Source organism: Ornithodoros turicata, chromosome 2 (genome assembly GCF_037126465.1).
Source record: "Ornithodoros turicata isolate Travis chromosome 2, ASM3712646v1, whole genome shotgun sequence".
Lineage (NCBI taxonomy): Eukaryota > Metazoa > Arthropoda > Arachnida > Ixodida > Argasidae > Ornithodoros > Ornithodoros turicata.
In genome coordinates, this window is record NC_088202.1 from 58,784,097 (window position 1) to 58,856,185 (window position 72,089).

Genomic DNA, 72,089 nt, shown 5'->3' on the forward strand with positions numbered 1-72,089 from the left:
AGTAATGCTGCAGTCATTTGAAACTGCGCTAACTGTTGTTACAGATGATAGCAAGACGCATATATAGCCTTAAGCCGGACCTTCACGGAGCGATTTTGCTCGCGACTCACGCGCGTCGCCGACGGCGCGACAAAGTTTGAGGCCCGCGCGCAGATTTCCGCTGTGAAATGAAAGAAGCGCTGAACACGAACGTCGCGGAAACAATCACGTGTGATAGAGCCATACAACATCGTCGAGGATCGCAGTTTTCCCACGCTATAATGCATGAGGCCGTTCGAAACTATGCATTGCAGTCAGTAACGATGGTCTCAAGCGTGACGTCACGCGTGAGAGCAGTGAAACCGTGCAGTTTCTCGCCTTCACGACAAATGCGGAAGGCATTGTCAATGCAAGAAGAGACCACTTGCCACATCATTTTCCTTCTGATGTGCTCATCACTAAATCATCCCACACTCTGTACATGTCATTGCTCTTTACTTCCATTCTGTCTGTTTCACCAGCACTTTACAATGCCAACAATATTCGCACACCTCTAATTAAAAGTGAAGATTTAGTACACATGCACCACACAATTGCACCACACATGCACCTTATGCATAATAAACACGTGCTGTATAACCTAGCCTAGAGTATTGCAAAATACTTGCTATTCTAGTTGAATAAAAAAAACACGCCCTATTTAATGCAGACGTCGGTACGCTGTGCACGCGTTGAGAGCGCTCTACATTTCTGATTCAATCCTCTATGTTGGCAGTTATATTCCAGTAAGTCCTGCCAGCGATAACACTGAAAATATTCCTAAACTAACTCTAGACGAAAAGCTTTCAAAACTCGATATGACCAAGCAAAAGAGGGCCAACTGTCGTGTGTAGCAGACCACTAGGCCACACGCGCATTTGTGTGACGTCATGACCCTAGCTTACCCTGATTTGGAGCAGAGTTGAGAATAGTTGTTACCAGGGTTAACTCTGGCTATTTCTCGCCGCAGAGGTATGACCTCATTTCCGCTACCCTGGCCTGCTCTAGGTATTTTTCGCCGGCTTAGTGTAACTCGGACTTGCCAGAGTTGAATAGGAAAACGCGCCCCAATTGTTTCTTCTAACAGATGCTTCCCCCGATAAGATCACATGGAGACTGCATGTTATCTTATCGGGGGAAGGACTTTTCGGACTCCATGATGGAGTCCGAAACGGTCGATCTGTCTTGTGCAGCAGCTCGGGTTGTAGTGCAGGTGCTCATTCTTTGCCGTTTGCGTTGCTCGCTCGCGTCAGGTAAATTTAGCGACGGAGCAACATATCGCTTCAGATAGATTCGGAAATCGGCGCTGACGGATTTCACGACGTTGGGTGGTGACTCATAATCCGTCTCATTCAAATGTAGACTGCATATTGGGAGTTCAATGCCTGCCGTGCCTACTTCGTGCTGGCTCATTTGCCGGAACCTGATGTACGCCAAAGCCGCGTGTCTTTTTTTTTTTTTTTTTTCATTTGAGCAGCCTCGAGCTCCACACGGCATTACTGTAGGCCTCCTCAATGAAGCACACACTTGTGCAACACACGTGTACGGGAAGTTATACAGGCTCTACCTCGATTAAATGGAACGGAAACGACAGACGCATCAAACCGCATTGAACACAGCCACATGTGAGACGCAGATGGCGACGTAAGTACGGTACGTACGCCCTACTGGTAGATGCACGCAATGATGATAAAAGAGCAATAAAAGAACCACCGTAACGTGCCATCGGTAAACAGATACAGTTTTCAAAACGTTTTCCTTGATTGATATCCTAGAATGAATAGCAGTGTACGAGTATAGCACGTCGCTCTGTCGAGACCAGATGAATGTTTCGCAGCGAATGATGCGCATTGGCGGTGCGATGTCACAGCCCTATTGAAAAAAAAGAAAAACACCCAAGAATTATTCTTGTGCTTTCTGGTGTTCCTTGTGTTAACACTAGACTATTGTGGTGTTTGTGCTGTGCACATCAAACTTGTCTGGTGCGACACCAGGGTGGTTCTGGTGTTGTCGGGTTCTCTTGATGTACACACTAGATTGGCATGCTGTTTTCGATGTGCACATCAAAGTGGCTTACTGTGACACCAGAATGGTTCTAGTGCCTTCAAGTATGCCTAATGTGCGCACCAGACTGACGTAGTGTTTTAATGTGACCGTAGGGCGGTCAGGTGTGGTTCACAGACACCAGACATATACAGGCGCTGGAGTACGTGCACTGTGCGTTGTTACCATGAAAACCACAATTTACAATTATCACAAATAATCATTAGGTCGTTAGCGCGACTTCTTTTTCCAAATGAATAAACAGTCGCTTCGCAGATGTTTCTTTCGAGTATCGACACTGAGACGTTTTCGTGGCTTTCACTCGCGTTTGAAAACGAAACTTTGCGCTCTCATTGTCACATAAGACCTTGCGCCATCGACATTAGCAGCTGGTTTGAAGTCGTCGAGCTTGGCTGAGGGAGCGTTCCGTCCTGCTTGTCAACATTAAAACTGCGCACAAACGTGAGCATCTTTGAATCGTGCTGAATTCCAATGGCAGATTCGGAGCGCTTCCCGAGCAAGTTTTGCTGCTCCGCCGGGATCAATCTGTTCTACTGGCAGATTGGGAACAGTGCCGGAGGCTTCCAGTGGAAGCTTTGGAATGGCTTCAAGCCAAGGTCGCTCCAAGGAGCAACCCAGACTGGTCCGGCAGATTCAACCGGAACTCTCCGTGACATATCACTTGTCGCTAGCGCTTCCTAGTTCCTGTCTCTTCCTCGCTAACATGGCCACTTCGCAATTCGTCTCCGCCTAACTGGCATTTCGCCTCATACGTTGACGATTTTGCTTCTTGAAGACAGCGACGAGTCAGACATTACCAGGGCAACGTTGGGAGATTAGGAGGACCTTCATGTTGCAAAACATGGGATTGTAGTGGAACATCAGTACCTCCTTCTTCCTCCGTCTCTGGCTGTCATCCACTAAGGGAGTGTAGGTAACGTGTTCCAGGAAAGAGACTGGGTTCAGACTAATCCACGGGAACAACTGGCCGAGCGGCCCATGCGCCGTGCGTTTATTAGTGCGACCAAGCGAACGAGCGCTGATGGCGTTGCAGATGGTGCGGCTCGCCACAAGGCTCCCCCTCCCCTTCGACTGCCTGAGGCGGGAGTTGAAGACAGGCTGAGGGGGCTGGCCCAAGAGACAGTACGACGGAGCTTGGGCTCCGGGGGCAGAGGTCGTACAGTGGAGCAAGTAAATGGTGCAGGAGGGTCGGACTCCATGTAAGCGGGCTTCACACGGTCTAACGACACCACCTGTTTGTGTCCCGCAATGTCGATATGCAAAAATAGTGAACCAAACCAATATCCACTTCTAATATGCATATGTGTAGTACCTCACTGTACATTCAATTATGTTACAACTTGTTCTCATTACACCAGCTCAGGTGCATGCTAAGCAGAGTTGTACGTAACGCGTTACTGGTAATCAAGTACTTTTTTCAGTAATTTTCTAACGTAATCAATTAATTTTGTCAGCAAGTAATTTTCCAAGTAATCTGATTACAATTTTCGGTAATCAATTGCTGAGTAATCGATTACTTTTTTAACCTTCTGTCAACAACGGCAACCCTTTTCAGCAAACAAAATCTGTTCTTCTGTTCCACAACGAGTTCGACTGAAGCAATGACGCAGAGGTCACGGTGACGGCCGCCTCTAGTCCACACGTGTTCCATGCACACCACAGTAATATGATAATCCCTTACAACCCCCCTCTCCTCTCACATTTTCTATTGCACCCTTAGGGGTGCATAAAGTTCAGTAAAGTGGAACGGAATAATTACATGCTCTTCTTGTGTGCCAACGTAATGCCTTTGCCCGGAACCTGTGAAACTGTTGCTTTGGGTGCTGGCATATCTTGCAAACTATCTCCCCATACATCATGTATTAATTTCCTGAAGTTGCCTGAAGACACTGCATGTTCATCACTCGCTACTGAAGTTTGGTGGTTAGTCATGCAGAGGCATCTATATTATTTTACTACATATTCAGTGTTATGTCCCATACATCTGCTCACAGACTTTGTCCTTCATGATGCAGTACACCATGCTCACTACATGTCGTGTACTCGTGTCGCACTCACGTACTCGTACTCGTGCACTGTCGTACACGTTGTACTCACGTGTCGTGTCGTCCCTCCTCTGTCCCTCTCACGGGTTACAATTTTTCACCATGTACCAGCTGGTCTGCACCCTTGCCCTTGTGCCATCACTACATTAAACTGTCCAGTTGCATAGATTTGTGCTGACACAACTGGATGAATATGCCGGCCGCTACAAAGTGACAACTACCAAAGTGGCTCAAAAAATAACTGAAATTGTGGAAGAAAGATATACAATCATGTAAATTTTAATAAAAGTAATACAGCACATTGTAGCTAAGATGCACCTGATTTCAAGTTGTATTCCTTTCTTTGTATGAGCTTATACATTGCGTACATATGTCCATTGCGAACTTCATCTTACTGTCTGCTATAGATCAATACAGAAAGCAAGCAGACAATGATCAGTGCTACTACAGAGATTTCATGCTAGAATGAGCACCTCTAGAGGTGCTTTGCTTTGATATTCCACTCTGTTGTTTCTCAAGAAGTAGCACAATCTCTCAATACAAAGCTGTACAGTCAAACTGCATAACCACAGAGTGCAGAAATGCGGCCTGCGCAATAATTTTTTAGAGCTTTATCATCTGTGTAAAGAACGAGAATTAGTCGAGGCAGGTCACGAATATGGGCGATACAAACATGTAATCATGGAATGCCCAGTTTCTTGAATTACCGTGTGTATTTCAGGAGGTCTGCAATCCAATAAAGCATGGAAAACTGGGAAAATAGTCCGAGAACTATTCCATGACTGGAAAACTAAAACAATGCCAAGAAAGCAGTGAAGAGCTGCTGAAATAAAAATTCACAAAATAAGTTTACACAACTCTTGTGTAACACACTTGCACATACGTTGTGAACATGACACCAGGCTCGAAAGCGTATAAAGGACGCTGCTGGAATGCCCCAGCAATCGAGAGGCAATCTTGATCGTTGCAGTTCACCACACAGGCTGCGTTCCAGAACTCACCCGGGTCGACCCGAGTGTAGGGAGTAGCTACTCTCCGCGTTCCAAAGCCTACTCGATGACGTCGCAACCCCCGTTCCAAAAGCGGGTTGCCTACTCGAGAGTAGCTACCCGAGGTCGACTCGCTCTACCCCCTATCAGACGGGAGCAGGTAAGGGTAGTGACGTCAGAGCTGTCGTCTGCATTGAAATCTACGGTCGTCTGCTTTTGCTGCTGCTTGTCTCGGCAGCATCATAAAGGATGCAGGAAAGTTCCAGTGCCGATTTTGCGACCTGATGTTTTCTTCAGTGCAACATGCGCGGCACCATGCATACAACACACATCAGATCGTTGCATGTGAGGGTCGAAACCTGTTTCTATGCGTTTTAGAGCTAGCTGCGGACGAGAACAACGCTACCCTTTCTCGGAACGTGCGGTAAATACCCCTAATTCGTGGCGTGAATGCTTTACTAACCCACGCAGGTGTCCCCATACCAAAGTCAACAGCGTCACACTAAAGCCAAGCAGCCGACAGCGGTTCTTATGTCGCGGGGCCCAAATGCCAATGTCGTCTGCTGTCGCCATGTTGAGAATCGTACTCGCGCCCGTTCCACAACCTACCCGAGGGTTACCCTACCCCCATGGCCACGTGGTACAACTCTGTCACGTGACCAACTCCTACTCGAGGGTTGGTTGTGGAACGCACCCACAGATAGCACAACAGATGATAAATAAGCGATGGTCGATGCGAATGAAATTATTACACGCAACCACAATCGACGACCAAACACCGACCATAGCCCAACGATCACCTCCGTGAGGATACCTACTGCTGCCTATCAAATAACATGGCAAACGCTCTCTACATACACTTTTTTAGCGACCATAACAACCATATCTCGCGGAGATTGTCATTAACAGATACAGATGTAGGTCTAACCACCCATTACCGACACCCTGATCTGCAACCACCTGCGGCAGCGCCAGCGCCATCTCAGCTTTTCTTCCATAACAACCTCATAATCAAAAAAACAAACAGGAGCCTTCCTCCTTCGCAGTCCTGTCGTCTGCTACTTTCTCCCTCCCCTGAACCGTCACGTGACAATGTAAGCAATGCGCATGCGTTGTGGTCAACCCTTTGGACGGTGCGTCATAACCGGAGAGATCACGTGATCGATTTAAACCCGACGTCACTAAACCAATGGTTAAAGTCGGCTGGTGAATACGTGTAAGAGAGTACAGTATGCTACCGTAACGTTGCACCTGAAACGTGAGCTGTAACACGCAGTGTTGCCGTGAACCAGCGCTGTGTCGGCAACAACAGCAACAAAAGTACACTTGTGTTGTTTGAGAATCGTAAGGATGTGCTTGCTTTCAACCCATGGCAATCGCTTAAAATGCACTTTCCTGAACCAGTTCGGACCTGTTTGAACTGGCTGAAACCGATATTTTGCGCTGCTGCGGAGCCCTCCCGAACCGAACCAATATGCCTGTAATAGAGTAGCAAGCCAGCCCTAGCTTGGCTAACATCTCTACAAACCCATAATGAACAAGAACAAGAACCAGAACAGAACCGAAAAAATAACGGTCCCGATCCCTGATCTGATGTCGAACATTTTAGATTCGAAATGGCCGGAACATATTCTGCTCTGTGTCAAATCATTCCACTCACTCCAGACTTTCGGAGCGCTGCCTCCCACTCACGGCGATGCGCTTTTCATCTCTCAGGAGCGAAAACAAGCAACACCGGACGCAGAAATCGACTTGTTGCCGCACGTTTTGATGGAACACCTCGCACCACCTCTCGTATCACTCATTGTTGCACAACAAAACGAGAAAACTACAAGGCGTTGAATGCACAAAAGCACAAATCAAGCGGACGCATACCCAGTGATGCAGGACGGCCGCCCAGTGTTGCTTGCAAGACGTTCTTCCAGCGGAAGGCTCAGGTCGCCGCTCCTCACATTTCAAAAATCATTTTTGTGACGTCTGCGCCGTTTTCAGCCGAGATATTCCGTAACTTCATTTAAAACATGTCAAAATTCGTAAAAGTAACAGATGCTTGCAACCGATTTTCTTCCGAATTCTCCCTTTAAGGGGGCCGAGTAAGCAAATGTGTCGAAGCCTGGGGTGTCTCGAAGTTAAGTGCCCGCTTTTGGAGGGCTTCAATGCGATTACTTTTACATGGAGCATGCAGCGCACGCGTAGTCAAGTTGAGGTAGAACGTATGATTTGTAAAGTTTAATAAAAGCAGCAGGGAGTATCGGAAACCTTACAGGTGTAAGTTAAGTAATCCAATGCCCGAAGAGTGGAAGAACGAATTGCAGCGACATGTTCGCGAAACTTTAGTTTGCATCAAAAATAACCCCAAGTGCACGGATAGTGTTTACGTGACAATTTCAGTGCTCGACAAGTACCGAAAGAGCGTAATCTTCGCTTTACGGGTATACGAAATAATTTTAGTTTCCGCAGCGTGATCTTGAGACGGTTGTTGGGGCACCAATCAATTATACTAGTTATATCTTCTTGTAAGAGGATGCAATCTGAAGGGGAGTATACATATTACTCGCATTATTTTGATGTCGTATGCGTACTGTAAGAGACTAGAATGTTTGACAGAGGACGCGAGGTGGTTTACGAAAATATGAAACAGTAACGGGCCAAGATTGGATTCTTGCGAAATACCTAAAGAAGGGACGAAAACATTTGAGTGAGCGCCGGAGACGTAGACAGAACAAGAGCGCTCGCGTATAAGTTGGATTCGAAAAGAAAGAAAAAAGGGAACAAGACATTCAGAAACGCCATGCGACAGCAGTTCGCATAATATCATGACCCTTTAAGACGAACGCTTTCGAAACATAAAAATAAATTACATCAATCTGACCACGAGCATTTACAATTGGACACACTATTGACAAAAACGATACAAGGTTGGAAAGGGTAGATGTAGATCTACGGGAGAGAAAACCATGCTTGTTTTTAACAAATTTTGTTTTGAAAAATGAGGCAAGGTGTGTACAAACAATACGTTCCAGTACTTATAGTATGCTGATGGGTCTGTAATTTTGTATACTGTCGCTTCCTACTGGACTTCCGCGACACTACGCATCCCTTCTTCACCGCATGCGGCAGAATGTTGCTTTCACCTCAGTTAAGAGGCAGCGCCTCGGCCGCGCGCCGTCAGGTCGTTGTACCACATGCACTATGCGCGCTGACCTACACCATCTACTTATGGACTGCCCCGTCTACCAGCGGGAACGCGAGGTCTTCCAGCACAGGATGCATGCAATCGACCACAGCCCTTTTACCCTCGGCAAGGTGCTGGGCCCCTCGTCCAGTCCCGCTCATACGTATCAAGGTCTCCATCACTTTTGGGAGTTTCTGTCATCAGCCGGCCTCTCCACCATGCTTTGACCACCTGAACTGACATCTCCACCATCATCTTTCATTATCTACAATTGACACTGGCGCAGCGCCCAGCCTGCTTGCCGGGATCAGCCCTATCTCATCATCATTTCTTTATGCACGAGCGTATGTATGTATGTATGTGCGTGTGCGTACAAGTAGTTTGATGGCTGACTTGTGAACAGGAATAATTCAGGATGTCTTCCATTGGCTAGGGTAAATTTGAAGCTTTAATGATAAGTTAAATATTGCGAGACCGAGAAGACGAGACGTTTACTAGGCTCGAAGGCTGAACAGAAACAGAAGGCGCAGGAGATTGATTACAAAAGTTGAAGGGCACGAGCCAACGACTATAGCGATTGCTCTGTTTCTGTCTCACAACTTCCCCCTCGCTTTCGCTATCGCTAGGCTGGCGTAGGTGTCGATAAAGGGTTTGAGACGTGTTACGTGAACGGTTTCGGTGCTGCGACGTCTGCGATCTGTGAGCGGGGTAACAGATTCAACGACGTAGTTGACCTCAGATGTCTGACGAAGAACACGGTATGTTTCATCGTGACTAAGCAGCACAAGGACGCGGACAAAGAACGAGGACAGGACGACTGCTATCTCTCACGCACGACTGCTAGCAGTCGTCCTGTCTTCGTTCTTTGTCCGCGTCCTTGTGCTGCTTAGTCACAATGAATGTACACCAACTACCCCACCTCCACACACTCCTTTGAACACGGTATGGCCCGATATAGCGACAGATCAGTGTGTCGGAGAGGTCGGAGGTGCGTAGTGGGAGCCACAGTCACACTTTGCCGCTCTCCTGGAATTCAACGTGGCGGTGTCGGTCGTCGAAGCGCTGCTTCGAGGGGGCTTGGTAGTGAAAGGTGCGGAAGCGGGCTAGCTGCCGACACTCCTCGTCCTCGGTACGCGATGTAGCGTCTCCCAATGTCGGATTTATGATCGGTGTCGTGTGTGTAAGGAAAGGGGGTATCAATGGTACACAAGGATTCTAGATCGTGCACGAGTCGAAAAGGACTGAATTTGGTCGTGGATTGCACTGCCGAGTTGTAGGCGAATGTTATGTAAGGGAGTACGGTGTCCCAGTCGTAATTTGAGGACACGTAACATACAAGCATGTCCGCAAGGGTATCATTGAAGGGCTCTGTAAGTCCGTTGGTTTGAGGATGGTAGGCAAAAGTGGGCGTATGAATGAGGGAACAGGCCCTGAAGACGTCTTGGAGGAGTGTTGCCAAGACGGTACAGCCCTGGTCGCTAATAATCCACGCAGTGCGCCGCGTCGAAGCAGTATGTCGTCGCCGGCGATTTCTTCCGGTGAACCAGAGGGTAGGACTGCTGTCCCGACGTACGGGTGGCGTGATAAATGACAACAACGACACAGCGTTACCGGATCGAGTTAAGGAAAGAGGGTCAAAAAGGTCAGTGTCAATTCCTTCAAATGGGTGCTGGAGGGGAGGAAGAGGTTGGAGAAGTCCTCAAGCCGGGAGGGGACGGGGGAGGAAGGCTTGCGGCGCTAACAAACAAGGCAGGCGTTCACGTATATAAGGGTAGTAGTGTAAAGTCGCGGCTAGAAGTATCGTTTACGAATTCGGTCATAGTTCTTGCAAATGTCAAGGTGGCCAGCCGTCCCATCATCCTGAAGCGAGGGCAGCACTTGCTGCCGTATGCTGACCGGGGAAGCTAAGAGCAAGCGTGCGCCATCAGGAGTGTCATTGTGCCGGTATAAGATGCCGTCTGAAAAAGTAAAGTGTTTACTCTGACGGAGGAGCTCTCGGTCTGGAGAAGGGTGATGGCGAATGAGTCGGAGAATTTGTGGTCCTCCAGTTACTCATCACGGAGAAAGGTTGTGTCGAAGGTGGTGACGGAACAGCAGAAAATCTGGGTCTGTGGGGTTCGGTGGCGAATGGCAGGCGATGTTTGAGCGTACGGCTGTTTCACATCGGGAAAGGGAGGACAACGCGAAAGGGCGTCGGCGTCAGAGTGCAGCCGGCCCAATTTATATTTGACAGACAGGTCGAACTCTTGCATTATAAGTATCCAACTTCCTAACGGTCCTTCAGTGTGGTGAACCAACACAGCGCATGGTGGTCCGTAAGGGACGGTCGTAAAAATACAGTCGGAAGTTCTGTAGCGCCTAGACGCCACTATTCCACGAGAGAGAAGGAACGCCTAGACTAAGGCGAGGCGTTCCTTCTCTCTCGTGGAATAGTGGCGTTCGGGCTTGAAAGGTGTGCGGCTGCCAAAAGCGACTGGGAGCCTTGGGGAAGCGCTGGCCAAAACAGCCCCAGTGCCGGTCCCACTGTCATCGGTATGGACTTCCGTTAGCGCAGAAAGATCGAAATGCTGGAGGACTAGCACAGATGTTTGAAGATACTTGAGACCAGGGATCGGAAACGGTTCAGGCATATTGGTTCGGTTCGGGTTTAGCTCCGATGAACCGAAATTATCAGTTTGAACCGGTTCAGGTATATCGGTTCGGTTCGGGTTCGGCTCAGGAAGAACCCCCCCCCCAGCCCCGCACACGCACAGACAAAAAATCGGTCAGCGGTCGGGACATTTACAGGGATTGGAACCGTTACTTTTTTCGGTCCCGGTTTAACCGGTTTATGGGCAGTAATCTTGCTACAGTGAAAGCGAGCTTGCGCAAACCGTACATGGTTCTAAGAGAAAGGTGTGAGATAACCGTTTCAGATGAGTCAAAAAAAGGTGGGTCAGTAGTGCAATTATTTCACCTCTGAACCGATTCCCGAACCAGTAACCGTATGCATTTTTTTCGGTTCAGTTCCGGTTCGGTTAAAGACAAGCAAAAAAATTGTTCGGGTTCGGTTCGGGTTCGTCAGAAAATAACGGTTTTTCCGGTTTTCGGTTCGGGTTCAGTTCCGATCCCTGCTTGAGACCATGGAAAACGCCGTCGTGCGTGGGTGTCCAAGTGAACTTTGTGTCTTTTCCAAGAGGCGAAGTCAAGGGGCGGCAATGCCCGCGAAGCCTCGTATGAACCAGCGAAAGTACCCAGTAAACCATCTACATCCCAGCGACGTCCATGTAACATCCTGAACGTGATATTCGGATATCCCAGGGAGGTTTGCACAGAGCCTATAGACGTCTTTTGTACGTCCAGTGGATAGCCATTTGTCCCGCTTTTTCCACATCCACGGGACGTCCCACTAACTCAACTAATGGACATTCGGACATTCAGAGGGTATTGGCGCCTCCTTGCGATCCGTGCGCACGGACACATATTTTGAAACATTTTGCGAGAGTTGGGGGGGGGGGGGAGGCTGGTGTCGGCACCATTAACGGACCCGTAACTATAGAGAGTGGCCACCACATAACTATTTCGTTCCCTGATTCTCCTCTGTGCCCGTTTCTGGCATTTCCCATAACGGACACAGAGCGCGGCGATTTAAATAAAGCAAACAGAGAAATGGAAAAGCTGACAGTCCAAAAACCTTCGAAAAGTACTAGCATTCCCTTTCCAAGAGAAAACAAATACTATATATTGCTTGTCGCGCGAACTTCCGCGAATTCGAGGGTACCGCTCGCCTCCGAAACAAAATGGAGGGTGAGCTGTCTAAGTATAATTCGATTATGCACAAAAACAACAGTCATGTGAGGAGTTGCGTGGTATATTAACTCTGCAACAAGGTGACGCCTGTGTTTCTTACTGCTCTTGGTCTGAGACACTCAGAAATTTCATCGAAAGTCAAATTTGAGAGTGCCACAGAATTCCGCATCTCTGCCTCTTTCGCAATAAGTGCTCAATGTAACATAGACAGTCAGTTTTGGAAGGAGCAAAATCTTGCAATCTTGCACAGGACCGCCCTTTGTTTCTGAGAAACGACATTTAGCCCCTGTTTGCATGTACTTTTCGGTTCGTGATGCGATCACCTCAGAATATCCAAATCTCGATGTACCCAAGATATTCGCTTTGTGACGTACAGGGAATGTACAGAATTGGATATCCCCAACATCTAAAATACTTTGAGAAGACAGACTGGACGTCCATGTGACGTCCATAGAACGTAGCTACAGTTGTGACATCTGCGACATATAGCTTGGATCCAATCACGAATATCCATGGGACGTACACAGGATGTCTCGACGTCTTGGACGTCTGCGGCACATTTCGGTCGTCTCCAGGATATTCGTGGTTTACTGGGTAAGTACAGAGGCCGAAGAAGCTGCGCAAATCGCGGGTAGTTTTGGGGGTCGAAAAGTCCTCCACAGCACGTATCATGTCTGGGTGGAGGGATATGCCTTCCGCGGATACTATGTGGCGCAGAGCTTTAATCTACGGATAGCCGAAGTAGTGCTTCTTGTGAATGACTTCAGTCCAAAAGCAACAAGGTCGAAGAGAGTCCTGGAATAGACGACAACGTCTTCTAAGTAGCATAAGCAAATGGGCCATCGCAGGCAGTGGATGACAATTTCCATGAGACGCTCAAAAGTGGCAGGCGCGTTCGCGAGCCTGAATGGCGTCACTTTCAACTCGTATAGACCGTCTGGAGTAGTGAATGCCGTCTTTTTTCTTTCGATATCATTATCGGTCACATGTATCTGCTAATAACCGGACCGTGGAGCATATCCACCAAGTGTGAGACTGAAAAGAGGAGTCGTTTACTTGGCTGAAAGTCTGAACAGAAAACAGAAGGCACGCGAGAGTTCGAAAGATGAAGGGCACGATGCGACGACTCGATTGATCTGTTTCGGTCTCACAATATACAGGGTGTGTGCTCCAAAAGGTCACTCACATTTTCGAGCGTGACGCGATACCTACTTGACGGACGGACTTCCGCTGTCACACAGTGAAGAATATGCCAGAGAAACCCACGAAAAAGAATCGTGGTTACCAGGCACTGCGTAATAAAATAAATACGACCACGGAAACTTTCGTCTCAATACATTTCCAATGGGCAATACCGATGTACAAATGGCGGTCTGTCGATGGCCACCGATGGCTGTGTGTAGCTACTGCCTAGGAGCGCTGGCGATGTGCTAGGGATTTCGATTTCCGCATCGCTATCGCCGACTAGGCGGCAGCTACAGACAGCCATCGGGAGACCGCCATGTTTACTTCGGTACGTGCCATAGTAAATGCATGGAGACGAAAGTTTGGGCGGTCGTATTTATTTTGTTCCGCAGTGCCTGGTAACCACGATTTTTTTTTTCGTTTTTCGTAGGCTTCTCTGGCATATATTCTCATTTAGGTATCAAAATGCAATGACCAAAGCAAAACAAAGCTGTTACGTGTAGGCTGTTGTTTTACTGTTTTCTAATTTCTGTCTGCTGGTGTGGAACTCGATCAACAGGGAAATAATGACAACGAAGTGTAGATTTTTACAGCTGTAGTGCGGTAAATGGCGTGCAACCAAGCGTCATGAATGCTCCGCGACTATAACGTTTCCCTACTACTGCTACTATTTGTTTCCCTACTAAGGTTCATCTCAGTGCCGTACGTTTTCACATAGGCCCCGTTTCACTAACGACAGTTTAGCAACATTCAAACCTAGATTAGGTTCCTTACACTCAGAATTAGTCCTTCTGTTATTCACACTAATGTCAGCTGATGGATGTGTGACGCTGTGAATAGGAATGTGAACAGTATGATGACTCTTGGGGAATGATACTCTGCTAGTAAACACTAGTCAGCCATGGAAGTACAGGTAAGCAGCGGCGGGGCTTTTGTTTAAGTGTCTTGCTTTTCTGGTCGCCTTGACCAAATCGATTCACGGTGTGCTTTACGTTGTGTTTGTGCTTTACATGTTCTTTCTTGACTCTCTAATTCAACGTCCCCTCCGAAGGTATCACTGGTTTCGCAGTTTATGGTGTCAGTGTGGAATTATTTACAGTGGCATGCGTTATATAGGCATGAAAACAACAGGTGGGTGACTTAAAAAAAACTCAACTCAAAGTTTGATACTTATGTGCTATTTCTTTTTCGATTGCTTTTTACTAGCGTCTGCTGGCGGGGAACTTCAACTTGATGGACAAATACACCATATGCCCTGAGGGCATGTTTTGCTACGGGCATATGTACGTGGCAACATATAGGGCCCTGAGAGTTATGTATAAATAAGTGAAAGGAAAATAAATAAGTATGAAGGGGCTATTGGTTGTCCTTTCACAGGGCATAGCGGGATGGGTAATATCGCAGCTGCAGCTCCATCGATTCAATTCCGGACATGAGCTGATATAACAGGTGAGCAACACCGTTATGTTGTATAATCTGCAATAACATGTAAACAAGCGAATTCGTGAGCATGGGGAGTGCGCTGGAAAACTAACAGGTATACCGCCTTCAAGCCCTCTCTGGAAATGACGTCAGAGGCTTGGTATATCTTGGTGTCAGCGTTAATTATTGACAGTGTAGTGCTCGTTATGCTGATTACAGTGTATTTGCTGGTTTGAGCTGTTCCGTGTCTGTCTTCTGTGTGTCCACGCTAAGGTTTCCTCTATCATGGATAACTATAAAATGTCGTTTTGTTGACTCGTTATCTTTGATCTTTAATGCATTCTGGTGTTACATACTATGAATTTCACGTCAAAGGTTAGGCGTCTTTGGCTAACTATGTACAATGACGGCGAGACGTAAACTCATATGCTATGTGTAAATGTTATCATATTGTTCACAAGCTTGTAACGCGGAACCGCAGCCTGCTCACCTTTGTGACAATGTTCTGCGATATTTTGTCCTTCGTTTCTGGAATATGTATTGTGGCAATTGGAAGCTAAACATTTATTCTCATACTGCAGAGTATTATTCATGATGAGTTTTCCCAAAAATAATAATGAAATTAATACGTGCAAATGCCCATGGAAATGCCCAAACTGAAGTATGTTTTCATGGATGTTTATGGAAAATAAAACACGTTGTGATGTGCAGTGTGGCGTCCGTGTATTATCATCACACTATACGGAAATATAGAAATGCCGTAATACCAAGAAATAATTTGCATAGTCTCGAGCAGCATCATAATCTCTGATCTAGAATGATCTCGCGACAGTGACGCTGCTCGAGACGAAGACCAGTGGCCAGATCTTGAACTAGGCCCCGATCTTCAACTTCCACGTAGCGGTCGTCATCGTTATATTTAAAGTTCGCGCGCTCCAAAGCTGCTGCGGTAGGCTCGCGCAAGAGCTCGTGGCCAATCACGAGCAGAAGTGATGCATTTAACGCGCGTTATGGGATAACGACAAGTCGAACAAACATAACGACACAAACGATGCAAACGAACAAATACAACTATACCAGCGGTGGAGTGGGTTTAGGCGTCATCCTCATTGGTAGTAGCCAAGGTCGTGCTGAAGACTAGGAGGTGGTTTTTTCGAATCCTATCACCGGCTGTGCTGTCTGAGGTTATCCCTGGGTTTTCCAGACTTTCCAGACGAATGTCGGCACAGTTACCCCTGAAGTCGGCCCAGGACGCATACTAATCCCCTTTCCCCCACTCCTTCCTGCTGTCCTCTGTCCACATCCGTCCGCCACTCATAGCACCGTTGCTTCGCGGCGCTGACACGAAATAACAAAGATATATAACCATAACGATCGTTATGTGAAAGTTGAAGATCGGGGCCCTGGCTGTTATCCTGAAAGCTCCACCCACGTTTATAACGCGCTATGCACTGCCATAACGCACGTTACCGCTAGCGCATCGAGCTAAAACTAACGGCGCCGTGATGTTACACGTAAGGTTTGTCTGTCTATAGTATGACGACATCTTGCACGTGCCGCAGGGTAGGACTGTGGATAATTTCAACCAGCTGGGGTTCTTTTGACGTGCGCCGGAAATCTCTGACACAGGTGCTGGAAGCAATGTTTACTTTCAGTACATTGTGCTGCTTGGGTAGTGGCATTTCGCATGAAGAACATGACTACAACATACAGCATTATGATCGGTGCTCGGGTCGCTTATCACCTCACAGTGAACAACGCGGTGCTACAAATCGAAACGTGGTCAATCAGTGACCTAGACTGTGGTGTAACCCTGGGGGCAGTGCCTACTGCATTGCGCAGTCCGTAAGATTCAAGAAGCATAGAATAATCATTAGATGAAGCACTTGACATATCTGTATTGAAATGGCCCGCAATAAAGGCACATTTAGTGGTACGTAGTTTTACTAATAAATTCTGAACTTGCTCAAGAACTCCCCATGCAACAGCTAATGCAGCCAATTAATCAGACAAACCGCGACATCAACGAATGTAGCCTCACCGTAAAAAGGAACACCACAATCCATACCAGTTCTCAGCTTGAAACGACTATGATCAGATATAAAAAGGGCCACTCCTCCGCTACAAGGTGTTCTTGATGCGTACTTTCTTGGAGATGACAAGAAGGCGTAGTAGGGGAAGTGATACTGCTCACTCGTGTATAACCAAGTCTCAGATAGACATATTACATCGAAACGCACAGGGGACGTGAGCCAGAAAGTTAACAAGGAGGTCAAAATTCTTTCAGATACTGCGAATATTCACATGTAAAACCGTGAACGTTGAAGTTGGTCGACCTTTCAAACTTTTTCTGACAGACATGGCTCTCACCGAAACAAACAAAGAAATGAAAAAGTTATTAAAAGTAATCCTGTTTTTATGTATTCATTAGCAAGCACTGAAATGTTGCAGGCTAGGGATTGATTAATGTAGTTCGTACATGAACTACGTCAACTACCCAGCAGTAGGGTGTTCTCAGCGTACGGTGATGTTGTAGAAGTACTGCAGGGAGATAAGACTTCAGAAGATTGTTATAATATTCACGTGCTTTAATATTATAAAGATCCCTGAAGATGTCTGCAGTTTGACATTTAAAATACACACTTGCTATCAATCTGATGGTGCACTTTTGATGAGGAAATAGACTTTTATATAATTTTGAGATGTCACTCAAACATGAAACAGTCAAAATGAGCAGTCAATAGCACCAATACACCCTGGGAGCCATAATATCGAAGTAGGCCTCTTCTTAAGTGGGCATCTGCTTCAGTGGACTGTGGAAAGCTGCAGTAAAAGGACAGGATCAGCATACGTATGGCCCTGATACTCCTTGTACAGTCATTAAAAGGGCCGTGAACAGGACGCCACACTTTTCATAAATAATGGTGCCCCATGAAAAAACCCAGGCCATAATACCCAAATATACATTTCGTTCGGCTCGTGCCAGCTCAGTGACCCATATAAATGCTTTCAAAGATGAGTAACCAGCGCGCCTCTCTCCACCACGCATACGTCACATGGCTACGTAGCCTTTCGCCGTCCAACCGGGGGGCCGAGCTCCAAACATGATGTTTCAAATTACACCCAATAAGCCCGCTTTATTATCAGCTGTGATGTGGAGTGCTCCATTTATTTGCGTGGAACTATATGTTGCGTTCCGTGGTTCATAAATTCAGCGTCATGACACCTCCAACATTTTCGGCCGACGCAAACGTCAACAATTGGGCTGCTATCATGTGACGCGATTCGAATCCGGGTACCTCCAGTCATGACGTGACATGGCCAGCACGCTAACCACCGTGCTACGCGAGCAGGTGACGCGATGCCGCGTGGCTCAAACCAAAATAGGGCAGCCCAGTCGTCGGAACCATTCGAAGGTGACGAAGATGACCCATCGCGCACTTACTGTAGCGCCGGATATTCATTCGCGCTCGCGGTGTGCTGCGTGCTACTGCGCGGAAAACGTAGTGCGCGTGTGATATCTAAATTGAACTCATTTCTTTTCCAGTTTGAGGTTGTAACTATTTAGATTTTGAATAGAATAATACTCACATTCATCTAGTCCACTTCCACAAGTGAAATAAAATCATACGTGGAACCCTTGATCGTAATTGGTGAGGAAAGCGCCACGTCAAAATGACGTAAAGTTAGAGCACAGGGCGGAGCTGAAAAGCGAAAGAGTGCAATGAATATTTCATCCGTATGCAAGCGCCTTGTGATTTTGAGCGCTAGTAATTGCAAGGAGCTTTCACTGCCTAAGTTGCAATAATATAACGCAGACAAATGCGCACCTTGTATACCTGTTTACGGCCCCTTTAACATAAGACTGCGCAACGGCTATAGTGGGCTCTTGTCCAAGCAGCTTCTTGTCTTGAGCAGCTTCTTCGGTAGCTACAGTTGCATAGCTTCTAAGCACCACGAGCACCTGCAAAGCCATGAAACGCATCCTTTGAGGAAGCAACAGGATGGGATCTAAAATGATTTATTTATTTATTTCATAATATCCCATAGGTCCTTGTGGGCATTGCTATTGTTCCAGTGTTCTTGTTTTCAACTAAGCTCGATGTAGATGACTCATATGAATCTGAGTTCGAGTTTGATATGAATGTGCTTGTATGTGTGTCTAAGTCTATTTCATGTATTCTGAGCAGGATGATATATGCTGCAGCAAAAGTTCGATCAATGTACCTTTGTTTCACGGACACTGCTGTTCGCCCCGCAGATCTCTGGCTTAGAGTGCCTCTACATTCGTCACACACTGCAAATACGTCGCCCTTAGGAAGTCGGCATAAGTCGGAAAATTCTGCTCCCACACACAAAGGCATGCTCGGGTGAGCGGAATACCTGCTGGCGCCTCAGATTTAGAACAGCTACAGCAGCTCCAAGTAAACTAGCAAAGTCAACGATTTGCGTTACCCCATAACGAGAGCCTGCGGCTGGCGTTAAAATTTAACGATCGCTATGCGCTTAACGAGTGCTATCGTCGGTAAAATATCGTGCGTTATGAGAGGGACGAGCTTAGTTACGTTTCAGTGACGTTCCGTGGCGTGGCGGCAATTTGAAGTAATAGCTATAACGGTAGCTAAGCTAAGCTATAATAACTAAGCTTCATCAGGTACCATGGTACGTGATGAAGTGTGGTCCTCCTCGCGAAAGCTTGTACTTGTTAAACTTCGAAAGCTTCAGTGTTGCTTTTGAGTGCTCTGCATTTGTACGAGTATGATAGAATGACCAGTGCACAGATTTATACTGCGATGACCATGAAACTTCACAGGTATGAAATTTAAAAAGTGCTTTTGCTGTTTTTTTTTGTGTGTGTGTGTGTGTGTCTACACATTCATCTTTGATTCTTCTGTTAAAATAAATGTGTTGTGACTTGTTTTATCTGTGCTGTGACAGCTGTGACACTTTCTTACCTCCCGAAGATATGTTATTTCTGCCACAAACCACTTCTGCATATCTAGAATGCGGTTTGCTATTGGTGCTCGGGCACCCGCCTTCTCCTTCTTCGCCATGGGCCTCGTCCACCACGTCGTGTGCTTGGTATGTCCCGCACCTCTTCCACGGTAGCCTGTGTTTCTGGCTGGGGTGGAGCTGCAGATGTGCTAGGTGTTGCATGCTTCAGTGTAGTGCAGCCCCTGTGGCATTTTACTCATCAACAGGGGCGGGTTTAGGGAGGGGGGCTCCGCATGACCTGACACCCTCCCCTCAATCCGAGACATGAACATAGGGTTCAATGGACCAATCCCAGCATGCACCTTGCACTTGTCAATAGCGGACCCCCCCCCCACCCCCACCCCTTGGAAAAATCCTAGATCCACCCCTGCTCATCAAGTTATATGAATAGGCAAGTTACCTAATTCCTCACCGTAGGATTGATTGTCACTGGGACACTGGCCATTTTCTGTCTGTTGTATCTCGGGTTGGTCAGCTTGTTCGTACACTGGCTGTTGAGGGGAACGCATCGAATAAGTTAAAAGGCGCGAGTTTTAGCTAGGGATTAATTTTTCTTACCAGTGGTGGCACTTGCACGTTGCTTCTCGCCACACTTAGTCGTGCAGCCCCTGCGGCACCTGTTACGTTACCCCAGCCTACAAGGGCCACGATGTCAACGATGCGTGTCAACGACTCGTGTTCTCTCCTCGCCGAGCCCTGTACCGGGGTTCACAACATCACCGCCACCGCCACCCGTGCCACAAATACCAAATACGTATATTGGTGTGCACCGTTTTCCGCACACGGTATCTCCATGGTTTCCACAGTCCTTGCCACCCAACTGCGTCTTTCACCAATTCTCCTAGTCAGTTTAGGGATGCAGCACTGTCTTTCTACTTTTTCTTTCTGTCGTTCTTAGTTCCACCGGGCATGAAACTTCTGTTGTTGCATACTTCCGGATGTTGCTCCATCATAAGTGTATTTGTTGTTGTTGTTGTTCCATAGTTATCCGATATGTGCAATGCTGATGCTGTGTTTGGTACTGAGATGTGGCTGAGTGATAAAATTAGCGATTCTCAACGATCTTTGAGCCGTAAATATGTGATTTACAGAAAGGATCGACTAGTGAAACGTGGTGTCCTCCTTGCAGTACATAAGAACATTTAGTCTAATCTTACTCATGTAACAACTGACCTAGAAATTCTATTTGTCAGTTCAGGCCTTTCTTCTTCCTGTAAGACCATAATGAGTGTTTGCTATCGTCCACCAAGTGATAACCCAGGGTTTTGTGAAATGATGCATTTATGTCTAGAGAAGGTTACACAGAGATTTCCTAATGCTAAAATTTGCTGGCATGAATTGCACCCTGCCTTCGCTCCATCCTACATGCCAAAACAAATCGGAGTGTCTGGATTTTTTTAGTGTATGCAGTGAATTTAATTTGGTGCAAAAAATATTATCCCCAACTCGTGGAAATACCATTTTTGATTTGTTTTTTACAAGAAGGCCTGATGACGTACTGAATGTCATCTACCTGGAGGAGATTAGTGACCATAGTCAGCCATACATGTCGTGACGTCATTGACTTTCGAAACTCAACGTGTGGTCACGAAGTACATACTTGATTATAAAAGAGCTGATGTTGAAAATGTTAACTCATCTATGAAGGTGTATTTTAGTACGTTTCTAACGTGTTGGCGCGAGCATTCAGTAAACGAAGATCCCACAGATCATCCTCAACAACGGCAGAACTAGTCGCCATACTAATCGTTCTTCAATGTGTGGTTACATACCCGTCTGCAGAGCAATGGATCATACATAGCCATTCAAAGACTGGACTACTAGCAATAATATCATTCCTGCGTAATGGGTGTATGGTACCCGTAGTCCACGACATTCTGACAGTGTACATGCAATCCATGGATGCTAGCCATGACATCATACTTCAATGGATTCCTGGACACGCACGCATACGGGCGAATGAAGCGGCTGATGAAGTAGCGGATCTAGCAAATCTGTCCTCATCAAACATCTAGCGCCGTATGCCAAAGCCGATGTGCAAGACATATTGAGGTCTCTTACACGGACTATGGCTGGACAGCAATGGCTACAAGGCGACGGGGACTCCTGGTTGCTCCATCTAGTTGACCCGGGTCTGAAATTTAGAGTTCCGCCCACGTTACCTCGGTCCATCCAGACGCTCTTGCACAGATTCCGTCTGAACGTGCCATACGGGCGCCAATTCCTCCATAAAATTAGGGAGGCTGATTCAGCGAACTGTACACTTTGTGCAACCGTGGAGGACACTGAGCAAGTTTTCGTGCACTATTCGAGATACGCACCTCAAAGGGCTACCATGAAATCTGCTGTCGACCGACTGGACAATCGCAACTTTGACCCCGTAAAAGTGCTGGGTCCTTGGCCACCTGACAAGAGGGACGCTGCCTTGTCAGCGCTTGTGACATTTGTTCAGAGGTGTGCCTTGGAGTCAGTCTCTTAGGACCGTGTGATTCATTGTGCTCTACGTTAACCGGTGACTTGGCCTTTGGCCGATAGTTATCGCGAAAGTCGGGGGTTTCTCTTTTCTATTTTTCCCCTTTGGGGGGGGGGGGTCTGTTTATGGGAGTAGACGAATTTGTCTGTGACAAATTTAATCTCTCCCTGTAATTTTCTCATCAACATCAACATCAGTAAACGAAAATTGGCAATCATTTAAGAATGCTCTACCTGAGAGAGAGCGTGCGCACATCCCTAGGATACGGATACGTTCGAATTCTAAAAGCCCTTGGGTCTCTGCGCAGCTTAGACGATTAGCTATTAAAAAGAAAAGACTATCGTCGAACCAGGGGGTCAATGCACCCTGACAGTTGGAACAGGTATTATGGTGCCGCTAGAGAATATAAAATTGCCATTAGAAATATCAGAAAAAGGTTCTACTCTCAGGAGTTGCCGCAGTTGTTGAACTCAGATCCCAAAAAAATTTTGGGCAATCGTGAGAGCAGACGTTGGAAGTGAGACATCAATGAACTTTAAAAAAGAAAATACGATCCTCTCTGATGAGGAATGTGCGCACGAACTGAACGGTTTTTTCTCTTCTGTATTTTCTGAAGAATCGTCGTTTCTTCCGCGACCAAATCCCTACCAGAATGTGTTACAAAGTGAACCGGTTAGCGTGTCCCCTTTGGGTGTGGAAAAAGCAATTGAAAAGCTTCCATTAACTTCTTCCCCTGGTTGTGGTGGTGTTACAACAAAGCTTTTGAAAATGACTAAAGTAATGTCGGCAAAGATCTTAGCCATAACATATCAACAGTCTTTTGATTGTGCAGAGGTTCCTTTGGATTGGAAACGCGGCATAATTAGGCCTATTCCGAAAATAAGCCCCATGGGAACGTTTCACTACAGACCTATTTCTCTGACCTGTGTGTGTAGTAAGATTATCGAACACATTCTGTATGCTCATATTATGGATCACCTTGACGAGTTTAGCATACTTTTTCCACGTCAGCATGGCTTTAGGCAAAAGTACTCCTCTGCAACTTTTTGAACTAGTAACACATCTTTTTCAATATACAAACAATGGATTGCAAGTTGATGTCATCTACGTTGATTTTTAGATAAACATTTGATCGCGTTTCTCAACTATCGCTTGATTAGCAAATTACACTTTATTAATCTTCACCCCTCTATTATTCGGTGGATATCGGCCTTTCTCACGTCTAGAACGCAATGTTTAACGCAAAGTAACTCTTTATCTAGTTCATCCGAAGTTTTTTCTGGTGTTCCGCAGGGGTCTGTGCTGGGACCACTTCTGTTGTTGAATGTATATAAACGACCTTCCATGAAAAAATTGTTCAGTAAGGCTTTACGCAGATGATCTAGTCATTTATCAATATGTTAACAATTATGCATATTGTAATGTCAATCTTGATGCCTTATACAGGTGGTGTCATACATGGTTAATGGAGTTAAATGTTGGGAAACCCAAGGCCATATCTTTAACTAGGGCAACGCCAGTAACGTACAATTATGTAATTCGAGGAAATGTTCTTGAAAAGGTGTTACATTACAAATATCTAGGAGCATACATTTCTCATGATTTGTCTTGGAAGCACCATATTCAGGGGCTATGTCTTCAGGCATCACGAATCCTGGGTTTCTTGAAGCGCTCCCTTCACTTGGCCCCTGCGGAAGTAAAGCTGCTAGAGTAAAACTCGCTAGTGCGTTCCAAATTGGAATATGCTTCCAGAATTTGGAATCCCTATCAAACGTATTTGGTCGATGGATTGGAAGGTATCCAGAACAAAGCTCTATGGTTTATTTTTAATGTACACGATCGAACGCAAAGTATCACCAAAAGAAGAAGACACGAAATTTCTTCACTCAAGGCGCGGGGTAAGATAGCTGGACTTGCACTAATACACATGTTATATTAGTCTGCTTCCTTATATATTTAGACAGCTCATTTTTTCTCTAATAGAGTACATCATCCTTATAAATTGAGTTGAATCTGAGCCGCACTGATGCTTATAAATACTCTACCTTACAGTTGGGCATATCGGAATGGAAAAGTCTTCCCCTTGATGTTGATGTTTTGAATGACATTCATTCTTTCCAGCGTGCACGGGGGGGAGGTGAGACTTTGTTTTTGCATGACTGATGCCTATATTCCATCTTCGTACCTGATCACATGTCACAGCACCTTAAGTGGTGAGGCATCCGCCCTCAAGTTACGGACATGTTTCAGGTTTCAGAAAGAGTAAATAAAACCTGAAACATGTCCGTAACTTGAGGGCAGATGCCTCACCACTTAAGGTGCTGTCACACTGGACCGACAGCCGACAAAATTTGTATGCCGACATCGAAAGACACGGTGTCCTTGCACCTGTCACACTGCACAGACCAAAGACGGGCGACGCATCTGTGTGTCTGCCGGCCGTCACTGCTGGACGCTGTCGGCGCCCGCCGCTGACAAACATGCCTGTCACACTGAACGACAGCCACAGCGCTGCTGCCGCCACTCCCGCCACCACTTTCATCGAAGATAGCGTCCTGCAATAAGCAGAACCGTATGGGAATGTGCGCTGTGGTGTTATATCTTGCGCTCGACTCGGACAACGACGATGAAACCAGTAAAAAGCCACGATCATTGTGGAGTAGGAAGTGGCTCCTGCGACGAAAAAGCATGGGGTGCTACGAGAATCTCATACGAGAGCTCGCGCTTGAGGACTCTGGAAGGGTACGGCCGCTGGATTCGCATGGACACGGCAACTTTTGAGAATCTTTTGGGGAAAGTGCTTTGGGGAAATAAACTTCACCACATAGCACGCCCCTAGCTAACCATTATCCCGAGTGACATCGTTCTTTCCAGACTTGTGCCCGTTTCTCGAAAAAAAGTAATTGATTACCGTTACCGTTACTTCTACGCAAAAAGTAATGGATTACCGCTACCAATTACCCGACTCCAAATGCAATTGAGTAAGGAGTAGAAAAGTAACGCGTTACTCCGGTCGTTACTCTGCATTCCCGCAAATTATACCCGTCTTTGTGTGCCTCGGAAAAGAAAAGAAGAAAAAGTTCAACAGCGGAACAGCTGAAATAAAACGGAAAACAAAAACGCGTAGGACAGGTACCTCTGTACGTCTACCGTATTTATCGCCAGGGAAAGACGTTGACCCGATTGTGGAAGGACATTGCATGGAACTTCACCATGACACGCTAAACCTCCAAAGCTTCAGGTACCACCACACTCGTGTTGTAGGAAGAGATTAGGGAGAGAGACCTTGAAATTCGAGAACGTTATTACAATGACCTCCGCTTGCTATAGTAGAACGGCCCAACAAAGGCTGACGGCACGAGGGGCTTGACTTGGGGCAGAACATCGGAAAGATAAGTTAATCTCTGCCGGAAAAGTACTAAATTATTGAGTAATCGATTACTCCGAAATGTAATTAATTACTCGAATATTACTTTGACAGTAAAGTAACTGATTACTCGAAAAATTACTCAAAAAGTAACTGATTCCGAGTAACTCAATTACTAGTAACGCGTTACGCAACAGTCTGGTTCTTTCCTGTGATTTGCTGAAACGGGAGGCGTACGCCATTTTTGTGGCATTATGCACTTCATGATTGCCACAAGAATGGCGTACGCCCCCCGTTTTCATCAAATCAAGGGAGAGAACGTTGTCATTCGTGATGGCGGTTGGTTAGGAGCGTGCTATGCAGTGAAGCTCTGTTATTCGAGTGTGAGACGATGACTAAAGACGACACGAAGTGACTTTGTTACCATGTGGCGGGCAACGCGCCCCAGGCACGCGTTGTTCACGTTTCTCCCGTGTCATCTCCCGTGTCGTCTTCAGTCGTCGTCGTCCTCACCTCTCCCGTGAGACGAACGACGAGGGGTGACCAAAAACGAGTTTTTAACGCATGGTGGTTTTCCTTCTCCCCGCACCGTGATCGAGTCAGAGACGATACTCTCAACACCAGACTCTTGGTGCACACGCATATTCTTTATAAGAATAAAATGTCTTTTATCTGGTGTATTAGTTTATGTTTAAAGTTACATATTACAAAATAGTGAATATTATCAGCTACAGAGGCTGTTGTACGTTTCATAAGTGTTGTACACATCGTCCCCCCCTTTTCGTCTGCTCGTCTGTGGAAGTTCGTGCGCTTTTCAGAGCCTCGTCGGACAGCGGCTCCCTTGTCATTGAGCGGAAAGCAATAACTTCAGACACCCACGTGTTTGCATGTTTAATAAGGACGATGGATTTGAATATGGAGTGGCTCCAATTCTGCTGTATCGGATTTCCCTTGAAACCCATTTAACAAGCTAATTAATGAATTTTCGCTGATTAGTAGTCCGGTAGTTCCATACGACGTCCTATAGGATATTCACCTGGCCGTATAACCCCCCTGCGAAAATTAAATTTATGCAACTTTAATAGTTTTTAATAAAAAATCTGTCCTGATTTAAAAAGAACACCCTGTATATTAAACCATTAATTACAGGCTATGTCATGCCCTAATAAACCATTATCATCTTAACGCTGTGCTGCTCATATTAACATGAACACAACACCTTCCCGAACTGCAAAGCAAAATATTTCCTTTCGGAAGCGCGCACTTCCTGAGAAAACTGGTTCACAAGATTTCGCCCAGCGGCGGCGAGCTCTCCGAGCTCGTTCGCGCGTATTATGACGTCAGGTCATCTGACACTTTTATTGGCTGCAAGGCTTGTCAGCAACGGCGAGGGAGCAACGTGACCGGAAGAGTGCTCTGTGTCAGTCCTGCGACGAGCAGCGCCAAATACAACTCAAAAAGAAAAAGATGGGGGCGCGCACCTCACTATTGGAAACGCCATCTAGATACAGAAGGTCTGCCTATTGCCTCCTCTCCCTCATTCGCTACATGGACATATATAGTCAGAATTCGTCTGCTGTTGCGATTCCCGGTCTTGCGAATTCAAGAACTCTCAAATGATTGCAACTAACTTGGGTCCTGTAGACCTGAATCTCTAGACAAAAAGTGCAACGCGCTTTCCAAAAATTCAGTCTTGAGAAAGATATGGGACCGTTTTGTACTTTATTTTGAAGTTTACCCATTTTGTATGCGGGGACGTTCAACCACTACTCGCAGACGACGGTGGTTCGTCTCTATGGCTAAGATCGCTGAAAGCACGTTCGTGATTGGCTGCTACCATTGAAAACACAGTCCTAGTTGGCTCACTCTTAGTTGTTACGTCACGTCGAGGAGTAAGCAAGTTTTCTCTATCTAGGTGGTGTTGCTATTGGGCGGGAGACGTGACGTCACAGACTGGCAGCCGAGGGAAGCACAAATAGGCTGATGCACCTTACGTGTAAATCTACAGAAATTACCTTTACCGAAGGAACGTCTTTCTCTGAGACACGAAATCGAAAGCTCCCTTGCGCACCAAGACTGCACAAGCATCGCGCAAGGTTTCCAGAGCTTGCAATCCAATTACTACTCCTGAGTCCTGGCTTTTTTTATTTTTTTTCGAGCGCTTCCACGCTCCTTTACAGACACCAACCATGTACGTTCTCTTCTCAACCTATCTCTGACGATGATAGGGAGCGCATTGTCTATCGTGACACAGCTCCATTGGGGAGAAGAGAGCTATTCCGCATGCACGAGTCGTCATGGGGCAGATTGTGATCACTACATCGCAGTGTGTCTTCCATTCCGCTCGCTTTGTTTTCACTGAGGGCAGTTTGCGTTGCCCAGGAGTCATAGAAACCACAAGGAGAGAGGCTAGAAGAAAATCTGGACGAGAGAGGAATAGGGGGAGAGCAATGACGTGTACGGAGGCGATACCTCCTCCCACCGTTGAAGTCTGGGAGGCGCTATGATCGATACCGTGGATTGAGCAACGGCCTTTTTACGCGTGAACGCCAGTCCGCTTCGGTCCAATCGTCCTGCTTGCTTCCGCTGTGCTCCATGTGCCATGCCGTGTGCGAAGTGTGTTTCTTTTGTCTGCTATCACCGTGTGTGCTTGGATTGCCTCCTATTTTGTAAGGAACGGATATTGTACTGTTGAAACCTTATGCTGTGGCATGCGAGAACGGCGCAGGGAGCTAATAGGAGATACCGTTCGTAGCATAGGCCTACCGTATCAATCATGGCAGCTCGCTTGTTGATATGCCCCTCTTCACTCGCAATTTGTTTCTAGTTATCATGAGAGTTTTACTGCAGGAGTGCTTCCCTTCGCACAAATAACTAACATCCATCTTGCTTTGCGCCACGTCGCTCCATATGTCACAAAATCCACGAATGTAGGACACGCTGCGATATGTTTACCGTACTACCGCATGTCAAGCTTGGCACGTGCCGTTTCTATGTACCTGCTCCCAGAACATCGCACAGCTGCTCTTGCCTAGTTCACAGCGCTTTTCTATTGGTTTCAGGAAAGACTCGCCGCCATAATGTGTTCTCAAAGTAGGCCGTATATGCAGCACGACAACGTGGTTAGATGAACGCCCTATATATCCAGGCTGCACTTCCGCACTACTGCACAAGATGTGTCCTCATTCCATGTCTGCAGCAATGTGACTGAACCGCATTAAAGGACTCTTAAAGCGCGAGTTTACTGTACTCGGTTCAATCCATAGTGCTGTCGTCCGGGTGAAGCGCTCGTATTCTCTGAAGTGAGGAGTCAGCAAGGCCGCCAGCATGCGGTGGACGCTATGTCTACTGTCTCTAATCTGTAAGTATTATACCGTAGATACCGTACGTCCGAAGAGAAAAAAAACCGTAACCAACGTAGTACACGTTTCGGCCGCCCCCCCGTCTCAGCAAACCCCACGATGGTTTCAATATACCTTGCGATGTCTCAGGAAATCGAGGGAGGACATCAATTGAAATTGTGGAATGCGAATTATTAGGTAGTGTAGTAAACGTACAACGTTTAATACCAATGCTAGAGGTGCAAGGGTGCAGGCGAGGTGGTACATTGTAAAGCGACGATAAAACCTGGGACACGGAACAGAAAAAAAGACAACACGACACGTTCTCGTGTCGTGTTGTCTTTTTTCTGTTCCGTGTCTAAGGTTTTATCGTCGCTCTATAACGTTTAATACGCCAGAAGAAAGTGATGTGAGCATGACTACCATGTGGGACTAGCTACTTGGAAGCTCTGCTCGAGTCCTTTGGGGTGCCCATGACAAAATAAACCCGAGGCACCAGATTAGCTGCACATAGTCCTTTGACATCGTTGAATTATTTTAGTGTTTTCATATCAATATCACATCAGCTGTTTTACCATACTTTCTGCTGTACGCTGTAAAGGCTCCTTTAGCTGTAAGTGCTCGTGTAAAGGCACGTAAACGCTCAGAAAAGTATCGTGGACGTCAATAACTACGATCATTTGTTATTGGCGCCACTGTGCATCATGCAACTGTAGAGTCTCTGCCTCTTTTCAGACGTTTTGACAACGACCACATTTGCGAGTGACCTGTAACCAAGCAACGTGATATAATCGTTACGTTAGATCAATCCTTCAGACGGCAGTCGGACATAAGTCAGGCTTGATGTCGGACAATAGACTCACATTCGCTATCTGTGTTCCCTTCGCTATCTGTGTCATCATGCATGTTGAAGGTCATACGGCACACACAAAACGAAAATATTTTACTTTGTATTGTTGACTCTATGAGATGAGCCACAGAAGATTGTGTACTCATCTTCCTAAGCTTTCCCTAACCATTTATCCCGCTTGTTACCCCACTTGTTATTCGTATCTCGCCTATTTCTATCCTTGAGTCAACAACTGAGACAAGTTCTAAAACATTGCCACATTGCTATCGCACTGAAGTGCAGCATCCCATCGTATACTCTCGAGGAGTGCCAACACCACTGTGCTTCACATTTAAACCGCCCCGCATATCTTACCAATTCCCTCCCCTGGAAAGCTTTCAAATGCTCGGGAAACATAATTTCATTCATACTTACTCGCTCAAGTGGAACTTGATGATCCCGTCCACCACTCTGAAGCCTTTGCACTGCCACTGTTTGAAGAAATTTCGCTGCGCCAAACGTAACCTTTCTCTCCCAAGCCACATGCGGACATAATAGCTCACAATATTTCTAAATTTCGCCTTGCTCCAACAATCACCTCCATGAACAACCCTACACCTATTAAGCCACACTTGATAGACAATTGCTGCGGCGACCAATAGATAGAAGCTCTGCTGCTTCTTAACTACTTGCCCGATATGGATCCCCACAGCTTGTTCAAACGTAAGACTACTTAATCCAAAATATTTTTTGAAGCATAACCACAGGTATGCAGGCACTTTACACTCAAAAATTGCATGTTTTACTGTTTCTGTGCGACTACAAAGCGCGCAGTTCCGTCTACTGGTCTTACCCCATAAATAGAATCTGTCTTTCACAGGTAGTACTCCATGCCCTATTCTCCACAACAACGATTTCCTTTTACTATCCAACCAGAAGCTATTCAGTCTTTTCCATCCCTCTCGTGTTATCTGGGAAGAGGAGTTCTCAACAAATTCTTTCCTCAAGTCTTTGTAGATTTCCACGACCTTGCAATCGCCATAGTCCTTATTATTGTTCAACTTTTTAAGCTGTACAAGAGCCTGTTTCGCTACGTTGTATAGTCTTGGCTGGTTTTCAGACATTGGGACTCTATGATCAATGCTTTCTTGCCTAAAAAGTTTTATGTTAGTGCCCAGCCAAAATCTCGATAAAAGTTTCCCGGAACCTTCCTGAGTTAGCATTCTGTAAGCTCCATGTACCGCGTATGCCTGTGCTAAATGTCGAAAGTCCGGAATTTGCAGGCCACCATCCTCTATTGGAAGCTTTAATCTTTCTTGCGCCACCCACTGAGTCTTTCCACTCCAAATGAAGCTAAAACAACATTTCTCTATTCCTCGGCATACATCCCGAGATGGGTGAATGACCGAGAACAAGTATGTATACTTTGGCACCACGATCGCTTTGATGACCTGTGCTCTAGCCATCAGTGACATTGCAGGCTCGTCGTGATCGTTCATAATCTTTTCGACTGCTGCCTTCAAGTAGAACCAATTCTTGCAAGACGCTCCATGCTTATCAAATAGGATACCTAAAATTTTTACTTCATCAACAACTCTGAGCCCTAGATCTCTTCTTGGGTACTCGCCCCCCATGTACAGCATTTTCGATTTCTCTTTGTTAATTTTCGCTCCACTTCTTGTCCCATATTCTTCTAAAACGTGCAATGTGTTCTCCACGTCCTTTTCACTCTGAACAATCATTGACAAGTCGTCTGCATAGGCGACTATTGTCTTTGTCTCTGCTGAGCCAGGTATTCCCACTCCCTTGATTGATGAACACTGATAGAGCTCTCGCAAGAGGCGATCAAATGCCAGGACGTACAAAAGAGGAGAAAGAGGGCAACCCTGCCTTACATCTCTTCGAATAGTAAATTCCTTCCCTAGACAACCGTTGATGAGCAACCTGCTCTTGCATCCTCTATACATCTCTCCTATAGTGCTTACTATTTCATTTTCTGCTTCGACTTGTTCTAGCGTTTCCCTCAAAAACGCATGTTTCAACCTATCAAAGGCCTTTTCTTGATCAAAGGCCATTAAAATACTACGTACGTCCCTCTCCGCTAACCACTGTATTACATCCCTGATTTCCCAAAGTTTGTCCTGTATTTTTCGACCACCGACTGCTGCCCCCTGAAATGGCGATATCCAGTTTTTCATGTTTTTTTGTAGCCTCTTTACTAGAACCTTTGCTAGAATTTTGTAATCTACGTTTAAAAGTGTTATCGGCCTCCATGCTTCCAACTGCTCCTTTCGCTGGGGGTCCTTGCATAACAAAGTAACGGTTCCCTCCATAAACTCGTCTGGTCGTGATCCCTGTTTTAGAGAGTAATTAAGCACCTTAACCAGAGAGGGACCCAGGAGGTTCCAATACTGCTTGTAGAACTCAGCAGGCAACCCATCGGGTCCAGGTGCTTTTCTGTTTTTCAGGCTACGGACAACCTGAACAACCTCCTCGCAGTTCAGTTCAACACCCCTGCGGGTGTAATCGGAACTGAAACGGTCCGACTCTGTGAGGTCTCCCCCGTACAAGTCTGAGAAGAACTCTCTGGCCATTTCAGCTATTTGTCTCTGACCAGTGATTCTGCTGCCGTTTTTCATTAGAGCCTCCATTGGTGGCTGAGCTGAAGAAAGATGTTTGGAGAGGAGCCTTCGGGAGCCCCAGGCTTCCTTCTCAATTTTATTTTTCGCCGCCAAGTACCTTACTGCCTCCCACCGCTCCTCCCTCAGGAGTGCCAGGTGATCGTTGGCAGAAGAAAATGTCACACCGGAAAGAAACCCAGTGCCAGTTTGTTGAAGTTGGCGCAGATGTGCCTGAAGTCTGCATGTCAAAGCACGCTTCTCATGGGCCTTTTTCCGGCCCCAGGCTCTCAGACAGTTCCTGATGTCATCTTTGAGTTTTACCCACCAAGCAAATGTACTGTCACTCTCCCGGACCGCTCTCTCAATTAAGGTCTGTATGTCCGCATGAATTTCTGGACACTGCAGTAATTTGGTGTTCATGCGCCAGGGGTGTCGGGAGCCTGGAAAACCCACTTTTGTCAATTCAACTAAAACTCCCTTATGATCAGAGATGTCAATGGTCTCAATCGTCTGAATATTTTCTACATTACACAACAAGTGACTTGACACATAAATTCTGTCTAGTCTACTTCCCCCCCAATTTATTTAGTCGTGTGAACCCATTTCCTCCTCCTCTAGCAAGTGTCCAAGCGTCTGCCAAGTTAAAAGCATCTATAGCCTGCCGCAACTCTGCAGCTCCAGAAACGTTTTTATGTACACCCGATGATGTATCTTTTGCATCAATTACACAGTTGAAATCACCTCCCACAATGAAACTGTAAGCTCCAATGAAATAGTAAGGAAGCTCATCTCTATAAAACTCCCCCGACTCATTTGCTTTATTTGGCCCATATATATTGATCAGTCTAAGCAACGTGCCATCATTATCTATGTCTACGGTTACTATTCTCCCGTGCAGGTCTTTCTCAAACTTGATAACTTTGACCTCTCTTGGTTTTAAGAAGATGATGCCGACCCCTCGTGAGTTATGAGTTCCGTAGCTCCAATAAGACAATGTGTTGAAACATCTGTCAAATTCTTTTGCCTCCAGCTGTTTGTGCCAATGCGATTCTTGAATGAATATACAATTCACGCCTAAAAACCTTGCTAGGTCTATGACTTCGTTTTGTTTCACTCTACTTCTAAATCCCCTTACATTAAACGTTAATAATTTGAAAGTCATTGACGAAGTCGGGGAAGGGTTCAAGAAAAACACGCCGGAGAACAGCAATCTCATCTAGACACGCACCCGTGGCGCATTTACCCGCCCTCTTCCTTCTCTTCGATATCCTCCTCCTTTTCAGAGTCATACCCCTATCATTCCTTTCACTACTGTCACTCACACGCCCTTCACTTTCAGATACCAGAGTAGCTACGCTCTCTCCACTATCCGACGCCTCGTTATTTGACCCAGGAGACGCACAAAGCGTTGGGGTGGTTGATGCGTCCGACACATTCCCTGGGTCACCACTAGAGCGATTTTTGAGCACCTCAACTTCCTTTACGTCCACCCTACTACACCCTTCTACATCCTCCGGCTCCTCCGTACCCTGGCTTTCGTCATCCTCAGCATCTTGCTTGTTCTGATGCTGAAGCTGATGAACCACTGCACTTTCCTCCTGAAGTGCGCGCTGATTTCCTTTATCTTCTTTTCCCGCGATATTTTCCTGCATTTCTACCGAATTTTCACCGCCATCATCCACATCTACCGAATTTTCCACATCCTGAGCGACACCATTGTTCCCCTCCTTGTCCTTGTCCGTGTTTCCCAAGCAAGGAAAATTCTCGTCGGAAATCCACGGAGTGTGAACAGGATCAGGAACTCCTCCCCACACCGAATCTCTAACGTCGGCTGGGACGTTCCGTTTCCTCTCCTTTGCTGCCTTACACTTCCCACATTCTCCTTCATAGAAGGAGCTACACCACCGGCATCTAAGGGCCTTACAGTCACGAGCTAAATGGTCTGTCGCGTCACACTTAGCACACCTTCGAGTAACCCCGTGGTACAGACATTCAACTCGGGTCCCTCTCACCGTCAAAAAGTTGGGAAGTTCCCCTCTAAGCTCCATGAGAACGAAACGCGTACCCGTCTCGCAGTCGTCGTGGTCATGACCACGACGACTGCGAGACGGGTACGGTGGTGCACCACCGTACTTCTCCCTCTGTGCCTTAATTACAACACCATAGTTCCCAAGTTCCTTCTCTAAGTCTGTGTCAGGATAATCAATCGGGTACCTGAACACCGTGACCCTCCTCATCTTTGCTCCCAAATAAAACGCATCAACTTTTTCCCCCCAATCACAACCGATCCCTCCTCCTTAAGCAACCTCACTCCTTCCAAATCATTCATTACCACCTCATAATAACCATACCCTTGATTCTGCGCACCACGAACTTCACCAGGCGCGACACGTTTACAAGCATCCAACACATCTTTTCCGAAATAACCCTGCGGGGCTCGCACTTTGAACACCAAGATGCGGTCATCTTGGTTGTCGTACATTTTAGCTTAGCCGGTGTCTCAACCGGGAGATACGGCTTCGCAACAACAACCACAAAGTGCCAGTTACAAGCAACGAAAAGTGAAAAAATTATAAAGGAAAGAATTCGGTTAGGCCTAACAACAACAGAGCAGCAACAGTGCACGTCTTACCACCTCGTCGTCTTCCTCCTATTTTCCTATTTTCTATTTCCTCCTTTCCTATTTTACTTTCTGCAGTGATTGGCTTCCTGGCAGCAGTCTGCAAGTGTATCGAGCCACATGTACACGTTACTCGTTTGGCCGACCATACGAAATGGTATCACAATTTTTAGCGGTGTCTGTTTTCATGTATGTATTATTTCACGAACACATCACACCAGTGCCGACGTTAAAGGTTCGGGCGCGAGTCCCCATTCGGAGACTCTACTCCTCTCTTTACGCAGAGCCAGAGAATATTTTTCTTATGGAGTTTTCACCAATCGGTTGTACCACATGTCTTGTTAAACCAAGGACGCAAGACAGTCCACCAGGCGGACTGATGTCTCTGCACATGTACGCGTTTTTGTGCTCTCGTTCGTCCGTTCCATTTCGGGGGGGGGGGGGAATATGTTTATTGCAAAAAAAAAAAAACAACAGGCAGGTAAAAAGGGTTATCTGGTATTTCCTGGATTTTCTTCGGCCGGTCTAAAGGAACCGCCGGCACAGTTCCCTGTGAGACCAGTCCAGGGTGCACGACCCAGGAGCATCATGCTGGCATGTGAGGCAGGCAAAGATCTCGGTAGTAAAGACATCCTCCTCCCTTTTATGCGCAGTACATTGTTCTAATACGTTCTCAAACTACCGTTTTCTCACTGGCTACGATTCCGCGGATAGACATGCTAACTGCAACAATGTCACTGAGGAAAACTCGATCGCAGTGCGGTGCAAATATTTAGAAACAAACTTCTTTGCTTCTACGAATACTTCATATAGATTTAGAGTTTAGTGACTGTAGTTTACGATTCAATGATATGGGTGATCTCCGGGTCCGAGAGGTGCAAGCTGTTTCTTGGACCTTCGGATGAACTACAGTCGCTCATGATCATGTGTGTGCAACATAGAATCACGTATCTAAAAATTATACGTTCCTTACATACCTTGAAATGTGGGGCTGCTTCATGCATGGGCTCATGGGGCAACCATTAGTGTCCAAATTATTCTCACCACGGTCAAGCATTCGTACCTTCATGTCGCTCTTGAGTTGAGTTGAGTTAAGGAGAGAAGAAAAAAATGGAGAAGTAGGCACTCATTACGAGAGCCGGCTACTCCAAATCAGAAACTTAGAAAACAAAAATGGCTAACTACAATAATAACAATGAGACAACAATGTCGCTCTTCTTGACATTCGTAAATATGTGTTTCCTCGGACGAAGTACACATTCGTGGTGGGGACATATCTATTCCCAGGCAGCACAAGGTGCGCTAGTATACGTCTAAAAGACATCTAAATGTAGACTTTGGCAATGTCTATTAGACGTCTAACAAAGTAGCTCTATTGCCCTCTATCCCTCCCCTAGCCTTCCCCTCGCACGGCTAGCTAAAATACGGCCAATAGCCGTATAACTGTAGCACAGATTTATACCTTTTTTATACCAAACGTCTAAAATGGGACTCTATGTATCTACTGAACCGTCATACAAATATGTATTAGCTGTGACGTATAAAATTACACGTACTTATACCTAAAGTTTGGCACCACTGGGCCACATATAGATTCATATATGTCTGGCGCATGCAGGTATATGTCTCGCTCATGCACAGTATGTCTATACAAGTCACAAAGGCAGCATGGATGTTGGTACAAGATTTATTTCTATTAACATACTGGGTAAACACTGACTAGATCTGCAAACGTATTAACAAGTTCCCCTACATCGTCAGCACTTCCCCTCTTTGCACGAGGTCATACCAACAAACCAAGATACTCTTCCAAAGTAGCTAGTACCATACATGTACACAAATCTTAGTTCTTGTTGGCAGCAGAGCTGTGCAAGTCACTCATAAAATGTAATTAAATTACAGATGTAGTTACATGACTGTGAAAGTAACTAAGTTCCAGGAAAAGTTACTTTCAATGAAACGTGAGTGAGTTACAGTTACGGCCACCCATGAAAAATAATTGAGTTACGCCTCAAGGACTTCAGGTTACTCAAGTCCAGAAATTGGTAGTAACTACTTTTTGTAATTTAACTACAACTACTGACTACCCCTTGAAATTGTAGTTTATCTAGTAGTGTAACTATATCACAGCCCCAATAGTTAAAACTACTTTGTAACTACTGAGACGTAGTTTAATTCAGAGAGTCCAACCGCAAATGTTATCGGTTCGGTTCGGGTTCGACCATAAGGGTTCAGCTGCGGTTCAGCTCCGGAAGGCACCTATAGCGGTTCAAACCGGATAATTCTAAACGGTTCGGTACACCAGAATGTCGCTGTAGGCGAAATTAGCCGCAGTACAATACATTTTTGTTGTTACATTTAATTTTCTATGGCGGACTGGGGCAGGGAATTGCAAAGCTAATGGAGGATTTTTTGGATGGTTTAACACGGAGGACGGGGAACGTCAGATGTTCTCCTCCTACCACGATCAGAGTTAACTGCCAATTAGAATTTCATCTGAGAAGTTGAGGACAGGGGTGGGTACCATTACTTGACACTTTTTATATATTTGAATTTTACGTGAAAAGCGTATGTCCTGCTTTCGTAGCAGATCGCGAACATCACTTTGATCCTTTCAACTTGCACACCCCTATATAACTGCAACACTTACCTATACGTAATGATTGGTCCTGGCGTACTAAGCGGTGATGCTCGGCTTATGCACCAACCAACGGCAAAGACTACCACCATCGGCTGAAAATCAGCACCACCATCACCTGAGAATTAAGAGAGTGAGAAAGACAGAACTTAGAAAAAAAAGTACACTTGGGAGAAATTGCCCCTTTTACTTCCCTAGATTGCATTTACTCCCAATTTTCGTCTCCTGGCCCTGAAATTTACTCCCCAGGACAGCAAATAGTTACTAAACTTCGCAAATGGTCGTCTGCATGCAACAATCTCGTAAATACGTGTTTGTGATTTGGCGGTACAAGGCTATATAATTACGCAATTTTTTTGCCCAGTGTAAGAAATAGCGGTTCTTAGCTGGCAAATTTGTTTTATGTGTATCACAACATTTTATCTTACTCAATATATCACGGTTGGTTTAATTCAAATTATTTTCATTCATGCACATGGATTATGTACATAAGGACTATGAGTACAAAGCGTCAAATGCAGTCCCCACACTGCTAGCTACATTCACTTAGCCCCATGCATTTAGTCCAGAAAGGAACTAATCGTTGTAGCAATTCATTTAGTCCCCAAAAGGTCTTAATTTGATCACACAGAATAAATTCAGTCCTTCGTGCATCCTCCTTTGCTACGCTCCTTTGTAATGCTACAACACCTTTTTTTGAAGTGGCAAATGAAAGTCGTTGGCATACATCAGTCACACTCTACGTAGCATAATTTAAATTTATGCCATAGTAATTTGCGGATAGGTGTGGACCGTTATTTTAACCGGTTACGGAGACTTTTTTAACGGTTCAGTTCCGGTTCAGCTCCACGAGGGCGCCAATAGTTTCGGTTTGGTTCGGTTCCGGTTCAGCTAAAAATAGCGGTTAATAACGGTTTTCGGTTCAGGTTCGAGTTCGGTTCGACTCTCTGGTTTAATTACATTTTTAACTACCTTGCCGTTTTGTGCGCGGTGTCCAGCCTAATAAAGTACACCGACGGTTTAAACAGCACGATGCGTTCTACGTGAAGCAGAACTGCTGAATAGTATTCAGAAGTTTTAGTTGCCTGTTTCTCTTCTTCTTTTTTTGCGTTTAATTATCCAGACATTTTTATTGCCTCATATGATTACGTTGCAAGTTTCTGTTTATTTACTTTATATCAGAGGTGTAAATGAGAAATTTGTAAAGCGTACCGAGAATCAGCAATCGCAACTCTTCCCAGCGACGTAGAGCTCACGTAGGCCTTTTCTCCAGCTAAAAAAGAAAGCGTGCACGACGTCAACCCTCTGAGAGCACACAAGAAGAGAGCGCTCCAACGTAGCCAAAGAACGAAAGCCAAATTATCTATCGGAAATCTATGGAGACTAGTTATGGAGTACCAAGAAGCCCAAACGTGCTCAAAATACACGAAGCCCGAATATAACGAAGCCCAAAAGCACCTTGCTAAAATACATTTCTAGTACAACGGGCCATTTCAAAGAGGTCCCGCTTGAGTGCTTTCATTAAGAGTCTAGTTATGTAGTGCTAACAAGCCCAAACGTCCAACGAGAAGACGAGTAACGAGCTAAAATACATTTCTACTACAACGGGACTTTTCAAAGAAGCGTTACAGCCTGTCTTCGTCTCTTCTGTCCGTCGTTAGCGAGCATCGTCGGAACATGCTTGTTGCCTGAACACTATAGGTGGCGTGCACGTGACGTCACACTATAGCTTTGTCCGTACTTTTCCCCCTTTCTGGAGAACCGGCGCGTCCTATCGCACCCCACCTATACCGGGCGATACCACTGAGATTCCTCTCAGCGGTATCGCCATTCTCAGGTCATTTTGCTCTGATTCGCCGTGTACCCGGGTGGACATAAGATGTAGATGTGTGTCTAAGACAAAAAATAAAAAATATGCCAGCACGCCATGTATCATGTTTACTTTTTACAATCGCGGGGAGGGAAGGTCACAGAGAGAAAGTCATAAAATGTGAAGCAGTTGTAGCCTGTAGTAACCTAACTAACGTAGTTAAATACTAGTTATAATTACATTCCCAGATATAGTTTCTAACTGCTTTTTAGCCACTATGCAGTAGTTTAACTACTTGTAGTTAACTACTTGCCATCACTGCTCAAGTCTACAAGTGATCACATCACACTTAAAACTTGTTCACAGACTATTAAACGTACAGTATTTATTGACAAACTTTTCTGAAACAGTTCAGTTGCTCACGCCTTGTCAGCCGAGTTGATAATGTCCATTCGTTTTTAATAGGAATACATTCTCAAAATTCTCATTGGAAAGACTCTCCCTCCTCTTCCCCATTACTAACCCACGAATGCTAAACAGCCGTACGACAGACGCAATACTAGGTCTCGGGGTTGGAGAGCGGCAGAGTGAAGTCGCTAAGAGATTTAATACGTACATTAGGCGTAAAATAGGTTTACACCAGATCTGTACAGCTGCGTTCTCAAGCGTTCAACGAGAAAGCGTGAGCATTCAAGTGTTCGTCAACGCTCCACGCTTAATTCCCTCTCGCTATCAATGAGAAAATAGGCTACTCTCTTCAAGTTTACCTCTTTAAGTTTATTTCCGATGGCATGAAGACAGACAGAAAATCACTTATCTTTCCTAAATCTCCTGGGGTGTTTTCGCAGGTTTGATGTGCCCTGCATGGACGTTCTCAAAAGTTTAGTCTTCGGTAAACAGAGCTTACACTTCACCTCGATGTTCTTTCCATCAATCTTTTAGCTGACGTCGGAAAACTGTGCATAATACGGCCACTGCCACGATACAGCTTAGTTAGACCACTCTTGTGACGATGCAGACTCCTCATTGGCATTAGACAACACCTTCGTAAACACGTTCCTGAAATTCCGTTTGCAAAAGTGCCCGGACGCGTGCGATCATCTCAATGCGATCTGAGAAATAGAGTCAGACTATTGATTGGTCTGTGTGACACTGGTAGGTTTTTCTCCCGAGCAGGCTGCGAAGACTGGCGTGCTCCGAGATGATCGGCATGAACAAAACGGATTTTCCTTTGCACACGCACTAAGTACGTAACGACGCTGATGACTCGTATCACCTCTCCTTCAGACCACTTTACTTCCTCGCCTCGCACATTCTTCACCCAAACTCCTTCTCCTACTGCGAACTTTCTATCTTGACCGCGTCGTTTGCCGGCGCTTCTGTTGACCTTACGCACCTTCCTTTTGTAGTTCTGTCTTAAGACATTCTGGCTTGACTCCTTTCGTGGTTTAAGTTGCTCTAACAAGGTACGAGGCATTCGCCCCAAAAACAACTTTGCAGGCGCTTCACCAGTGAAAGTATGCGGCGGCGTCCGGTAGTGTAATGAGAAGTTGGACAGTCGATGCTGAACTGTCTTAGTTTTTCTACGTGCTTGGTCCTTGGTCCTTGGTCGTGCTTGCTGCGGATGTTGAAGTCATCGGTATGGCTTCTAGCCATTTTGAGTAGCTATCCACGAGGATGAGCAAGTTGACGTTAGACTTGACTGCGAAATCCAAATGCACCCGTTCGAACGGTAGTGAATTTACTTTCCAAGGGTGGAGTGGCGTTGCTTGTACATTGTTCTGAACCATCTGGCACACTTCACAGTTACGGACAACGTTTTCGGTTTGCTCATCGTGGCTTGGCCACCAAACATGCTGTCTTGCTATCCGATATGCGTTTCATGAAGGAAGTTTAATACCGTTTCTTGCAAGCTTTTGGGGATTACTACTCTCGTACCCGATACAACAGAATTGCAGTCTGTTGTCAACACTTCCTTCCTGATCCACCATGGCCGTAGAGCTTCCTCGGTTAATTTACTGGGCCATCCATGTGTGATCATCTTCATAACTTTCTGCAGCATTGTGTCCTTTTCAGTTCCCTTTGAACTTCGTCAGTACTGAGTGGGGCAAGTTCCGAAGGTGAAAAGTAAAATAAAAAGAGGTTACTTTCTCCCCCTATTGTAGTCTCTAATGGTAGACGTGAAAGTGCGTCCGCATGTCCAGTAATGGTAATGGTACCGTAGTGGTTACACGTAAGGTTTGTCTGCCCAGTGTGGCGACATGTTGCACGTGCCACAGGGTAGGACTGCGGATAATTTGGACCACCTGGGGTTCTTTTGACGTGCGCCGGAAATCGACACACGGTGCTGGAAGCAATGTTTACCTCCGCCACAGTGCTACCGCCAATAGATGTTCCCTTTTTGTACTCAATCTTGAACTTGTACGCTGCAAGTAACAGTCTCCACCGTTGTATTCTTGCAGTAGCGATCCCTGTGGAGTGATGCATCGGGCCCAACAGCGATATTAATGGATAATGATCTGTTTGAAGCGGAAATTCTCGTCCATATAAATATTTATGAAATTTTTTACGCCGAAAACTAAAGCAACACCCTCTTTTTTTTTATTTGAGAGCACTTCTGCTATGCAGGAGTCAAAGCTCTTGACGCATACGCCACTGGTCTAAACGTGTTGTCAACCTGTTGGGACAAAACTGACCTATCCCATACCCGGAAGCATCGCATGTTAACCTTAAAGGCATGTGCGAGGTAAGGAAGTAAAGTGGTCAGAAGCAAAGGTGATACGAGTCATCCTCTTCGCCAAATGTTGCAATCAATACGTTGCCGAGGCAGGCCTACAATGGAAAGCATGCGGGACGACGTCTACGCAAAAGAAGAGTTTATTCCAAAAAGGCACGCGCAACCTGAACATGCATACATCACGCGCTCATGACAATATGAATATCACACAACAGGTTGCCTACACAACACTCATCTATCGCGGAATGATGGAGGAAAGTATTCTACCCGTCCGGAAAGACAAAAATGCGCCAGCGACGTGCTCGAACGATAGAAAGGATTTCAATTCAGGGAAGGTCTTTTTCCAGCATGCGTCCACCGCGAGGTTCCTACGATCATCATTTCGGATGGAGCTTGTTGTATTGGTTGTACCGGTACGAGCGGAGAGTGGAACATGCTAGAAAAATAAAATGAATTAGAAAGAGCGACACCGGATGAGACACTTGAGCAAGAAAATATATTTTTTGACAAGGGGACCTTTGGGTTCATTCAGTGTGTGCCCTTGACCATTCTCCATGATGGCTATAACAGCTCTCCACAACTCCCCATAGAGCCCATAGTATAGCTAAATTCACATAACACTGGCCACACGACCAATGAGAGTGCAGCGATTGCTTCCTCAATCCTCCAATCAGAAGTCTTGACCGGTTCTGGCTGTTGCTGACTTCTGCTTTCCATACTGGCTTGTACCGGCTACCCCTCACCTCTAAGTCTACTAGCTTTCATGCACGTCGTAAAGTTATTCCGTGATTCCCAAACAACTGTGAAAAGTGTCGTAATGAACAAATTTATTTATACTGACACAATCGGCAGGTTGACACATATACATGCACTGAGTGTACTGAGTCCATTGCGTAGCGCTTCCTAGCACACTGGAACAAAGTTCAAACTTGCAAAATACGCATATCGACACAGCTTATTCCCAGCAACGAACAACTGTCACATACTTGCGCACAATCGCTTGATCATCATGCCCTTGCCTGCAACACGTCAAACATAAAATGCCGCTTCATGAATCGTATTTTCTTGTCACCGCTATGCAGATCTGACGGCGCTCGAACATGTTCATCGAGCCAGAATTCACGACAACACTTCAGTTTGAAATCCGACTTGCTCTTCGTAGACCGATGCTTGTGGCGAGAAACAGTACAACACGATCAAAGGCACCATAATACACGGATAAAACGGCGATCGGCGAACGCACTTGCCTCCCAACGAAAGACACCGCCAACGCGGCGCCCACCATTCAGATTTCAAATGAAACCGCCGAAGGAGAACGCAGCACGCAGGCGAGGAAGCTCGAAGTGCCGTTTTCAAATTCTGGCAACCAATCCGGACACGCTTGTGGCCTCCGACCAATAGAGAGGCACGGATTGCTCCGTGCGCAGTAACACGCATTTTGATACAGATTTTGCGAGAGCTGTGGGGGGCTGGCTATAATGAGCAGAGCGTCGAACCGAAACGTTTTTCGGTTTGGTTCATGTTCAGGTTCGGCCATAAAGGTTCGGTTCCGGTTGAGCTCCGGAGTTCACATATATCGGTTCGACTAACCGGTTCAGAGGCTGTAAACCGGTCCGGAACCGGTTCGATGTCCTAATATGCTACAAAATTATATGCAGCCACTAAAAATGATACAAGATCTCTTAGTTACGTTTTTTATGCATTTATTTCTGTTTTTCGACCAACAGGACCTCCTTTCATACCTTTCCCGAGCAACGTGCCGGCAATCTAGCCAGGCAGACCGCTCGAATCTCCACGTCACCCCCCACCCCAGGAAAATCAAAAAATAAAAAGAAAATAATATGCCTAGATTATAGCGGGAACACGTCATCTGGAAATGGAACGTATTTTTTATGTAGCATCTTCATATGGCAAATGAACTAGTCACTATTGCTCAAATGAACTTCGTCGGCACTCAGGGCTCCATTGTCAGTTCCAACGCCCCATCGAAGTCTCAAGACTTGCCTTGTTGGAGGGACTTCACTCACCGAAACTTGCATTCACCTCCGCCAGCTTCCTTACGCCTTCTTTGCGTTTGCGTTCTGACAGACTGGCACAACTTCGGCCAGCGTCTACACCTCTAAAATCGAAACTATAGAAGTACGCCACACCGCAGCCGCCGCTGTCGGCGCCGGGCACTTCCAAGTTGCAAATGGAAGGATTGAACTGCTGTGACAGGCGAGTCGCGGTACACTTGCAGCAGCAGTGCAGTGCAGCCTTATTGAACATAGTGGTTCTTTGGCTACGTTTTTAATGTTCCGCATGATGTTGTTAGAATGCACTGCTGCTGCAAACTTTCGAAGGTAGGAATGACAAAGCATGTTTCTTCTATAAGCGGCGGCGAGAGGACAACTTCCTTCGCCCTTGGCCTTGTATGTCCCGCGTTACCGAATGGACCGCCAGATCTCGAGCATTATGTCACATAAAACGGATACTGCCACCAGACGATGGGATAGATAACAGGCGGCACACACCAACCCGAACCGGTATCCGAAGTTTTTAGATCGGTTAGGTTCCGGTTCAGCTCCAAGATGGCGCTAGTAATTACGGTTCAGTTCCGGTTCTGTTCCAGCTAAAAATAACGGTTAATTCCGGTTTTCGGTTTTGGTTCCGGCCAGGTTCGACGCTCTGATAATGAGGCTCCTGATGACGCTAATCCTAACACACGTGAAATGAATACGTTTTTGTTGTTCCTGATGAAGGTTGAAGCTGAGCTGGGCTGTATAAATAAGTAAGACAAGGGGACGCCTCCCTTCCTAGCCTTCATCTCTGTGTTGCACATATTTACTCGTGCTGCTTGTGTCGCGTTGCTTGTCGTACCCCGACTTCTCCTACTTTATGGTCGGAAACAGTCATCCTGAGGTAACAGAAATTCATGAGAAATAACATACTTATTGGGATTAGCCAGGAGCCTCATTATAGCCATCAGAGGGAATGCTCAAGGGCACACTGTAAATGAACCTAGGTGACACATGGTCAAAAGATTTCTTTTCTTGCTCAAGGGCCTCATCTAGTGTCGCTCTTTCCCATTCAGTTTATTTTTCAAGCATGTTTCACACTCTAAGAAAAAATGAGTAAAACTGGCAGTATTTACAACTTTAGTCTCCTAGAGGCACTTACTCCCCATTTTAGACTCCGGACTCCGAAATTTACTGCCCAGGACTGGAAACAGTCACTGAACTTCGCAGATGCTCTCCTCAACGCAACAGTCTACGTTAATATGTGTTCTTCGTGAATTCGATGGAATAACGCTGTATAACATAGCTAACTTAGCAAATTTCACACCCACACAGAGGAAGAAATAGTTAGTGGTTCTTTCTTGGCAAATTGTGCCCTATGCATGTCGCAACATTTTATATCACTTGACATGTCACCGTTGGCGGTTTAATTCAAAGTATTTTGATTCATGCACATGAATTATGTAACTTGGGCTGTTAGAACAGAGCGTGATATGCAATCCCCACTCTGTGACATTCATTTAGTCACATGCATGTACTCCTTAAAGAGCCTAATTTTTGTGGCAAAGCGTTTAGTCCCAAAATGGACTAAAATTACTCATTTTTTCTACTCCTTTCTTGTACTCTCCGCCGGTACCGGTACCACCAATACAACAAGTCCCATCCGAAATAATGATATAGGAAGCACCTCGCAGTGGGCACATACTGAAAGGACCCTTCCTGAATTGCAAAGCTTTCAGACCGTTGGAGCACGTCGCTGGCACATTCTTATCTTTCCGGACGGGGATAATACTCTGCTCTATCATTCCGGGTTAGATTAGCAGACTATGATAAGCGCGGACGCGCGACCGAAGGCGGGCCGGAACGACGCGTTCATTTTCTTGTCATTTCGGTTTCGTCACCGATCGTCCTCTCCCGTTTCAGAGCCAATCAAATCTTCCGTACTTCCTGAAAAAAAAATCTGTCCTGGGGCTTTAAAGGAGCTCGGAAAGCACTGAAATCACTACCATTTTTTTAAACCAAGCGGTTATCCTGCCTATTAAAATGCACCACGCGAAGTAATTCAATCAACAGGTGCACAAATATCGCAGAATTCGATTTTGAAAATCGCGACCGTGCGCAACGGTGGCAATGCCCGGAACGAGCCGACTAGCCGCCCGCGTCATTTTGACGTCAGGGAAGAGGAGCCGCTGGTTGGTTTAGAGGAACGTCGTCTGCTATTTTTCACTCGGAACCACGCCGTAAACAGCAGCGGTGGAAGAAGTTTCTTTTCGCTTTTTCTTTGATTTATCAGGTACTGTAAACGAACAGTGGTCTACAAGGCATGGTTCAAGGTTAGACCGTGAGATTGTGGAGGCCAGCCTCATTGAACTCCCCGAACAACGTTAGCCAAAAATCGGTCAACCTGTCCCTGCTCGACCTCGCTTTTCTCTCCCGCGACCTTCCGGAGTAGGTGGATTACGAAAATAAACTTCAGGTGCCAGTTGAACGCTGTTCTGTCCGTGTCTGTGTTTTGTATGGTGTTCCTCATCGTGATGATTGTTACTGTTGTTCTGTTGTTGCCGGCAATAAGTATAAACACAGCGCAGCACTAAGCGCTGCTTCAGTTCACGTTTCAAAATGATCGCCGTATCGCTATGATCACTAATTTGCCCGTCACATCGACTAACAACTTTTCTAGCCATTCAGTTAATGTCTCATTCAGCTGGAGGAGTGTTCTTGCCGATAGGTTGTCGGACACAATCTAGTGAAATCTATCGCAATATGCCGTCGCCGGCACGTCGCGGCATCAGGCGTTGAACATCCATTGGCTGTCGCACAGACCAACAAAGTCAAGCAATGTCATAAAACCACCACAATTTATCGTCAACCTACCAATCAAAGAGCTAAATGAGAATTAGCCGATGCAGACTACAAACGTGGACGACACAAACACGCAAGTTTGATTTCATCCGTGCTGTCCCGGCACCTTTTGTTTGGTTATCAAATAGTGACCGACAATGCCGGTTAAGTTTGCGCCCGCTGACATATCAACATGCACTGAAACTGGCAACACGTGTCAATATTTCGCAAGTGGGGGACTTCGAAGTCCCCCACTGGTTGTAATTCGAAATAAAGTGATCGAAACCCCCATTGCAAAATAAACTAATGTAAATAAATGTTATCTCGCTATAAAATGCACAGTCGCGCGCGGGAAACTGCCAACAGCGAACTGTAATTAACCTAGACATAACAATGCAAACACCGAACTAACCATCTTAATAATAAACTAATCAAGCAAGGGGAAAGCAAGGAAAAAGAAAGATAAAAAAGAAAGAAAAGAAAACCGGGCAGCACTGACCCAAATAAAACCGCGGTCGCCGCTTTCTCCTTTAATGACATCACCAATTACGTTTTTTTCCTTCTCCTCCTCGTTTAACCCTGAGGAACGAGTCGAGCGGGAACGCGCGCGGCGATGTTTAACTCTCTTTTTTTTTACGAAAAATATCGGGTACAGAGAAAATTTTTGTGATAATCATCAAGTTAAGTTACCTCCTTTCACAAAGCGTTCGGAACTGAAAATTCTGGGATGGCTTTCTGAGCTCCTTTAACGGCTGTCACTGTAAAAGAAAAGACGTGGCAACGCTTTTGTCCGTATCGACATTTGAGTTGTCATCTAAGGGCGCGTTAAGTAGCGGCTCCGGAGCGCATGGAGCGTGCTCGTTTTTACTATGCCAAACATCTCCTTTTTGCGGAGTGTGGCGCTCCCGCGCTCCTACCCACAAGTCGGGGTGCTTCTCGATCTCTCCACCATCCTCTCCGGTTGGACCCACCTGCACCTTAATTAATCTTTGTAATTAAGGCTGCAGACAGCCGGATCCGAAGACGGTTCTGCCGGAGAAGAATATCCAGTGACACCCACATGCCTAGACGCGCTTTGCGCACGCAACGCTCTCTTGGCCCGTTGACTCGTTTAGAAGAAGCTCCGGAGCGAGAGGGACAGAGAGGACGGAGCGCGCTCTGCAGATCCGCTACTTAACGCGCCCTAAGACTTACTGATAATAACGTGTTGCGCGAGGTCGGGAAAACATGGGTGGGACACGTACTGCATCCTACGTCCGTTATATGTGTCGCTCGTTCCACTTCCTCCTGATTGAAGTGGAGCTAGAAGTCCCACAAGCTCAAATTACAACGAGTGTCCTTCGAGGAGTGACGGATTTTCGGGTGTAAATTTCTCGAGAAATTCGATGGACTCCCTCAGAGCGTTCAAGGGAATAGCGTGTTTAGCTCTATTTTTCGAGTTTAATTAGCCAAATTAGCTTAATTAATGCGTGACACGAATGCAAGCCACCGTAGTGTGTGGCAAAAACTTATATGCATCCAAAGTAGCTTCAAATTTTATGTAGCTAAACTTAGTTTTATGAATTGAATGGCACCTTCTCGTTGTACACACTGCTGATGTAAAGAAAGACTTTTGTACCTTTAGAAGAGCCTTTTGTCCGCTGCTGATGCGCATAGTACTATTCTTCAGCAAATCCCTGACACAATCCCCTATGTACTGTGCGCAGCACCACCAATTGAACCGCTGTGTCTTGCTGCACCTGAAAAATAGTTATATTTTGTCACCCTACACCCACGCGGCAGCCATGTGAATAGCTCCGATGCAGTTCAAACATTCCAACTGTAACTGAAGCTTTTTGCCTCTTCACAAGAGGCTCACTCTACCGTCAGATTAGCGAGCACATAGAAAATCAGGAACCTTGGACAACCACAGTCAGATGTGAAAAGGTAAAAGATTTCCATTACCTCAAAGGTAATCGTAGATGCAGCCAAGCTGAAGTGCAAGCAAATGCATAATATGATGTCTATCCTCCGTTGTTTTCATCACCTCCAATCCAAGATGGGAATCACGTACCAAAATAATAAGCACATGAAACCAAGACGTTCCTGCGCCAACATAGTGTGTGTGTGGTTTCACCATTGCCAGCTAGCTAAAACAACTGGTCAACGTATAAACTGTTTGAAAAGCAACTGCTACAAACTTGTGTTGCCCCTGGCAAAGAGGCTTCCGTAGCGTAGAGCCCTAGAGCTATGAGCAACCGCCAGAACGCGCGTGAACAAGTTTGAATATTGAATGGTGCGCCCCCGGAAGGAAGCCGATCGCGATGAGGCGGACAATGGTTTCTTTCTAGCTCACCATAGGCAGACCTCTTTGCTTCGCAAACAACCAGGATAAGCCGAGGCAGACGAACAGATATGGATGACACCCATACGTAAGCCTCGAACGCCCAGATATTAAAGAAATTAATCAGAAGACCCAGGTTCGATTCGTCACCTTTTCCTTGAGTTGATGAACTCGTTGCTTCCTTTGGGAAACTTAGAAAAGAGTAACTGCAATACTACTCAATCTGACTGGATTAGTGTATTATTCTTACTAGGTATCTGCGGTTGCAGGTCATAGCCTTGAACGCATTTATTTGTTACCCCAGTTACTTAAAAATTAACCTTAAAGGAGTACAGAGGGCCATCTAAAATATTTTCAGTTTAAGACATCTGATGAAAGTATACGCGTCAATTTGCCGAACAGCACAAAAGGTTTTGATGCATGCAGTTTTTTCCCAGAAAAAACGCACACAAACACGGCCGCGCTCGTTCACCCTCGACTGGCCATCCGGGGTGCAACATGGAGGAGAGGAGGACGTATGACGTCATAACGTCTGCGCGGTCAGTCGAGGTCAGCGCCTGTCTTTTTCTTTTTGTGCGTGAGGGCTTTCTTCGTTTGTAGTCGGTAAACCTGTTTCCTCCTGGGGGATTAGGAGTTGAAAGGGTGACAGTGGGCATGCAAGATTTCATTGTCCCGCAGGAGTTCCCTGAGGCTGTGGGCAATGCTTCTTCAAAGCCCTGAACAGCTGACTAGCAGACGATACTCTGAACCAATCTGCGAGCCCGGACGGTGTAGCGTCAGCGCAAGGTCACAGGCTGGAACTGCTCTCCACCACCGTTGCGCACGGTCGTTTTTTGCGGCGTACAATAAATTCAGTTTCTGCGATAATTAGGCTTTGTGGGGTGACCGAGGGTTTCGTGATACAGCCACAACGATTTCCAAAACCTTTCCTTTAACAGCCACCGCTGTAAAATTAAGACTTTGGTAAATTGTCTTTTATACATTTCTGCTCCAAGGTATGTCAATTATCCACATAACGTAGGATACAGGAACCAGGCCCAGAAAACCACGAATGTCCCACAAATGTCCAGAAGATATATCGCCATGGATATTTGGATTTCCACTGGAGTTTCGTGTGGACCGAAGTTACATCCACTGGATATCCACAGGAGTAGCACTTTCACCCTTTTCTTTGGTCTCCTGGTGGACTATTTAAACGAAATTCACGGGTATCTGGATATGTACTGGACATGTTAGCATCTTAGCATTTAATGTATATTCACTTATTCTTATGAGATATACCAAGATGCATTATTTGTCACTCTATACTATTGCTAGGTTTGTGGCAGTACAAGATCCATTGTAAGATCTATTACAGTACAGCAACACTGTGTCACCAGCATATAAATGGCGTACCCCGCCGGGCCGCCTCACTTGGGCAGAGGAGGAGAACCCTTAGAATCCCACAGTACCCTCTATTAGGGAACTGTATGGAGCATATACCGAAATACAATTTTGGGGGGCACGTTCAGTAAATATAGCTGGGCGTGAAACGTCCGTAACGATGACGTAACTGGATGCGTCTTCGCAATTCCTGTGCATCTGCATTGAGTCAAAGTATACCGAACAACATTCCTGACATCCTTGGCTGTCAAATACCGTGTTTTTAATTCAGGTTATCGACTCAAATGTGATTACCTGCTCAGTAGAGCTGTAAAACCAATACGTTTCCCCTGTAGCTTGAAGAATGCTACGTAAATATTTTGCACAGACAGCAGCACGCGAACATTCTTATGTCGTTCACCCCATATCTCACGCTCACACACGATATCTTTGCTTGCTCCTAGTACTATCGAAACATTACTATTAAATTGACAGAACAAGATTCCATAAACGTCCCACACATCCGTTTGTCTCTAGACTATATCGTGGTGACGTATCTCAGACTTTCAATGAGTGCTCATATCCTGGTCTCTTGATTTTCTACAAACGTCCCCGGGACCTGCAAACTGCTTTATACATGGGAACCCAAATATCCAAAGCGCGATATTCTGTAGATGTACCTGGGAAATCTGTTGTTTAGTGGGTAAAATCACAACACAAATGTCGCTCTGGGATATCCCATGCATATATCATGGATGTCCGGATATTCACAACGTTCGCGACCATGCAGGGATGTCCCAGGGATATTAATGGTTTGCCGGGGATAGTGAAACCGAACGTTCGGTATGCCTAAACATGGTCTACACTGCGTATGTGTTAGACGTGTAAAAGTAAACGTCTCCTGCGAAATGTCTCTGAGATGTCCTATAGATCTCTTACGTTTAGACGTCTAAATAAATGTATAGGACTATAGGAAGTATAGGACAAGTCTAAACTTATACTTAGCCCTAAAGTCTCAATTTAAACCATTCTTAGACGTCTACTCGCCCACCATGTGTTGCCTGGGTTCTTTGCATGTAAGAATTTAAATGACACTGTCATTATGTGTGACCTAACACTATGTACGAAGTCCGCATGTACCTGTGGTGGGATTTCTCAGTGCGACCAAGCTGAAATTTGATGAGAAAAATGCATTTTGAATCATAAGAATAGACGGATCGCGGAATAGTAACCATACGCTCAAGAGAACACCTGAACCTGAAAAAGGTAAACTCGGGAAGAATCAGAACCTTACTTCTCTAAAATATGCGTATATACAATCATAGAAAAATTTTAATAGTAGCGGTGCCGCGTTACAGAGTACCAACGTTCTCCTTGACGTGTTGTCGTTGTCACACCAATATATTTGAGATAGCTCACCTTTACTAAGCTGCCCAAGATTACTGCCAGAGACTTACTCTCTTGTTTCTTTCGATCAAGTACCTTCTTGGCCACTCTTTCTCAGCGAGACTCTGGCTCCAGTGACAAACATCTCATTAACTTTTTATTGATCATAACCCAGGTATTTCCCCTTGGAAGGCCAGAGCTGAGTTGGCACATGAAGCAAACGGCAACAACATTCGGATTGAAAGGTCTGTCGTAAACTACGGCGATCAAAGTGGTGAAAGAAACACCCCAGGGGGAAACCAGGGCAGTGAAGGAAACGCAGGAGATGGGAACAATGACAATGGAGGACAGCCTGGAAGCGGAAACCAGGGAGGTGGAGGACAGCCTGGAGGGGGCCAACCTGGAGACAGAAACCACGGTGGTGGAGGAGAGCCCGGAGGAGGAAACCTAGGTGCTGGAGGTCAGCCTGGAGGAGGACAGCCCGTAGGCGGAAACCAGGACGGTGGAGGACAGCCCGGAGCTGGACAACCCGGAGGCGGAAACCAAAGTGGTGGAGGACAGCCTGGGGGAATAAAACCCGAAGGCGGTAACCAGGGCGGTGGAGGACAGCCCGGAGGCGGAAACCAAGGTGGTGGAGGTCAGCCTGGAGGAGGACAGCCCGGAGCCGGAAAGGAGGGTAGTGGAGGACAGCCAGGGGGTGGAAACCTAGATGGTGGAGGACAGCCTGTAGGTGGAAACCAGGGTGGTGAAGGACAGCCAGGAGGTGAGAACCAAGGTGGCGGAGGACAGTCTGGAGCTGGAAACCAGGGCGGTGGAGGACAGCCCGGAGGCGGAAACGAAGGTGGTGGAGGACAGCCTGGAGGCGGAAACCAAGGTGGTGAAGGTCAGCCAGGAGGAGGACAACCCGGAGGCGGAAACCAGGGTGGAGGACAGCTCGATGGCGGAAACCAAGGTGGTGAAGGTCAGCCTGGAGGAGGACAACCCGGAGGCGGAAACCAGGGTGGAGGACAGCCCGGAGGAGGACAACCTGGAAGTGGAAACCAGGGCGGTGGAGGACAGCCCGGAGGAGGACAGCCCGGAGGTGGGAACCAGGGCGGTGGAGGACAACCTGGAGGCGGAAACCAGGGTGGAGGGCAGCCCGGAGGAGGACAACCTGGAGGTGGAAATCAGGGCAGTGGAGGACAGCCCGGAGGAGGACAGCCAGGAGGTGGAAACCAAGGTGGCGGAGGACAGCCTGAAGATGGACAACCCGGAGGAGGACAACCTGGAGGCGGAAACCAGGGCGGTGGAGGACAGCCCGGTAGTGGTAACCAAGGTGGTGGAGGTCAGCCTGGAGGAGGAGAACCTGGAGGCGGAAACCAGGGTGGAGGACAGCCCGGAGGTGGACAACCCGGAGGCGGAAACCAGGGTGGAGGACAGCCCGGTGGCGGAAACCAAGGTGGTGAAGGTCAGCCTGGAGGAGGGCAACCCGGAGATGGAAACCAGGGTGGAGGACAGCCCGGAGGAGGACAACCTGGAGGTGGAAACCAGGGCGGTAGAGGACAGCCTGGAGGTGGAAACCAGGGTGGTGGAGGACAGCCCGGAGGCGGAAACCAAGGTGGCGGAGAACAACCCGGAGACGGAAACCAGGGTAGAGGACAGCCTGGAGGCGGAAACCAAGGTGGTGGAGGACAACCCGGAGGTGGAAACCAGGGTGGAGGGCAGCCCGGAGGAGGACAATCTGGAGGTGGAAATCAGGGCGGTGGAGGACAGCCCGGAGGCGGAAACCAAGGTGGTGGAGGACAGCCCGGAGATGGACAACCTGGAGGCGGAAACCAGGGCGGTGGAGGACAGCCCGGTAGTGATAACCAAGGTGGTGGAGGTCAGCCTGGAGGAGGGCAACCTGGAGACGGAAACCAGGGTGGAGGACAGCCCGGTAGTGGTAACCAAGGTGATGGAGGTCAGCCTGGAGGAGGGCAACCTGGAGGTGGAAACCAGGGTGGAGGACAGCCCGGAGGTGGACAACCCGGAGGCGGAAACCAGGATGGAGGACAGCCCAGTGGAGGAAACCAAGGTGGTGAAGGTCAGCCTGGAGGAGGACAACCCGGAGGTGGAAACCAGGGTGCAGGACAGCCCGGTGGAGGACAACCTGGAGGTGGAAACCAGGGCGGTGGAGGACAGCCCGGAGGAGGACAGCCTGGAGGTGGAAACCAGGGTGGTGGAGCACAGCCCGGAGGCGGAGACCAGGGTGGAGGACAGCCTGGAGGCGGAAACCAAGGTGGTGGAGGACAGCCCGGAGGAGGACAACCCGGAGGCGGAAACCAGGGTGGAGGACAGCCCGGTGGCGGAAACCAAGGTGGTGAAGGTCAGCCTGGAGGAGGGCAACCCGGAGGCGGAAACCAGGGTGGAGGACAGCCCGGAGGAGGACAGCCTGGAGGTGGAAACCAGGGTGGTGGAGGACAGCCCGGAGGAGGACAACCCGGAGGTGGAAACCAGGGTGGAGGGCAGCCCGGAGGAGGACAACCTGGAGGTGGAAATCAGGGCGGTGGAGGACAGCCCGGAGGCGGAAACCAAGGTGGTGGAGGACAGCCCGGAGATGGACAACCTGGAGGCAGAAACCAGGGCGGTGGAGGACAGCCCGGAGGCGGAAACCAAGGTGGTGGAGGACAGCCCGGAGATGGACAACCCGGAGGAGGACAACCTGGAGGCGGAAACCAGGGCGGTGGAGGACAGCCCGGTAGTCGTAACCAAGGTGGTGGAGGTCAGCCTGGAAGAGGACAACCCGGAGGCGGAAACCAGGGTGGAGAACAGCCCGGAGGTGGACAACCCGGAGGCGCAAACCAGGGTGGAGGACAGCCCGGTGGCGGAAACCAAGGTGGTGAAGGTCAGCCTGGAGGAGGGCAACCCGGAGGCGGAAACCAAGGTGGAGGACAGCCTGGAGGAGGACAGCCTGGAGGTGGAAACCAGGGTGGTGGAGGACAGCCCGGAGGCGGAAACCAGGGTGGAGGACAGCCTGGAGGCGGAAACCAAGGTGGTGGAGGACAGCCCGGAGGAGGACAGCCTGGAGGTGGAAACCAGGGTGGTGGAGGACAGCCCGGAGGCGGAAACCAAGGTGGAGGAGGACAGCCCGGAGGAGGACAACCCGGAGGCGGAAACAAGGGTGGAGGACAGCCCGGTGGCGGAAACCAAGGTGGTGAAGGTCAGCCTGGAGGAGGGCAACCCGGAGGCGGAAACCAGGGTGGAGGACAGCCTGGAGGAGGGCAGCCTGGAGGTGGAAACCAGGGTGGTGGAGGACAGCCCGGAGGCGGAAACCAGGGTGGAGGACAGCCTGGAGGCGGAAACCAAGGTGGTGGAGGACAGCCCGGAGGAGGACAACCTGGAGGCGGAAACCAGGGCGGTGGAGGACAGCCCGGAGGCGGAAACCAAGGTGGTGGAGGACAGCCCGGAGATGGACAACCCGGAGGAGGACAACCTGGAGGCGGAAACCAGGGCGGTGGAGGACAGCCCGGTAGTGGTAAACAAGGTGGTGGAGGTCAGCCTGGAGGAGGGCAACCTGGAGGAGGGCAACCTGGAGGCGGAGACCAGGGTGGAGGACAGCCCGGAGGTGGACAACCCGGAGGCGGAAACCAGGGTGGAGGACAGCCTGGAGGTGGACAACCCGGAGGCGGAAACCAGGGTGGAGGACAGCCTGGTGGAGGAAACCAAGGTGGTGAAGGTCAGCCTGGAGGAGGACAACCCGGAGGTGGAAACCAGGGTGGAGGACAGCCCGGTGGAGGACAACCTGGAGGTGGAAACCAGGGCGGTGGAGGACAGCCCGGAGGCGGAAACCAGGGTGGAGGACAGCCTGGAGGCGGAAACGAAGGTGGTGGAGGACAGCCCGGAGGAGGACAACCCGGAGGTGGAAACCAGGGTGGAGGGCAGCCCGGAGGAGGACAACCTGGAGGTGGAAATCAGGGCGGTGGAGGACAGCCCGGAGGCGGAAACCAAGGTGGTGGAGGACAGCCCGGAGATGGACAACCTGGAGGCGGAAACCAGGGCGGTGGAGGACAGCCCGGAGATGGACAACCCGGAGGAGGACAACCTGGAGGCGGAAACCAGGGCGGTGGAGGACAGCCCGGTAGTGGTAACCAAGGTGGTGGAGGTCAGCCTGGAGGAGGGCAACCTGGAGGCGGAAACCAGGGTGGAGGACAGCCCGGAGGTGGACAACCCGGAGGCGGAAACCAGGGTGGAGGACAGCCTGGAGGTGGACAACCCGGAGGTGGAAACCAGGGTGGAGGACAGCCCGGAGACGGAAACCAAGGTGGAGGAGGACAGCCCGGAGGAGGACAACCCGGAGGCGGAAACCAGGGTGGAGGACAGCCCGGTGGCGGAAACCAAGGTGGTGAAGGTCAGCCTGGAGGAGGGCAACCCGGAGGCGGAAACCAGGGTGAGGGACAGCCTGGAGGTGGAAACCAGGGTGGTGGAGGACAGCCCGGTAGTGGTAACCAAGGTGGTGGAGGTCAGCCTGGAGGAGGGCAACCTGGAGGCGGAGACCAGGGTGGAGGACAGCCCGGAGGTGGACAACCCGGAGGCGGAAACCAGGGTGGAGGACAGCCTGGAGGTGGAAACCAGGGTGGAGGACAGCCCGGTGGAGGAAACCAAGGTGGTGAAGGTCAGCCTGGAGGAGGACAACCCGGAGGTGGAAACCAGGGTGGAGGACAGCCCGGTGGAGGACAACCTGGAGGTGGAAACCAGGGCGGTGGAGGACAGCCCGGAGGCGGAAACCAGGGTGGAGGACAGCCTGGAGGCGGAAACGAAGGTGGTGGAGGACAGCCCGGAGGAGGACAACCCGGAGGTGGAAACCAGGGTGGAGGGCAGCCCGGAGGAGGACAACCTGGAGGTGGAAATCAGGGCGGTGGAGGACAGCCCGGAGGCGGAAACCAAGGTGGTGGAGGACAGCCCGGAGATGGACAACCTGGAGGCGGAAACCAGGGCGGTGGAGGACAGCCCGGAGATGGACAACCCGGAGGAGGACAACCTGGAGGCGGAAACCAGGGCGGTGGAGGACAGCCCGGAGGTGGACAACCCGGAGGCGGAAACCAGGGTGGAGGACAGCCCGGTGGAGGAAACCAAGGTGCTGAAGGTCAGCCTGGAGGAGGACAACCCGGAGGTGGAAACCAGGGTGGAGGACAGCCCGGTGGAGGACAACCTGGAGGTGGAAACCAGGGCGGTGGAGGACAGCCCGGAGGAGGAAACCAGGGTGGAGGACAGCCCGGTGGCGGAAACCAAGGTGGTGAAGGTCAGCCTGGAGGAGGGCAACCCGGAGGCGGAAACCAAGGTGGAGGACAGCCTGGAGGAGGACAGCCTGGAGGTGGAAACCAGGGTGGTGGAGGACAGCCCGGAGGCGGAAACCAGGGTGGAGGACAGCCTGGAGGCGGAAACCAAGGTGGTGGAGGACAGCCCGGAGGAGGACAGCCTGGAGGTGGAAACCAGGGTGGTGGAGGACAGCCCGGAGGCGGAAACCAAGGTGGAGGAGGACAGCCCGGAGGAGGACAACCCGGAGGCGAAAACCAGGGTGGAGGACAGCCCGGTGGCGGAAACCAAGGTGGTGAAGGTCAGCCTGGAGGAGGGCAACCCGGAGGCGGAAACCAGGGTGGAGGACAGCCTGGAGGTGGAAACCAGGGTGGTGGAGGACAGCCTGGAGGCGGAAACCAAGGTGGTGGAGGACAGCCCGGAGGAGGACAACCTGGAGGTGGAAATCAGGGCGGTGGAGGACAGCCCGGAGGCGGAAACCAAGGTGGTGGAGGACAGCCCGGAGATGGACAACCCGGAGGAGGACAACCGGGAGGCGGAAACCAGGGTGGTGGAGGACAGCCCGGTAGTGGTAACCAAGGTGGTGGAGGTCAGCCTGGAGGAGGGCAACCTGGAGGCGGAGACCAGGGTGGAGGACAGCCCGGAGGTGGACAACCCGGAGGCGGAAACCAGGGTGGAGGACAGCCTGGGGGTGGACAACCCGGTGGCGGAAACCAGGGTGGAGGACAACCCGGAGGTGGAAACCAGGGTGGAGGACAGCCCGGTGGAGGACAACCTGGAGGTGGAAACCAGGGCGGTGGAGGACAGCCCGGAGGCGGAAACCAGGGTGGAGGACAGCCTGGAGGCGGAAACGAAGGTGGTGGAGGACAGCCCGGAGGAGGACAACCTGGAGGTGGAAATCAGGGCGGTGGAGGACAGCCCGGAGGCGGAAACCAAGGTGGTGGAGGACAGCCCGGAGATGGACAACCCGGAGGAGGACAACCTGGAGGCGGAAACCAGGGCGGTGGAGGACAGCCCGGTAGTGGTAACCAAGGTGGTGGAGGTCAGCCTGGAGGAGGGCAACCTGGAGGCGGAAACCAGGGTGGAGGACAGCCCGGAGGTGGACAACCCGGAGGCGGAAACCAGGGTGGAGGACAGCCTGGAGGTGGACAACCCGGAGGCGGAAACCAGGGTGGAGGACAGCCTGGAGGCGGAAACGAAGGTGGTGGAGGACAGCCCGGAGGAGGACAACCTGGAGGTGGAAATCAGGGCGGTGGAGGACAGCCCGGAGGCGGAAACCAAGGTGGTGGAGGACAGCCCGGAGATGGACAACCTGGAGGCGGAAACCAGGGCGGTGGAGGACAGCCCGGAGATGGACAACCCGGAGGAGGACAACCTGGAGGCGGAAACCAGGGCGGTGGAGGACAGCCCGGTAGTGGTAACCAAGGTGGTGGAGGTCAGCCTGGAGGAGGGCAACCTGGAGGCGGAAACCAGGGTGGAGGACAGCCCGGAGGTGGACAACCCGGAGGCGGAAACCAGGGTGGAGGACAGCCTGGAGGTGGACAACCCGGAGGCGGAAACCAGGGTGGAGGACAGCCCGGTGGCGGAAACCAAGGTGGTGAAGCTCAGCCTGGAGGAGGGCAACCCGGAGGCGGAAACCAGGGTGGAGGACAGCCTGGAGGAGGACAGCCTGGAGGTGGAAACCACGGTGGTGGAGGACAGCCCGGGGGCGGAAACCAGGGTGGAGGACAGCCTGGAGGCGGAAACCAAGGTGGTGGAGGACAGCCTGGAGGAGGACAACCCGGAGGTGGAAACCAGGGTGGAGGGCAGCCCGGAGGAGGACAACCTGGAGGTGGAAATCAGGGCGGTGGAGGACAGCCCGGAGGCGGAAACCAAGGTGGTGGAGGACAGCCCGGAGATGGACAACCTGGAGGCGGAAACCAGGGCGGTGGAGGACAGCCCGGTAGTGGTAACCAAGGTGGTGGAGGTCAGCCTGGAGGAGGGCAACCTGGAGGCGGAGACCAGGGTGGAGGACAGCCCGGAGGTGGACAACCCGGAGGCGGAAACCAGGGTGGAGGACAGCCTGGAGGTGGAAACCAGGGTGGAGGACAGCCCGGTGGAGGAAACCAAGGTGGTGAAGGTCAGCCTGGAGGAGGACAACCCGGAGGTGGAAACCAGGGTGGAGGACAGCCCGGTGGAGGACAACCTGGAGGTGGAAACCAGGGCGGTGGAGGACAGCCCGGAGGCGGAAACCAGGGTGGAGGACAGCCTGGAGGCGGAAACGAAGGTGGTGGAGGACAGCCCGGAGGAGGACAACCCGGAGGTGGAAACCAGGGTGGAGGGCAGCCCGGAGGAGGACAACCTGGAGGTGGAAATCAGGGCGGTGGAGGACAGCCCGGAGGCGGAAACCAAGGTGGTGGAGGACAGCCCGGAGATGGACAACCTGGAGGCGGAAACCAGGGCGGTGGAGGACAGCCCGGAGATGGACAACCCGGAGGAGGACAACCTGGAGGCGGAAACCAGGGCGGTGGAGGACAGCCCGGAGGTGGACAACCTGGAGGCGGAAACCAGGGTGGAGGACAGCCCGGTGGAGGAAACCAAGGTGGTGAAGGTCAGCCTGGAGGAGGACAACCCGGAGGTGGAAACCAGGGTGGAGGACAGCCCGGTGGAGGACAACCTGGAGGTGGAAACCAGGGCGGTGGAGGACAGCCCGGAGGCGGAAACCAGGGTGGAGGACAGCCCGGTGGCGGAAACCAAGGTGGTGAAGGTCAGCCTGGAGGAGGGCAAGCAGGAGGCGGAAACCAGGGTGGAGGACAGCCTGGAGGAGGACAGCCTGGAGGTGGAAACCAGGGTGGTGGAGGACAGCCCGGAGGCGGAAACCAGGGTGGAGGACAGCCTGGAGGTGGAAACCAAGGTGGTGGAGGACAGCCCGGAGGAGGACAACCCGGAGGTGGAAACCAGGGTGGAGGGCAGCCCGGAGGAGGACAACCTGGAGGTGGAAATCAGGGCGGTGGAGGACAGCCCGGAGGCGGAAACCAAGGTGGTGGAGGACAGCCCGGAGATGGACAACCTGGAGGCGGAAACCAGGGCGGTGGAGGACAGCCCGGAGGCGGAAACCAAGGTGGTGGAGGACAGCCCGGAGATGGACAACCCGGAGGAGGATCACCTGGAGGCGGAAACCAGGGTGGTGGAGGGCAGCCCGGTAGTGGTAACCAAGGTGGTGGAGGTCAGCCTGGAGGAGGGCAACCTGGAGGCGGAGACCAGGGTGGAGGACAGCCCGGAGGTGGACAACCCGGAGGCGGAAACCAGGGTGGAGGACAGCCTGGAGGTGGACAACCCGGAGGCGGAAACCAGGGTGGAGGACAGCCTGGTGGAGGAAACCAAGGTGGTGAAGGTCAGCCTGGAGGAGGACAACCCGGAGGTGGAAACCAGGGTGGAGGACAACCTGGAGGTGGAAACCAGGGCGGTGGAGAACAGCCCGGAGGCGGAAACCAGGGTGGAGGACAGCCTGGAGGCGGAAACGAAGGTGGTGGAGGACAGCCCGGAGGAGGACAACCCGGAGATGGAAACCAGGGTGGAGAGCAGCCCGGAGGAGGACAACCTGGAGGTGGAAATCAGGGCGGTGGAGGACAGCCCGGAGGCGGAAACCAAGGTGGTGGAGGACAGCCCGGAGATGGACAACCTGGAGGCGGAAACCAGGGCGGTGGAGGACAGCCCGGAGATGGACAACCCGGAGGAGGACAACCTGGAGGCGGAAACCAGGGCGGTGGAGGACAGCCCGGTACTGGTAACCAAGGTGGTGGAGGTCAGCCTGGAGGAGGGCAACCTGGAGGCGGAAACCAGGGTGGAGGACAGCCTGGAGGTGGACAACCCGGAGGCGGAAACCAGGGTGGAGGACAGCCTGGAGGTGGACAACCCGGAGGCGGAAACCAGGGTGGAGGACAGCCCGGTGGAGGAAACCAAGGTGGTGAAGGTCAGCCTGGAGGAGGACAACCCGGAGGTGGAAACCAGGGTGGAGGACAGCCCGGTGGAGGACAACCTGGAGGTGGAAACCAGGGCAGTGGAGGACAGCCCGGAGGAGGACAGCCTGGAGGTGGAAATCAGGGCGGTGGAGGACAGCCCGGAAGCGGAAACCAAGGTGGTAGAGGACAGCCCGGAGATGGACAACCTGGAGGCGGAAACCAGGGCGGTGGAGGACAACCCGGAGGTGGAAACCAGGGTGGAGGACAGCCCGGTGGAGGACAACCTGGAGGTGGAAACCAGGGCGGTGGAGGACAGCCCGGAGGCGGAAACCAGGGTAGAGGACAGCCCGGTGGCGGAAACCAAGGTGGTGAAGGTCAGCCTGGAGGAGGGCAACCCGGAGGCGGAAACCAAGGTGGAGGACAGCCTGGAGGAGGACAGCCTGGAGGTGGAAACCAGGGTGGTGGAGGACAGCCCGGAGGCGGAAACCAGGGTGGAGGACAGCCTGGAGGCGGAAACCAAGGTGGTGAAGGACAGCCCGGAGGAGGACAGCCTGGAGGTGGAAACCAGGGTGGTGGAGGACAGCCCGGAGGCGGAAACCAAGGTGGAGGAGGACAGCCCGGAGGAGGACAACCCGGAGGCGGAAACCAGGGTGGAGGACAGCCCGGTGGCGGAAACCAAGGTGGTGAAGGTCAGCCTGGAGGAGGGCAACCCGGAGGCGGAAACCAGGGTGGAGGACAGCCTGGAGGAGGACAGCCTGGAGGTGGAAACCAGGGTGGTGGAGGACAGCCCGGAGGCGGAAACCAGGGTGGAGGACAGCCTGGAGGCGGAAACCAAGGTGGTGGAGGACAGCCCGGAGGAGGACAACCCGGAGGTGGAAACCAGGGTGGAGGGCAGCCCGGAGGAGGACAACCTGGAGGTGGAAATCAGGGCGGTGGAGGACAGCCCGGAGGCGGAAACCAAGGTGGTGGAGGACAGCCCGGAGATGGACAACCTGGAGGCGGAAACCAGGGCGGTGGAGGACAGCCCGGAGGCGGAAACCAAGGTGGTGGAGGACAGCCCGGAGATGGACAACCCGGAGGAGGACAACCTGGAGGCGGAAACCAGGGCGGTGGAGGACAGCCCGGTAGTGGTAACCAAGGTGGTGGAGGTCAGCCTGGAGGAGGGCAACCTGGAGGCGGAGACCAGGGTGGAGGACAGACCGGAGGTGGACAACCCGGAGGCGGAAACCAAGGTGGAGGACAGCCTGGAGGTGGACAACCCGGAGGCGGAAACCAGGGTGGAGGACAGCCTGGTGGAGGAAACCAAGGTGGTGAAGGTCAGCCTGGAGGAGGACAACCCGGAGGTGGAAACCAGGGTGGAGGACAGCCTGGAGGAGGACAGCCTGGAGGTGGAAACCAGGGTGGTGGAGGACAGCCCGGAGGCGGAAACCAGGGTGGAGGACAGCCTGGAGGCGGAAACCAAGGTGGTGGAGGACAGCCCGGAGGAGGACAACCCGGAGGTGGAAACCAGGGTGGAGGGCAGCCCGGAGGAGGACAACCTGGAGGTGGAAATCAGGGCGGTGGAGGACAGCCCGGAGGCGGAAACCAAGGTGGTGGAGGACAGCCCGGAGATGGACAACCTGGAGGCGGAAACCAGGGCGGTGGAGGACAGCCCGGAGGCGGAAACCAAGGTGGTGGAGGACAGCCCGGAGATGGACAACCCGGAGGAGGACAACCTGGAGGCGGAAACCAGGGCGGTGGAGGACAGCCCGGTAGTGGTAACCAAGGTGGTGGAGGTCAGCCTGGAGGAGGGCAACCTGGAGGCGGAGACCAGGGTGGAGGACAGCCCGGAGGTGGACAACCCGGAGGCGGAAACCAGGGTGGAGGACAGCCTGGAGGTGGAAACCAGGGTGGAGGACAGCCCGGTGGAGGAAACCAAGGTGGTGAAGGTCAGCCTGGAGGAGGACAACCCGGAGGTGGAAACCAGGGTGGAGGACAGCCCGGTGGAGGACAACCTGGAGGTGGAAACCAGGGCGGTGGAGGACAGCCCGGAGGCGGAAACCAGGGTGGAGGACAGCCTGGAGGCGGAAACGAAGGTGGTGGAGGCCAGCCCGGAGGAGGACAACCCGGAGGTGGAAACCAGGGTGGAGGGCAGCCCGGAGGAGGACAACCTGGAGGTGGAAATCAGGGCGGTGGAGGACAGCCCGGAGGCGGAAACCAAGGTGGTGGAGGACAGCCCGGAGATGGACAACCTGGAGGCGGAAACCAGGGCGGTGGAGGACAGCCCGGAGATGGACAACCCGGAGGAGGACAACCTGGAGGCGGAAACCAGGGCGGTGGAGGACAGCCCGGTACTGGTAACCAAGGTGGTGGAGGTCAGCCTGGAGGAGGGCAACCTGGAGGCGGAAACCAGGGTGGAGGACAGCCCGGAGGTGGACAACCCGGAGGCGGAAACCAGGGTGGAGGACAGCCTGGAGGTGGACAACCCGGAGGCGGAAACCAGGGTGGAGGACAGCCCGGTGGAGGAAACCAAGGTGGTGAAGGTCAGCCTGGAGGAGGACAACCCGGAGGTGGAAACCAGGGTGGAGGACAGCCCGGTGGAGGACAACCTGGAGGTGGAAACCAGGGCAGTGGAGGACAGCCCGGAGGAGGACAGCCTGGAGGGGGAAATCAGGGCGGTGGAGGACAGCCCGGAAGCGGAAACCAAGGTGGTGGAGGACAGCCCGGAGATGGACAACCTGGAGGCGGAAACCAGGGCGGTGGAGGACAACCCGGAGGCGGAAACCAGGGTGGAGGACAGCCCGGTGGAGGAAACCAAGGTGGTGAAGGTCAGCCTGGAGGAGGACAACCCGGAGGTGGAAACCAGGGTGGAGGACAGCCCGGTGGAGGACAACCTGGAGGTGGAAACCAGGGCGGTGGAGGACAGCCCGGAGGCGGAAACCAGGGTGGAGGACAGCCCGGTGGCGGAAACCAAGGTGGTGAAGGTCAGCCTGGAGGAGGGCAACCCGGAGGCGGAAACCAAGGTGGAGGACAGCCTGGAGGAGGACAGCCTGGAGGTGGAAACCAGGGTGGTGGGGGACAGCCCGGAGGTGGAAACCAGGGTGGAGGACAGCCTGGAGGCGGAAACCAAGGTGGTGGAGGACAGCCCGGAGGAGGACAGCCTGGAGGTGGAAACCAGGGTGGTGGAGGACAGCCCGGAGGCGGAAACCAAGGTGGAGGAGGACAGCCCGGAGGAGGACAACCCGGAGGCGGAAACCAGGGTGGAGGACAGCCCGGTGGCGGAAACCAAGGTGGTGAAGGTCAGCCTGGAGGAGGGCAACCCGGAGGCGGAAACCAGGGTGGAGGACAGCCTGGAGGAGGACAGCCTGGAGGTGGAAACCAGGGTGGTGGAGGACAGCCCGGAGGCGGAAACCAGGGTGGAGGACAGCCTGGAGGCGGAAACCAAGGTGGTGGAGGACAGCCCGGAGGAGGACAACCCGGAGGTGGAAACCAGGGTGGAGGGCAGCCCGGAGGAGGACAACCTGGAGGTGGAAATCAGGGCGGTGGAGGACAGCCCGGAGGCGGAAACCAAGGTGGTGGAGGACAGCCCGGAGATGGACAACCTGGAGGCGGAAACCAGGGCGGTGGAGGACAGCCCGGAGGCGGAAACCAAGGTGGTGGAGGACAGCCCGGAGATGGACAACCCGGAGGAGGACAACCTGGAGGCGGAAACCAGGGCGGTGGAGGACAGCCCGGTAGTGGTAACCAAGGTGGTGGAGGTCAGCCTGGAGGAGGGCAACCTGGAGGCGGAGACCAGGGTGGAGGACAGCCCGGAGGTGGACAACCCGGAGGCGGAAACCAGGGTGGAGGACAGCCTGGAGGTGGACAACCCGGAGGCGGAAACCAGGGTGGAGGACAGCCTGGTGGAGGAAACCAAGGTGGTGAAGGTCAGCCTGGAGGAGGACAACCCGGAGGTGGAAACCAGGGTGGAGGACAGCCCGGTGGAGGACAACCTGGAGGTGGAAACCAGGGCGGTGGAGGACAGCCCGGAGGCGGAAACCAGGGTGGAGGACAGCCTGGAGGCGGAAACGAAGGTGGTGGAGGACAGCCCGGAGGAGGACAACCCGGAGATGGAAACCAGGGTGGAGGGCAGCCCGGAGGAGGACAACCTGGAGGTGGAAATCAGGGCGGTGGAGGACAGCCCGGAGGCGGAAACCAAGGTGGTGGAGGACAGCCCGGAGATGGACAACCTGGAGGCGGAAACCAGGGCGGTGGAGGACAGCCCGGAGATGGACAACCCGGAGGAGGACAACCTGGAGGCGGAAACCAGGGCGGTGGAGGACAGCCCGGTAGTGGTAACCAAGGTGGTGGAGGTCAGCCTGGAGGAGGGCAACCTGGAGGCGGAAACCAGGGTGGAGGAGAGCCCGGAGGTGGACAACCCGGAGGCGGAAACCAGGGTGGAGGACAGCCTGGAGGTGGACAACCCGGAGGCGGAAACCAGGGTGGAGGACAGCCCGGAGGCGGAAACCAAGGTGGAGGAGGACAGCCCGGAGGAGGACAACCCGGAGGCGGAAATCAGGGTGGAGGACAGCCCAGTGGCGGAAACCAAGGTGGTGAAGGTCAGCCTGGAGGAGGGCAACCCGGAGGCGGAAACCAGGGTGGAGGACAGCCTGGAGGTGGAAACCAGGGTGGTGGAGGACAGCCCGGAGGAGGAAACCAGGGTGGAGGACAGCCTGGAGGCGGAAACCAAGGTGGTGGAGGACAGCCCGGAGGAGGACAACCCGGAGGTGGAAACCAGGGTGGAGGGCAGCCCGGAGGAGGACAACCTGGAGGTGGAAATCAGGGCGGTGGAGGGCAGCCCGGAGGCGGAAACCAAGGTGGTGGAGGACAGCCCGGAGATGGACAACCTGGAGGCGGAAACCAGGGCGGTGGAGGACAGCCCGAAGGCGGAAACCAAGGTGGTGGAGGACAGCCCGGAGATGGACAACCCGGAGGAGGACCACCTGGAGGCGGAAACCAGGGCGGTGGAGGACAGCCCGGTAGTGGTAACCAAGGTGGTGGAGGTCAGCCTGGAGGAGGACAACCCGGAGGCGGAAACCAGGGTGGAGGACAGCCCGGTGGCGGAAACCAAGGTGGTGAAGGTCAGCCTGGAGGAGGGCAACCCGGAGGCGGAAACCAGGGTGGAGGACAGCCTGGAGGAGGACAGCCTGGAGGTGGAAACCAGGGTGGTGGAGGACAGCCCAGAGGCGGAAACCAGGGTGGAGGACAGCCTGGAGGCGGAAACCAAGGTGGTGGAGGACAGCCCGGAGGAGGACAACCCGGAGGTGGAAACCAGGGTGGAGGGCAGCCCGGAGGAGGACAACCTGGAGGTGGAAATCAGGGCGGTGGAGGACAGCCCGGAGGCGGAAACCAAGGTGGTGGAGGACAGCCCGGAGATGGACAACCTGGAGGCGGAAACCAGGGCGGTGGAGGACAGCCCGGAGGCGGAAACCAAGGTGGTGGAGGACAGCCCGGAGATGGACAACCCGGAGGAGGACAACCTGGAGGCGGAAACCAGGGCGGTGGAGGACAGCCCGGTAGTGGTAACCAAGGTGGTGGAGGTCAGCCTGGAGGAGGGCAACCTGGAGGCGGAGACCAGGGTGGAGGACAGCCCGGAGGTGGACAACCCGGAGGCGGAAACCAGGGTGGAGGACAGCCCGAAGGTGGACAACCCGGAGGCGGAAACCAGGGTGGAGGACAGCCTGGAGGTGAACAACCCGGAGGCGGAAACCAGGGTGGAGGACAGCCCGGTGGAGGAAACCAAGGTGGTGAAGGTCAGCCTGGAGGAGGACAACCCGGAGGTGGAAACCAGGGTGGAGGACAGCCCGGTGGAGGACAACCTGGAGGTGGAAACCAGGGCAGTGGGGGACAGCCCGGAGAAGGACAGCCTGGAGGTGGAAATCAGGGCGGTGGAGGACAGCCCGGAAGCGGAAACCAAGGTGGTGGAGGACAGCCTGGAGATGGACAACCTGGAGGCGGAAACCAGGGCGGTGGAGGACAACCCGGAGGCGGAAACCAGGGTGGAGGACAGCCCGGTGGAGGAAACCAAGGTGGTGAAGGTCAGCCTGGAGGAGGACAACCCGGAGGTGGAAACCAGGGTGGAGGACAGCCCGGTGGAGGACAACCTGGAGGTGGAAACCAGGGCGGTGGAGGACAGCCCGGAGGCGGAAACCAGGGTGGAGGACAGCCTGGAGGCGGAAACGAAGGTGGTGGAGGACAGCCCGGAGGAGGACAACCCGGAGGTGGAAACCAGGGTGGAGGGCAGGCCGGAGGAGGACAACCTGGAGGTGGAAATCAGGGCGGTGGAGGACAGCCCGGAGGCGGAAACCAAGGTGGTGGAGGACAGCCCGGAGATGGACAACCTGGAGGCGGAAACCAGGGCGGTGGAGGACAGCCCGGTAGTGGTAACCAAGGTGGTGGAGGTCAGCCTGGAGGAGGGCAACCTGGAGGCGGAAACCAGGGTGGAGGACAGCCCGGAGGTGGACAAGCCGGAGGCGGAAACCAGGGTGGAGGACAGCCTGGAGGTGGACAACCCGGAGGCGGAAACCAGGGTGGAGGACAGCCCGGTGGAGGAAACCAAGGTGGTGAAGGTCAGCCTGGAGGAGGACAACCCGGAGGTGGAAACCAGGGTGGAGGACAGCCCGGTGGAGGACAACCTGGAGGTGGAAACCAGGGCGGTGGAGGACAGCCCGGAGGAGGACAGCCTGGAGGTGAAAATCAGGGCGGTGGAGGACAGCCCGGAAGCGGAAACCAAGGTGGTGGAGGACAGCCCGGAGATGGACAACCTGGAGGCGGAAACCAGGGCGGTGGAGGACAACCCGGAGGCGGAAACCAGGGTGGAGGACAGCCTGGAGGCGGAAACGAAGGTGGTGCAGGACAGCCCGGAGGAGGACAACCCGGAGGTGGAAACCAGGGTGGAGGGCAGCCCGGTGGAGGACAACCTGGAGGTGGAAATCAGGGCGGTGGAGGACAGCCCGGAGGCGGAAACCAAGGTGGTGGAGGACAGCCCGGAGATGGACAACCCGGAGGAGGACAACCTGGAGGCGGAAACCAGGGCGGTGAAGGACAGCCCGGTAGTGGTAACCAAGGTGGTGGAGGTCAGCCTGGAGGAGGAGAACCTGGAGGCGGAAACCAGGGTGGAGAACAGCCCGGAGGTGGACAACCCGGAGGCGGAAACCAAGGTGGTGAAGGTCAGCCTGGAGGAGGGCAACCCGGAGGCGGAAACCAAGGTGGAGGACAGCCTGGAGGAGTACAGCCTGGAGGTGGAAACCAGGGTGGTGGAGGGCAGCCCGGAGGCGGAAACCAGGGTGGAGGACAGCCTGGAGGCGGAAACCAAGGTGGTGGAGGACAGCCCGGAGGCGGAAACCAAGGTGGAGGAGGACAGCCCGGAGGAGGACAACCCGGAGGCGGAAACCAGGGTGGAGGACAGCCCGGTGGCGGAAACCAAGGTGGTGAAGGTCAGCCTGGAGGAGGGCAACCCGGAGGCGGAAACCAGGGTGGAGGACAGCCTGGAGGAGGACAGCCTGGAGGTGGAAACCAGGGTGGTGGAGGACAGCCTGGAGGCGGAAACCAGGGTGGAGGACAGCCTGGAGGCGGAAACCAAGGTGGTGGAGGACAGCCCGGAGGAGGACAACCCGGAGGTGGAAACCAGGGCGGTGGAGGACAGCCCGGAGGCGGAAACCAAGGTGGTGGAGGACAGCCCGGAGATGGACAACCTGGAGGAGGACAACCTGGAGGCGGAAACCAGGGCGGTGGAGGACAGCCCGGTAGTGGTAACCAAGGTGGTGGAGGTCAGCCTGGAGGAGGGCAACCTGGAGGCGGAAACCAGGGTGGAGGACAGCCCGGAGGTGGACAACCCGGAGACGGAAACCAGGGTGGAGGGCAGCCCGGAGGAGGACAAGGAGGAAGCATTAATGGTGGAATTGAAGGATGTGAAGATATCACTGAAGATCGAAGGCCTGCTCCAAAAACTGTCCGGTCACTTGAAAACCGGAAAGCTGCGGAGCGCATGTGATGTGGTTTCGTTGACGAAAGTATATGAATGTTGTGCACCGATTATGTTGCAGCAATATTCGTGTATTGGTATCATGGTATTCCTAATGTTCTTTTGTCTTTTACTCATCGTTGAGATCATGCAGTTCTTCCCTTTTTCGTGCAGGGCTTACACGACACTAGTCTGGTATACACTAATAATAAAGGAATTCTACTGAATGTGGTATATAGATTATTTTTAGTGAACTGAGGTGGACAAAGAAGAAGCACACGTTCCGCGCATTGGCAGCTTTGCCGTTCTATTAGTTCAGCACCGGATTGGCGCTAGCCGAATAACCATGTTTTGTTGGCCACATTGGACCTTGGTCCGCTATTACATACGTACTCTCAAAACTGTAGAGGCTGCCTTAACCCAACCAATACCTAATAGACAAATTAAACACCTGAACAATTAAAACGATTGAGTATTGCTTGAAGCTCTTTTCTATTTTTAAAGTTGCCTGTCAGGAGCACCATGCAAAATATTTCGATGAACGGCGTCTTGTCGCTGCCGAATTTAATTTAAAAAACGCCCTCAAAGATCTTCTATGAGAGTAGTGGGGTACGACCTATGAGACCTGGAAATCTCGCGGCTTTTCAAGGTCTCCTGATATGATGCAATCAGATTAGTGTGATGTAGCATCAACATAAAGCGAGCAGCCACGAGGTGTCATTTCCCACTGGGAATTTGTCTATTACGGAAATGGTGCGACCCCAGACAACCACGACAAAATTTATATGTCCAAACAATATCCAGAGATTGCCGAAGCCGGCATTCCATGTGAAGGCCCGCAAAGATATATCCAAAGAATGTTCGAAGATTGCCGAAGACGGCATTTCCGGTAGCATCCACAAAGATATGTCCAAAAAATGCACCGTGAACGCCGCGGTCGGGCCTTTCATTCCTGTGGGGGAAGGAAATGTCGAGGGGCAAGTGGTGGGGTTCGCGCTGGAGGTAGTCACATGACAATTTTCGAGCCGGAAGACGAACGGCGGTTGCCTGTTCGGCGACGAAGCCAAGTCAAGACGCAGTTCAGTCAGTTGAAAGCTGGTTGATGTGAAACGCGGGAGTGGACGCGGCTGTTGGACTGCTTTATTACGACGCAAAGGCAGAGGTCTCGTCTTTCGTGAAAGTAAGTATTCCATACTATATCGTATACATGACGCACAGATACAGAGCCTTAGAAAGCAAATGCAGTGTTTGTTTACATAAAGGCGTAACCACATTGTTCAGAGTGTCAATTTTCAAACAATCTTCTGCCGCTATAGGAATGCTAGCGAAGAAATACTGTGTCCTTATGAGGTAGAGTCAGTGCGGGTTTACTGCTGGGTAATAACGTAGTAACTAACACAGTGATATTGCGTTCCGCAATTCAAGGCAATGGGTGTGAATTGGAGACGCACTATGAACGCAAACGCGGTTTCGTCTAGAGGTACACACGACGCTTGCTGTTGTGTTGTTTGTGTGGCTACAACAGCAAATTAATTCTCAAATATACATCTCTTGTAGGCGTTTCTGGGTGCGGTCCTTTATGCGATTGAATGCGATAGGTGTGAAATGGAGACGCACTATGAACGCACACACTATATATGCATATAGTGTGTGCCCAGCCCGCAAGCGCTGTTTCGTTTTCAGATCTCCAGTACACACTGACGCTTGTTGTGGCTTGTGTGGCTACAACAGGAAGTGAATTCTCAAATATACCTCTCTTGTAGGCGTTTCTGGGTGCGGTCCTTACTGGAACAAGTGACGGCTGGCGTTAATAAGCGTAAGCATTGCCGTCTGTGCTTCCCATACGAACTTTTTCACAAATACCGAAATGCTTCATAGTTAGATATGCTCTTATATCGACTGTGCAGCCTCATTCGTTACGGCGTCTCTTGCTGACCTCCTATGAAGCCAGTAGTGGTGGCATTGCATTGTCAGTAATATTTCTTACTGTTTTATTGTTATTGTTTGTTGGTATCATTTTCGCTTTAAGAACTTCCTGCTCCTTTCCGTCAGGATGTTTGAAAGCTAAGCAATAGCACGATTGTGCTAAATATTCAAAGTAGGTTGCATTCTCTTTTACACAATAATATCGAATCTGTATGAAACAGGTACGAAAACTGCACAGGCATGGTTTTTGTAGTCGGTCTGTATAACAGTTTCGAGTACGGGCGCGAATTATTGCGTCACAGCGTATGATCGTTCTAGGCAGTTCTCCCTGCACTCAACACAGGTTGTTTTGCCTTTAGGTTTGCCTCAGTTTGACGTAATTTGGCAGGTGCCGTATTTCATGTGTGAAGAAACTGCAAGAAATGGTACCTGTGCAGCTTTCAGCACCTATGTGTTTAAAAATCGGATAAAAACGACAACCCACATGTATACGTATGTACAGACATGCTTTTTTCTCTCTCTCTTTTCATATCTCAGATGCGGTGAGGGAAACAGAAGGCTCCGAGAAGTAAACGCTTTCGAGGTAGAGAGTGTCATCCAGTCATACCTCCGGCACGCAAACTGAGTGTAATTGAAAGTTGGACGTAGTAAATAAAATTTGCCAGAGCACTACACAGTGACTCGATTCGGCTGGCACTTTTTTATTACACTCATCATTTGTCCTCATGTGTGTGCTAGTCTGCGTGGCGATCGAGAAATGCACCGAAATGTACGAAACGCCTGGGACTTGTGCACCGAGCACTGTCTGGTGGTGCGGACACATCAAATAACGGTAGGTACATTAAGGGCCATTAACATCCACGTGACACATTCGTGGGATATTGCTGGGAATGTCCAAAGGGCTACCACTGGGACATGCATATGCCAACCCACGGACATTTCT

General features: G+C 50.4%; 2 long non-coding RNA genes across 2 annotated transcripts; one reads left to right on the forward strand and one right to left on the reverse strand.

Annotated features, from left to right (window-relative positions):
- Nucleotides 1-18,319: 18,319 nt before the first annotated feature.
- On the reverse strand, nucleotides 18,320-20,621 carry LOC135383560 (uncharacterized). Its single transcript, XR_010419938.1, has 4 exons — nucleotides 20,095-20,621; nucleotides 19,643-19,864; nucleotides 18,518-18,651; nucleotides 18,320-18,391 (listed from the first exon to the last, which is right to left on the reverse strand). It is a non-coding gene; the product is annotated as an uncharacterized LOC135383560 (long non-coding RNA).
- Nucleotides 20,622-70,387: 49,766 nt separating this feature from the next.
- LOC135383561 (uncharacterized) lies at nucleotides 70,388-71,818 on the forward strand. Its single transcript, XR_010419939.1, has 3 exons — nucleotides 70,388-70,400; nucleotides 70,984-71,036; nucleotides 71,684-71,818. It is a non-coding gene; the product is annotated as an uncharacterized LOC135383561 (long non-coding RNA).
- Nucleotides 71,819-72,089: the final 271 nt, after the last annotated feature.